The 72,089-nt window shown below is 39.2% G+C and overlaps 1 protein-coding gene and 1 long non-coding RNA gene across 3 annotated transcripts in view; both read right to left on the bottom strand.

Moving 5' to 3' along the window:
* The window catches only part of LOC124273158, a 19,496-nt gene extending 10,389 nt beyond the window's left edge, over window positions 1-9,107 (bottom strand). Inside the window, exons 1-2 of the long non-coding RNA XR_006897564.1 lie at window positions 9,097-9,107; window positions 6,580-6,585 (exon numbers count right to left, since the gene is read on the bottom strand). This is a non-coding gene — a long non-coding RNA (uncharacterized LOC124273158). The remainder of the gene's footprint in view (window positions 1-6,579; window positions 6,586-9,096) is intronic.
* Window positions 9,108-29,279: 20,172 nt separating this feature from the next.
* Window positions 29,280-62,749, bottom strand: LOC124273157. Of its 2 annotated transcripts, none has more exons than XM_046708378.1 (23): window positions 62,592-62,749; window positions 44,396-45,570; window positions 42,520-42,557; window positions 42,224-42,344; window positions 41,095-41,881; window positions 40,874-41,004; window positions 40,628-40,677; window positions 40,298-40,340; window positions 40,031-40,122; window positions 39,844-39,886; window positions 39,325-39,434; window positions 39,139-39,202; window positions 38,651-38,851; window positions 37,960-38,015; window positions 37,650-37,722; window positions 37,441-37,490; window positions 37,151-37,208; window positions 36,694-36,878; window positions 36,377-36,437; window positions 35,976-36,079; window positions 35,674-35,737; window positions 33,103-33,159; window positions 29,280-30,283 (listed from the first exon to the last, which is right to left on the bottom strand). In XM_046708378.1, exons 2-23 carry the CDS (start codon window positions 44,457-44,459, stop codon window positions 29,604-29,606), a joined length of 3,132 nt encoding a protein of 1,043 aa, XP_046564334.1. In that variant the 5' UTR covers window positions 44,460-45,570; window positions 62,592-62,749; the 3' UTR covers window positions 29,280-29,603. The 2 variants fall into 2 exon arrangements, with proteins under 2 accessions (XP_046564334.1, XP_046564335.1); XM_046708379.1 differs by having other exon boundaries at window positions 40,040-40,122.
* Window positions 62,750-72,089: the final 9,340 nt, after the last annotated feature.

The following is a 72,089-nucleotide window of genomic DNA, read 5'->3' as shown; positions in this document are numbered from 1 at the left end:
CAGCAATAATCAAAAAGTGGTAAGATAAAGGAGTTATATAAAGTATTTAGCGTTTTCCAGAGATAAACGATATTTCAAACCTCTCAGACAATTGATCCTTGACTAATTTTCTTTACCATGTCACCTATATGAACTTTCCAAGAACAATCGCTTTGAAGTGTTATACCTAAGTGTTTATGGTTATCAACTTCTTTAATAGTTTCGCCATTCATTCATTCAGTAAGTTCGGCCCGGCATTATTTTTCGTTTTACGAGTGAATGTTATACTCTCAGGCTTACTAGGATTAAAACTTACCTGCCACTTTCTGAAATTTTTGCCAAATCATTGTTTATAATTGCGGCTGCTGTAATATGATCATCTATTATAGCATATATTGATGTATCATCAGCAAAAAGGCGAATGTTACTGTCTATACCATCTACAATGTCATTAATATAAATGACTGACTGACTGACTGAGTTTGGTTTTACGCCGCTTTTAGCAATATTCCAGCAACATCACGGCGGGGGACACCAGAAATGGGCTTCACACATTTTACCCATGTGGGGATTCGAACCCGGGTCTTCTGCGTGACGAGCCAACGCTTTAACCACTAGGCTACCCCACCGCTCCCATTAATATAAATGAGGAACAGAAGTGGTCCTAATACGGAACCATGGGGTACACCAGCTTCCACAGATTTGATACCTGAACTATATCCATTTATTACCACTTTCTGCATTCTACTATCTAAATAACTTTCAAACCACTCCAAAAGTTCTCCCTGTATACCATAAGCATAAAGTTTATGAATAATACCTTTGTGCCAAACTTTGTCAAAGGCTTTACTTACATCACAGAATACCGCTCTGATTTCCTTTCCTTGGTCTACGGCACTTGCGATAAAATTATAAAGATAAGTTAGTTGATTTACTGTAGAATCACCAGGCATAAATCCAGATTGTAAGTTTGATAAAATATTGTTATCCCTGAGGAAGTTGAAGACGTATTTAAAAATGCATTTTCCAAAAACTTTAGCGACACAGCTTGTTAACGCTACAGGTCTAAAGGTTGAGCAATCGTGTTCATCACCTTTCTTATGAAGCGGAATCACCGAAGCTAGTTTCCAAGAAGTAGGATACGTTTTATTACGAAGAGAGATGTTGAACAACTTAGCTAACAACGGGGTTAAAGAGGTTGCAGTTAGTTTCAGTATGATGTTTCCAATGCCATCAGGCCCCGTGGCTTTCGATGTATCTAGACTCAGAAGAATATCGCGAACATCTCCATTACTTATTGTGATAGATGACATAGGATGATCGATTTTAAGCGGTTCGAAATCAGGCAGATCGGCGTTAGGATTAGCAACTTGGGATTGTTCTCAGAAAAATGAGTTGAGTACATCAGCAATATCTTGTTCATTGTCATAAACTATGTTATTGCTGACAATTGATGGAAAGGACGATTTTATCGAATTTGTTTTCACATAATTCTTAACTAATCGCCACCACATTTTAGTACCATGAGTGTTATTTATAGATTCATCAACTCTTGCATCAAAATCACGTTTTGCATTTCTAACTGTTGCTATTACTTTGTTCCGAAGTGTTCTGAACTTAGTCCAATCATCAGGAAGGTTTCTGTTTTTTGCAATCTTATGAACACGATTTCGTTTTCTTATTAAGGATCGGATTTCGTTATTCATCCACGCGGGATCTTTGGTTCTAATTGTTACAGTTTTATTTGGAATATGTTCATTCATGATATTCAATAACAAGGATGTAAGGTTTTCAGTGTTATTATCTACGTTCCCCGAAGAGCAAAATATATCTGAGTTTATCTCTTTGATAGTTTTATTCATACCATTAACATCCATTGAAGAATAATCATAGATTTTCCTTTTGAATGAATTCTTGTGCTGCATCATTTCTGCTATGTTAACAAATACGGGGCAGTGATCGCTGCATATGGGATCTAATATGACATTATCACCCTGCACACACACTGCTACTTGTTCATAAGCTTCTGGTGAATGCCCGCCCTGTGGCACATAACACACGTCCTCATCCTTGTAGTACACTGTTACACGTTCTGAGGTTGATAGTATTTCATCCCCACAGTAATCACATAGTAACATGACATATGGACAGTGCAGTATACACGTTAAACGTGTGTATGACGTTGCATTGGCGAATTCACCAAGTATATACATCATGTGATATTCAGCCAATCACAGGACCGAGTGAATGATTGCTTATTGAACACTCACACTATAACTGTCTCCTACGACAGGTAATCGATCGCTAGGGACCTCTGTAATCCAGATTCCTGCCGTGGCCAAATACAATACTGATTTTGTGTTTCACCACACTGTAAATGCTTTAAATATGTGTGAGTGAGTTCGTGAATTTAGTTTTACGCCGCACTGAACAATATTCCAGCTATATGGCGGATAAATATGTGTAGGTATAAATAATAAATGTAACCTGATGCACGTGAGAGCGGCAATAGTGACCTGGTACTAATTTGATCAACGTGTGACACATACTTGTGTCAGATTCTTCGTAATATTTGGTGTTTCTCATCTCTGCCATCAACAAGCAAAAGAGGAATGAATGAACGAACGAATGAATATATGAATGAATAAATTGCTTTAAAAGATTTTAAATTTAGATCAATAGACAATAGTCTATAAATTAATTCATGAAGACAAGCGAGGAAAACATTTCTTGAAAAAATATAAATGAAGACATATTAAGCTTCCCTGTTTGTCTATGAGTGTTGAAGTGTTCACTTATCACACGATGGCGTACATTCCCCAGCGTGGTTGGGGGAAATTGAGGTGATAAAGGTTGTCATTTTTCACGTCGGAATGCAATTTCAGAGAAACACAGAAAAGAATCCAGATGGCCTTATACCTCGTGTAAGTGTGTTGGAGTGTCCTGTAAAACAATTTTGACAACATTGTCGTTTGTTGAGGGCACACGCCATTGCATTGAAATGAGATCCTATATGTGTGATTCACGGAGAAGAATTAGTCCCAAACAACATATGATTTCGAATAATTATTTTAAAAATCTTACTTTCTCCACACATCTATGTATGACGTAATTAAATCTTCATTTAAGTGTTATCAAGTAGTGTAACTCGTAGCAGTGCACTGTTAAAAATATTGGCAACGGTACATGGCAAATATTCAAATCTGTCTATCAAGTTTCAAGATGTTTTGCTGTATGCTGCCAACGGAGTTCTGATTCAATAGAAATGCACAGGAGAGGTAAGAGAGACTTGTGTTTAATGTCCAGATCTACCACATACTGCGTTCATGGTCTTTGTATGATACCCATTTTTCAATTGGAAATGCATTACACGAATGCGTAACTCAAGACATGAATGCTACTTGTCTTTTTATCCAATCTGTTGAAGCGACAGGTGCCTTTGCAGCAGCAGGGTAAACTTTGCCGACACATGTTCTTATCACCGCGTTTCGGTAATCCTATAGCACAAGCTGACAATCGTGATCCTTGTTAACAAAAGGTCCTGTCTGTTTTCTTTATGAATGGTATTCCTGTCCATGCATGTGCCAGTTATCTCGCACAAAATTAGTTTAGAATTGCATGACTTCCCCTTGAACGGCTGCTTTAGGGTAATGGGTAAACCCTAGCATCAGCTTTTACAAGTTTCTAACAAAGTGTATCATAGTTATGCTGTTGTTTATATGGAATTAAGCTCCTGTGCTCAAATAGTCGATAACATTAGAGAATCTGCGTTCTTCTTGCCCAATGATTCAGTTCATGATGACAAATGTTATTTGAATTCAAACTGGATATTTGTAAAGAAACGTGTCGTCATGCGTTGTGGCGAGTTAAATAAATGTGTAAAACCTAACTGGATTACTGTAAGTCAGCTATTGCTGGAGACACCAGTAAATGGGCTCAACATTGTGCATCCATGTGGGTCCTTCAGCGTGAGGGTGCTACCACACCGCCACTCCCCGGTAAGTACTGTTTACAGGATATTAGTTGAATAATTTAAAATTCATATTTCCATAACTCAATTGAACTGTATTTCCTTGTGTTTCTGATTCTGCTCCAGTTAATATTCTACATACACACATACATGCATACATACATACATACAGACATACAGACATACAGACATACATACATACACACACACACACACACACACACACACACACATACATACATACATACATACATACATACATACATACATACATACATACATACATACATACATACATACATACATACATACATACATACATACATACATACATACATACATACATACACTCACACATACATATATACATACATACATCATACAATCTAGCCATAAATCAGAATAACATATAGTCTACGGTTAAATAAAATGATATGTTTAAATGTACTTTGAATGTTTTGGGACGTACCCTCTCAGGAGGACAATAACTTTACAGTACTTTAACCTAATTTGAGCATACAGATACTAACAATCTCAATTTATGATATAAACTACCATTTATAAAACATTTATCTATTTACAAAACATATACCAACATGTATCTTACAATTCTATCCTTTTTAAAAATGCAATGATAAAATGTGAATTGACATCGTAATACTTACCCCTTGTGATGGAAAAATCAAAACAGTCAAGCAGGACATGCTTGACCGTGATTATTTCATCACAAGAGATATAAAAAGGAGGATCCTCTGCCACCTTTTCTAATAGGTATATCTAGTCTGGCCAGTGCGACATCGTCACATAATGACCTCTTCAAATCTGGACTGACAACTCACAAAGGCATTTGAAATAGAAAGCGACAGAACCCACATTCATAAGAAATCTCTGCTATACGAGTCCATTGTACAATTGTAACTATATCATGAACAGATATTATTACAGCTGTACGATGTTGTTTGTAAACAAATCGAGTCTGGACAAGACAATCCAATGATTGTCAACATGCGATACGATGACAGAGCATATGTTTATGAATCACTATGAAATAGTGATAATACGATCGCGAAAGGTGAGTTTATCCTACCCCACCGGCGGCACCCGTCATAAAAATATGCAAAGCCTACTCAATTGTTCAGCTGAAATAAGTCGGGAACGTATGGTACATTACAAAATAGGGAATTGCATGGGACATCATCTTTATCACTGATGCATCCATAAAACCTTTAGAAAGCTTTACTGAGACCTTGAATGTTGTAAGTTTGATCAAACAACATCTTAGCAAGTGTGGTATGACGCGCTTTGAAATGTTGGTAAAAAGAGCATTCTCAAAAGTTGTGAAATGAAAACACCAAAGGCTGGAGCTGTTGGAATATTGTTCGACATGAAAGGAAAGTCGACTTTTAGGAAGTTGAAAACACCCAATTTATCATACAGCCTTGTGGAGAGATCTAAATATGAAACAGCTGAGACGGTCTAACTTGTCTCCTTAAGTTCAGGTTGATAAATCAGACTGACTGACTGAGTTTTGGTTTTAGCAATATTCCAGCAACATCACGGCGGGGGACACCAGAAATGGGCTTCACACATTGTACCTATGTGGGGATTCGAACCCGGGTCTTCGGCTTGACGAGCCAACGCTTTAACCACTAGGCTACCCCACCGCCCCTAGGGATAAATCAGAAGGGAATTGGTTATTTGATAGCAATTGAACGATATCAGATCATCGATATGAGTGAAGCTTAAGTTAAACTTCTTGGCCAAATTACCTCGTTTTGATGTTTCCAACCCAAGCAGAAATTCTGATTCATATGCATAAACAGACCCACAAGGACGGGGGCACAGTTGGTGCCCATGGGCATGCCATGGGAATGCCATGGGTATGCCTAAAGGAATGTTTTCAAGAAACATTGACAAAGGTTTGTTCGATTAAACTCTTTATTATTTTTGGTATCATTGTAGGTGTTTGAATTAACACGATATACATAATGGGGTTAGTGTAGTTTTGTAAATCAGGCACTGACATACTAATCGGGACAGTCAACATCTTAGCGTAATGATTGTGGTTCATATTCAATATATCAGTCACAGTAAAGACACGTTACAGTGCTACCTATTAGCACGGCTACACACATATGAAATGGCTGGAAATATCTTTCATGTGCCATGAAAGTTGTCATGAAACAAATTCTTCAATAACAGCTGGTTAAAGGGCTGATTGGAAACAGACTGAAGACGTGGTAACATAGAAGTAACTTGGTAACATTTGAAGCATCCATTCAACTTATCAAAATCCTAAAACCTTAAACTCTGATTTATTTGCAATATTTTTCCCCAAATTACAGCAACACATTCTGAGCAGCCATACTGTGAGTTATCGATACGTAGTTGTTAGCATATACTGCAGTTATTTTACAGTTCTACGGGAGAGACGGGAATATACTTTTTCTTTCAAAGTTTCATTATGGAAAGTAAAGAACCTGCAAGATCTCAACTACACGTTCAGAGCATAAACATTGTGTGCTACATAAATGTGTCGCTCCTGTTATATAGCAGTTGTTTTTTGTTCATCATAACCCATCGCTGACTTTGTTTATGAGAAACGTTGCTGTCAAAAATACACGATGGACATGTACCTCGTAAGATTCAGTGCCTCAAAACTGAATCATAGTTATCGGATGTATTCAATGTATTTTCTTGCGAAATATCTTTTTACGAAAACATGTGCAGATTTACTTTGAATCGCCATATTAACTCGTCCATACACCATAGTTGTACTAATCTTATACAGGCATGGCTACTGAGGACCCAACAAGCAGATAAGACACGCTACCTTGCAGTAGTGTAGAGAGATTTGTCTCCCTCTCTAGCCTAGAACAATTGTATTCTCTCTGTCCAGAGGTAACAGCCAATAACAGTGTGAGTCAACTTAGCGCACCTCTCTCTCCCGGCTGCTCAATTCCCATGTCGGGCGGGAATCGAATTACTTGTTTGACCTAAGGTTTCGTTATCTCTGCAATAATCACAGTCTGCATAAAGTCACAACAGATTTCGGTTTACTGTTCAAGATGCGTGCAGTTATATAAAGAGAACCACTGAAGGGTGCGTGCGTGCTTATGGCGAACCGTCAATAGGCAAATATCAAGTTTCAGTAAACTGTTCTTACAGCTCGACAAGAATTGATTTCCTTGTTGATAAGCAAATATGGGCCTCCTCAACTGACAAAAATGGCACGCTATTGGTATGCTGAAAGCTGGCATGTCATTGAGGGCTAGTTGGATGAGATCCTTTGGCCATCAGACGATTTGCCAGAAATCATAATGATGTTAAGGTCTGTCAGCGTTCATGTCGGCCTCCAGGGGAGGGTAAACCTGTCTCAGATTCAAAAGAATTCTTACATTCTTGCCAAGTGGCCGCCACAGCAGAACGGCCCCAAATCGCGTACAATTGACTGGGTGTAGAGCAAGACAATCTATCAGATCTGTTATCTGTTATTATCTGATATTCTCAGAGCACAAAGTAGCATGCCTGGATTATAGTCCAGTTCGACGTGGAATGGAACGCAATACCATTTACGTTTATTATTGCCTATGTGATTTCGTGAGGATTGTATGCCCGAATCTTGTAAAATGATCACACTTACTAACGACATACGACCATAGTTATCAGCACTACAAAATGAGTCAAGTTTACCCATGTTAGCCTCTACAAATAAACTACAGTCTTTCGGTCTCTTTGGTTTTAGATTTGCTATGTAATTATTCATTGAGGTCAATTTATCCTAACAGTAAGTTAAATGAAGGATACATAAGTTAATGGTAACATATAGATACTATGAAAATGTGTGGTATTGTTTTCCATGTGTGTGTGTGTGTGTGTGTGTGTGTGTGTGTGTGTGTGTGTGTGTGTGTGTGTGTGTGTGTTCTTCGCTCATATATTCAAGTAGGGTTATTTGTCTGTATAGTCACTGAGGTGTTCCTTTGTGGATGGATATGTACAAATGTATCCCCTAAGTATGAATCCCCATGGATCATCTAAAGTAGAAATTCCTTTCTTTTTGGGGTTATCTTACTGAAAACTAAATACTTAATATGGATTGACATGATATCATGGTTGATTTAATATAATTCAATATAAGGTTCTTATCGTTACAGCAGGGTTTGGGATACTATAACAGTTACAAAATGTGCATATTTGTATCTAACATTATTCAGATATTTCTCAACTAAGTCGAGTTTATATCTCTTACATTTTGTTAAAGTATTCATGTAATTCCAGACTTGTTATTGGCATATATCTTGCAAAGCTGACGGCTGTCTGTGCTGACACGCCGCTAAAAGCTTAATTGAGTATACACTCTAGTGTATGTAGTGACCGCTCCGGCCACAGCTTAATGGTCAAATATTCACGCCTGTTAGCACATACATTACTGGTTATTACTCAACTCTTCAGACAACACATAGCAAAAGCAATTATACTCTCTGAAGCTATCTGCCACAATTGAGTAATATTTCGAAGGCACAACTCTTCAAAAGATAGGTAAAGCGTCGTCTCCATATTAGGGAAATTAGTTATATCATACAAGCAGAGGGTTCAGCTATATTAGCACCATGGTCTGAGACATGCATCAGACCCTGGAATCCTTCTGTTTGTGTCAAGGTAAGCCATATTTACTTTGCTATTTTCATATTTTTGCTTAAAATGTGCCTTATTTGTATCTTGCTTGAACAATGAACCTAGTTCTGCACATTGTCAAATTTATATTCTAACTTTATACCTTGGCCGCGCGGTTATAACTAATGTAACTTGGCATCATCTACTACGGTAGTTCTGTATTCCGACGCGTTGTAAGATTACTAGACTTGTATATAACATCTAATTCGGCTGAGTACTACAGGCGTGGTTTCCAAGTTAGGCTTTTATAATTTTCTACGCTAGCGTAATATGTGTCCTGAAGTTTATTAATTATCCGATAACAATGTATGTATACGTGCGTTCTGTAATTTGAATGTGTATATGTTACACTCGGCGAGAATATGTTTAAGTCGCTAATTTGGAACTTACTGTAATATTCATACTGTAATACTGTAATATTCATACTGTAATATACATGTAAATTCGTCGTAGTGCGCCGCCAGTAAACGGACTTTCAAATATAATGCAATATGTTTTATAACATGAATCATTAGCTATATCCATACTTTCCGGTGTCACTGCACTGTTCAGCTTCATGTACAATTCCTGCCTGACGAATAGAGTTATTAGTTTACTTCAAATCAGACGTTTTACCATCACATATTGTCGAAAACCAAAACCAAGTCAGTGCAAGTATATGTTTTATATTGTGACTAGTTGTTTTCGTAGATATTGTATTCTTAGGTAACTAAGTTGTGACTGCATATGTTTAGAAGAAATAGTTGAACGTTAAGTTATGGTGACTAAATGCGTACATCATTAGCAACAAGTGAATATATAATTTCCATTTCATACACGCTACTGTCGTTCACTATCGTGAATTAGCAATTCGGAAAATATCCGGTAGATAGCAATCATTTGAAAACTACGAAACTTAGTGTATGTGTGTTGTAGGCTAGTTCATAAAAGAACCGGGATTTGCAGATTTCAAATATTGAGCCCGTTAACAACTTAGTGAGTTGTTATGATACAGGTAGTGACTTTGTTTTCATTACCAGTTAAAGCACATCAGCGGGTTTAACGAATAAACGCTAACGCTGTAGAATCTGTGCAACAATGCAACGGAAACTGTTTACAAAGTTAAAATATAAAATAAACAGTTTATAAAGGCCGACCGGCTCATTAGCATGCTGCCACACTGATCAGTACAGCTAGTCCACATATCAATGACTTACTTGTGACGTACCGTAGGCAATCTCAGTGCGTTCTACCGATGTCACATAGTCTTTTATTAACAGTCATGGAGTAGCTGTATATCAATCCATATTTTGAACTGGTCCAAAGATATTTATTTGTCAAATATATCATTGCTCATCTGTAACTGTTGCGGAATTTACCATACATTGGGTAACAGCAGTTAATGCCAATCAATATCGTACGGGCGCACCGTATTTAATGTAAAGGACGCTCCATTCAAGAAAGGTGTAATGTTTATGATTTCATTACTTAAGTATAAATATAAACCAAGCACGACTTCATATGGAGGAGGACGAATCCTAGAAGGCCGGTGCCACGCTTTTAAACTACAGACAGAAGCTAAGGGGTCAGGAGCCAAGGTTAAACTTAAACAGTTTGCTCGAGACTCAAGTGATTCATACCGAAAACCCGCCATCACTGACGACTCCTGCAGCAAGCGACATCAAGAACTGCAGCCGTTTCCGGGCCGAGAACAACCTCAGTCACCCCATAGTTGCCTCAACTGCATCCGGTCCCAACTCATCTGCTCAACATCAAGATAGCATGGCAACGCCTCATGTCAAACTCCAGCCATTTACCGGATCAGAGGATGCTAATTCTTGGTGGCAAGATTTTCAAAACTTTGTCACCCTGTTCAATTTTGATGCCCAGAAACAGGGTCGTCTGATCCATTTCTACCTGGAGGGAACAGCAAAGATATGGCTTCAAGATCTACCAGCAGACGACAGGAACGATATCACCAAGATTGGGCCAGCCTTCAAAACCAGGTTTGGCAAATCAAACATCTTTGACATGGGCCTTCTTCGGTTGTCCCAAAGGTCTGACGAGCCAATTGCTGCTTTCATCACCAGAGTCCAGGCAGCAACCAGGAACCAGGAGCTCCCAACAACAGTGATCGTTGCTGTGGCTGTCAAGTGCCTTCGTCCTGACACACGACAATGGGTGTTCAACAAGGAGCCCACCAGCATTGAAGACGTCTGCCCTTGACGTCGGCATGGTCGAGAAGGTGGAGCAGCTGTCAAGTCTTGTGGCCACATTAATCACCAAGTCAGAGACCCCAGCTGTCCAGGTCACAACAGTACCAGGCTCCCGTTCCAGCCCGGCAGCGCCGCATCAGCCCCAAGTCCAGTTTCAGCTTCCCTCCATTCGTCACCTGCCAAGAGAAAACCGACCTTATGGGAGCACACAGACCCAACCCTCATCATACCGCCACCAACAGTCCTCAGGACGGATGGTCCAGCCTCAGCACTACCAGTCACAGCCTTTCTGTGGATGTCGTAACTACTGCTCAACCCATTCATCATGCCCACATTTCCACATTGCCAAAGAATAGGTGACAATGCTAGGGTTTGCATGAGGGCACAGCATTCTCAGAATGCCTGTCCTACACAATAGGGACTCGTGCCTTGCTCTTGGAAATCTGCAGTCAGGCAACAGAAACCCATGGTCTTGCTTGTGGCACCCTTAATAAAGAACAGTGTGCCTGTTAAGGTGAAGCAAGCGAAGACAACAGGTCTTGTTGATACCTGTGCCTGTATCTCATGTGTCAACATGGCCTTTCTGCAGAAATCAGGCTACACACATGAACACCTAAAACCAGCAGATTTATCAAAAATCAGAGGTGTAGGCGGTGAATACCACTCTGTTTAAGGTAGCATTCCTTTAGACCTTACCTTAGGACACCTTACTCTAACCCAATCTTTTTATGTATTTGAAAAACTCAATCATTCCCTTATACTTGGTATGGACTTTCTTGAAACCAACAAAGCAACTGTGTCGTTACTTGACAGAACTTTGGTGATTCAAGAAGGTCTAATCTCAGTCCCCTTAACTGAAACCACCGCAGGCCATGCTAGATGCCAAAACCCACAGTCATTCCTCCCCTATGTCAAGTTGATATCCCTGTACACATTTCTCGCTGTGGACCAGGATCCATTTTCCTTTTAGAACCAGTCCCAGCTTTTTCCCAACTAAACTTCAAAGTGGTAGGTATTTGGTAACAAGTTCCAAAAAGGCGGTCTACATGCGTCTTCTTAACCCTGGCATATCTGAAGTGCATTTGAATTCCAAAAGAGTGCTAGCAATTGCATCAGAGGTAGATTGTTCTGACGTTTTTACTCTCCCAGACACCCCTAATCCAGAACCCAATTCCCCTCCTGTCAGTGCTCCTCAAGGCAACGTTAACAGACCCTTCTTCCATAGCTCACACAGCAGCACAAGCTCAGGTCACAATGCACATTGGTCACATCAAAACAATAGGTTAACCCCAACTCATAGGTCACATCAGAACACCAGTAGGTCAACCTCAAATCATAGGTCACATCAGGACACAAGTAGGTCAACCTCAAATCATAGGTCACATCAGGACACAAGTAGGTCAACCTCAAATCGTAGGTCACATCAGGACACAAGTAGGTCAACCTAAAATCATAGGTCACATCAGGACACCAGTAGGTCAACCTCAAATCATAGGTCACATCAGGACACCATAGGTCAACCTCAAATCATAGGTCACATCAGGACACCAGTAGGTCAACCCAACACACAGGTCACATCAGGACACCAATAGGTGAACCTCAAATCATAGGTCACATCAGGACACCAGTAGGTGAACCTCAAATCATAGGTCACATCAGGACACCAGTAGGTCAACCCCAACACACAGGTCACACCAGGACAACCATAATACACACAAAACAGCCATGCATTCACAACCACCATCATCTAGAAAACATCCACCCCCATCAGAACTTTTCTTACCACTCAACACTCTGTTTTTGCTCAAAACTGGACTGAGTTTACATGCGTCTCCTTAACCCTGGCATATCTAAAGTGCATTTGAATTCCAAAAGAGTGCTAGCAATTGCATCAGAGGTAGATTGTTCTGACGTTTTTACTCTCCCAGACACCCCTAATCCAGAACCCAATTCCCCTCCTGTCAGTGCTCCTCAAGGCAACGTTAACAGACCCTTCTTCCATAGCTCACACAGCAGCACAAGCTCAGGTCACAATGCACATTGGTCACATCAAAACAATAGGTTAACCCCAACTCATAGGTCACATCAGAACACCAGTAGGTCAACCTCAAATCATAGGTCACATCAGGACACAAGTAGGTCAACCTCAAATCATAGGTCACATCAGGACACAAGTAGGTCAACCTCAAATCGTAGGTCACATCAGGACACAAGTAGGTCAACCTAAAATCATAGGTCACATCAGGACACCAGTAGGTCAACCTCAAATCATAGGTCACATCAGGACACCATAGGTCAACCTCAAATCATAGGCCACATCAGGACACCAATAGGTGAACCCAACACACAGGTCACATCAGGACACCAATAGGTGAACCTCAAATCATAGGTCACATCAGGACACCAGTAGGTCAACCCCAACACACAGGTCACACCAGGACAACCATAATACACACAAAACAGCCATGCATTCACAACCACCATCATCTAGAAAACATCCACCCCATCAGAACTTTTCTTACCACTCAACACTCTGTTTTTGCTCAAAACTGGACTGAGTTAGGCAAAACACACCTTCATCAACATAAAATAGAAACAGGTGATGCTACACCTATAAGGCTTCCTTTCCATAGACAAAATGTAGAAGTAAGAAAAGAGTGCTCACGTCAAATTAAGGAAATTTTAGAAGCCAAAATCATTAGGCCCAGTTCATCTGAGTGGCACTCACCTGTTGTTATGGTCAAAAAGAAGGACCACACCTACCGTTTTGCCGTAGATTATTGCTGCCCGAATGCTGCAACCAAGCCAATATTTTTGTCCCTCCCCCGTTTTGAAGATGTCATCGATCCCGTTGGAGAAAGCCATGCTAAAATCTTTAGTTTTTTTAGATTGTGCAAGTGGCTTTTGGGAAATCCCACTGCACCAAGAAACAAGACACAAATCCGCCTTTATTATGCCAGATCGTGTTTTTGAATGGAACCATCTACCTTTTGGTCTAAAAAAATGCAAACAAGCAGGCCTGACCCTCAAACCTAGTAAATGTAAGTTCGCTGCCAAGCAACAACAATACTTAGGTCACATCTTCAGCAAAAAAGGTATTGGGGTAGATCAACCCAAGATTAATGCTGTCACCAAAATTCAACAGCCCAAGAATGTTCACGATGTTTGCATTTTATTGGTTTGACAAGTTATTAAAGAAAGTTTGTTCCAAATTTCTCAGGAATAGCATCACCTCTGTATGACACACTAAAGAAAGATGTCAAGCATTTACCAAATTAATTCATTAAGGCCGAGAGCCGCATATATGGGGCAAATTAATGAGCTCCTCACAGTGAAAGACGTGTTTATGGTGCAGGTAATTGGCAGTTTATCACAGCGTTAACAGAAAGCACCTCTTATTCAGCGAGAGACGCACATGTGTGTCATACTTTTAAAAATTGCTCTGTACCTATTATTACAACCAATTTAGTGGTACTGATCAAATAGTAGTCTTTCTTACGAGAGATGCTACCTTTAGCGTCAATCAGAAGAAGTATTTAAAGTGTTTTGATAGCAATTGCTAATCACTATCATAAGCTTATACATCGTTTGGCAAATGAACACATGTCGGGGAGAAAGGGGATTATGATATTTTTACAGAGGTAAGTGTCTGGCACTCTTCATTGTAAATGGATACTAACAAACTTCTTTTGCACATTGATTGAATTTGATGCAATGGTTTAGAGGTTACTGAAGATTATATTTTCTTCAACTTCCTAATAAATAGGTTACAATATACGAAATTTCAAGGACATACAAAGAATTCAAACTCAATAGAATAGTTTGAATTTACTTTTCATGTATTATTACGTTGTCATGTTTCATATAATGAAACATAATGTATAAACACAAATAATTATACATCCAAGCTCGAATAGATTAGACATAATTTAACTTACTAATTTATAGCTTACTAAAATTGTAACTAGTTATTTTCCATAATCTAAAGTTGATAATGTTACCTAATCGAAAAGAAAGTGATAAGTCGTGCCTTTGCATCGAATATATATACATGTCAGTGTTATTACAACAATGAAATATTTTACTACGTTTGTTACAAAACACACTAAGTTGGTAATTCAAAAGATTCTTAGACATAGCCAGAAATGATAGAGTGAGTTATTACATGTAAACCATACAAAGGTATTTCAAGCGTTTATGTTCAAGCTGTTGACAGTTTCATGTGGATTTGAATTGTCAGTTTTCTATGCAGTTTACATGAGCATTGTGTAAAACATTTGTATTTGATCTCTGTAATTATCAAATCCGGTCTAATTATCACGTGTATCAATGAACACAGTCTCTATTGATCCATCGTCAATAAAAGCTGGATAGTATATCAGTTACGGTATCTATATACATGCGTATAATCATTCAATCAGATCGAAGTAATGAGATAATCGAACTCCTCTTTCGGCCTTGAAATAACAGCCTCCGGTAGAATGCATGTGTAGTTACGCCCTTGTTGAAAGGTTTGTCCGGTGACAAGTGTAAAATAAACAGGCGGATGTGGACAACATCAGTGGACAACCTGCTTTATGGAGTCACACCTCTCTCTGTAATGTTTATGCATACAAGCACATCTGTAACTTATGAACCTCGTTTACACTGAGTATAAATATAAGCACACCCATCTTCATAAATATTTGGTGGGATTAAACTGCAAGTTTATACATTATAATAATTCAGTATCGTGTCACTTTTTGAATTCTATAATACGTGTACTTCAATAGGGAAATTCATTCGTATCAAGGTGAAGATTGTTTTCATGTACAGCAAACCATTATGTTTTATGTACTAGTTGTGTGCGTAAAATGTATATGAAAATAAATACTATCTCTACTCAATGGTTGGATTTCAATCACTTTGTTTACTTATCAAAAACACTAAAATGTGTTTTCGATCTCTGAGATCTATCTACTCCTTTTTGTCTTATATGTATAATTCATAGATCGTTACGATTATGTATGTTTACAATACACAAACTGTTACATGACAGCTTGAGTTGATAAAGCCGAAACCCAGCATATCGACTGGTCAATGCATAGCCAATAATCAATCTCTATCCAGCTGTTGAATGACCAAACGTGGTCTTCAGAAATTTCGCCCACGCCCCATCACCTGTCCCTTCCTCTGTGACAGGTATTTCATGATACGATTGGTCATAGACAACAAACGATCAGCCGCTATATTGAATAATTGAGATACCGCACGCTCTATTAGGGAAATTTCATGATGCCCTATCACGTGTCTCTTTGTTTTCTGTTTATACAAGGAATCTGTATTGTACAATTTGTATATGTATGTTCGTATGATAACGTATGTTTTTGCATTAAATCTAGATGAAACAAAATTATGAATGTGCTCTATGTTAGTCACAGACTAGCGTAATAGTCCTTTCCTTTAAATATTCAGTTTACACTAGAAATGTATCGGCAAAAAGGCTAATATCGTAGAAGATTATAAAGCATGTAAGTAAATTACAGTGTGTCATTGTCATAGATGTTTTGTAAAATCAAACCTCACACAATGATATAAGAGAAAGAATTTGTTTATCTAGGTCTCATCTCTTACATACAAAGAATGCATACATATGTTGATAAAATATAATTGTACAAGCCGCCAAAGGTCTACAAGAGAAACTTGCAATAAAATTACATAAAACGTTGCAATGCATGATATGTATTCGCACGTGCTTTCTTTCAACTTGTATCTTTACGACACAATTAAACAATCAGAGCTTGTTTGTACGACTAGACAGTTTCCTGTCATCCCCGAAACCTGCCAGGGTAATCAGGTGTGAATAGCACTAATTAGCTTCGCAACAGCGAGCAGGGAAATCAGCGAGGGCTTCCAGGTGTCGTGTAGTAAAGTGGCTCTCGGGCTTAATGAGTTAAAACAAGCATTAACAGCATCATCAGTACTTGCTTACCCAGATCCAACCAAACCATTCATTTTGACAACTGATACATCACAAACATCACCTGGCTACATTTTGGGCCAAAAGGGTGCAGATGGTAAAGAGCATGTTATATGTTATGGCGGCAGATCATTGCATTCATCAGAGAAGAACCGGGGTGGAACACACTTATAATGCTTGACTGTACTTGAAGGCATCAGAACCTATAGCTATACTTGGCAGGCACTAGATTCACAAGTTACACTGACCACAAAGCTCTCACATGGCTCAAAGACATCAAACAAAAAAGATGGTACATTGGGTAGATGGTCACTTATGCTCTAAGAGTACAACTATGAAATGGTACACAGACCAGGCAAATCAAACACCAATGCCGATGCTTTGTCACGTACCAGATATCCTGAACCACCTGTAGCTCCTGTCACAGATGACATTCCATCACCTCCTATTGCACCAAGTACAACATATGCACAAACAATCTCAGCTCAACCAAAACAACCCATAGCACATGCTGCTACCACTAGACACAAACAGCCCCACAACATCTGTAAGAACATTCACTCCCAGTCTCTGTTCCATTTCTCATTGTCTGATTTTGATCTTGATCAAGGTACTCCGTCACCCATTCAAGTGGATTTTGTTTATGCAAAAGAACCCAATTCTCCCAAAACAGGTGTTATGGCTCTTACAGCATTAGATTTTGATGACAAGCACTTTGATGACCAGTTATATAGGTCTCCTGATCTCAAACCCGTCATTGATTACCTTTCCAAAGATGAAATCCCGGCAGGTTACAGTGAAACACAAGTTTAAGGTATTGTAGGTCGTGCCAAACAATATGCTCTCCTTTACGGAATACTCTACTTTGTCTGTCAAGCTAAATAGAAAGGTACCCCAAAAAATCGTCCACAGAGAATCACGCAGGTTACCATTCCCTTAGCACTTAGGAAGCAGCTTCTTGAAGCTTACAATGATTCCAAAGTAGGTGGATGTCATTTTGGTAGTGACGCCACTCATCAGGCTCTTCTTAGCAAATATCACTGGCCAGGCATGTACCAAGATATTGACAATTACATCTGGTCATGTGAAGTTTGCCAAACTGCACACCCATGCCAAACCAGTTCCTGTGGTTCCCATGCCTATAGAAGAAACTTTAAGTCGGCTTCACATTCACATTCTCAGGCCCTTGCCTGAGACCAAAGATGGCTGTAAATAAACTGACGATCAAAAAAAAACTATACCGAGGATTTTTGCGAAAATAGTTATATTATAATTGCATTGCTATAATGCAAGATACATATACAACTATAAACTAAACAAATTGCTTGACAAAAATAGCATAAAATGCAACTCTTAGCTTAATTATGACCTGAAAATGACTTAAATGGAAAAACACTGATTTTGTGGAGAAAATTGGGATGCACGTGCAATTCATGGTATAAAGCATAGCATATGCGAACTTCAGCATGCAGTCAACTGGAAAACACTTTGGGAGATGGCAAGATTGACAACTGTGCAAAGAGAGAGAGAGCCATTGGAATGGTCCAGCTTGGCGCAAGTTAGGCTCATGTTGCAAGAATCATGTGTTGTACGAAGACCACAACCATCAGACTAATGCAACGTTACCAATGCAAACAGGCAGTACAGCAGACTTACCAAGGAGTGGAAGACCACGTGTGACCACGCCCAACGAAGACCGTTATTTGAGGGTACTCCACCTGAGAAACCGAGTCCTCACGGTGACGGAATCGGCAGCAACAGCACTGGACATCCCATCAGACGTCACACAGTACGTCGTCGATTACGTCAGCATGGCATCAGAGCATATCGTCCAATGAGAGGAATGTTCTTGAACTGGCAACGTCGACGTCAACGCCTACAGTGGGCACGTCAAGCTCGACGCTGGCAGATTCGGAATTGGCAGCGCGTGATTTTCACAGATGAAGGTCGGTTCCAACTGTTCCGAGCCGACGGCAGAAGACGTGTGTTTCGTCATTTAGGTGAAAGAGCAGCACAGTGTTCTATCCCGGAGACTGTACCAGTTGGTGGCGGGAGTGTGATGATATGGGGTGGCATTTGTGGAAATGAGAAGACAGACCTGGTTATCATTGACGGAAATTTGAATGCTCAACGTTACATCAACCTGGTGTTACGTCCAGTTGTTACCCTTCTTACAACGTCATCAGGGTACCTTGTTTCAGCATGACAATGCAAGACCTCATGTGGATCGGGTTCTTCGTCAGTTTTTTGGCGCAAACAATGTCAACGGTTTGCCATGGCCACCCTGTTCACCAGATTTGTCACCTATTGAGCATTTGTGGGACCACATTGATCAACAAATCCGTCGTCGACCCAATCCTCCAAGAAATCGCAACCAGCTAGTACAGGCATTGAGAGAGGAATGGAGAGCAATTCCCAATGACGTCATCAGACGTCCGACGTCGTCAGTACATGGTCGAGTGCATGACTGCATAAACGCACATGGTGGACATACTCGATATTGAATTTTCTTACCCAGTGTGTGACATTTACCACAGTTATTGTGTGTTGAATGATGTGAATAGTTAGATGACAGTCAAGTTTTTACACCAACTCACTTGTGATGAGCGTAGTGGACAAATCCTACCAGTAATTTTATTTTTCGTAACTGATATTAATTTGACTAAATGTTTCTGCTCCAAGAATAAACTGATTCTATTAAGCTCGTGTTTGTACTTTTTCGAAAATTTGAAAAGAATTATCGGTATAGTTTCTTTTGATCGTCGGAATACAACCTAACTCGGGACTGATAAAACCCCGTATTTACCTCGACACGATGTGATAACTTACAATCTCCTGTACCCATATATATGATATATGCTGCCAAAAGCCATATCTTCTCTACTCGTTTATGATATATGATGCCAAAAGCCATGTCTTCTATACTCATATATGATAGTTCTATGCTGCCAAAAGCCATATCAACTCTATCTAAAGTGATATGTTCTGACAAGTTGATTCATCTTACAAAATTGGCCATTTACGACCCAACTAGCAGCATGCAGTAGTGTAGAAAGATTTATCTCCCTTTCTGGTGTAGAAGCATTTGATTCTCTCCCTGACATAACAGCCACTAACAGTGTGTGTTGACTGTCGACTCAACACCCCTCGCATTCACGCCTGCTCACCGCAGCGTTCTCTATCACAATGGAAATGTGTTGTTGACTTTTGACCTCAGTTATCGCTATCAGTGCTGTAAACACAGAGGGATGTGAAATAGGGTTTCACGTCGCGTGCAAGATTTTTGCAGTATCTAGAGAGAGACAATCGCGTACGTTTGCGTGTGTATGTGTGTCCAGTGCCTGAGAGGCTGCTTTGTACTTGTCCGTCCTAGGCTGGTATCCAACAGAAATATCATGGCGGAGTTTATCGCCTCCTTCAGACACACAATACTGACTCCTAGCCGACCTGTCTTTGTTTTACCCCTCGATGCCGAAAGCCAGGCAGAGTGAAAAGAAGTGCCAGTTTTTTTACTATGGCTCTACTGCTCTCTGGTCAGACACTATACTAGGGAGGTGGAGGTCGCCTAGTGGTTAAAATAGTTTTCTCGTCACGCCAAAGACCCGTTCTCTTCATGGGTTCAATTCTCTTCATGGGTACAATGTGCGAAACCCACTTCTGGTGTCCCCCGCCGTGATATTGCAGGAATATTGCTAAAAGCGGCGTAAAACGAAAACCCACTCATTTACAATCCACTTTACTGGGAAGGCTGTCTGAAGCAAAAAAAGGGTAAGCGTGATATAAAAGTGACTTTCGGAAATTGATGAAATGTGTGTTTTATGTACTGGCACATATTGTAGTCAGTCCCCGATTTGCTCAAAAGCGGGTGTACCTACTCCAGTGGTGTAGCTTGCTGATGAACTCTTTTATATTCCCATGACACCAGTAGGTGGTCCTCTACAAATGCACGCCATGGTCCTGTCTCTCGGTAAACTACACATTACATAATACCCAAGCCTACTTATCACACATTGTCTTCATGCCCCTGCTGCTGGTAGTCACCTCAAACCTTACTTGAAGATAATGGTCTCAAATATCTACATAAAGAAATTCGTAATTGTCGTAATCAGTAGATTACTAATGTTAAAGTCAGAGAAAAAATGATGATGCTTATGCAAAATATAAGACGTAAACGCCTCTTTCATATGAAACATTGCCACACAAAGCAGCAGATAGATAAGAGTTGGTTTAACCAAATCTACGTGACAGCAGAAGCAGAAGTAAAAGCATTCTACAAAACGAAAATCGCTACAAATACTCCAAGGGTAACACTGAAAAGCTTGTACAATTCTGAAACTTGCTACGATGGAAAGGATACTTGCAATCAGTTTGGACTTCATATACTAGTGAGTGAGTTATTATTTAACGTCACATCAGCAATATTGCAGCCATATCGAGACGAGAACATATTTGACATTGAAATGGAATAAATGTATATTATGAAAACCTGTCGACGAAGGACAGTAAAACAACTAGAATATCACAATTAGAAATAAAACTAGCCTGGAAAATTAAACCTAATAGCACTATTTGGACAATACAATATAAAAACAGGCTATAGATCGCCAACAACAGAAGGTACATCACCAATACTAGGGACTATGGGGACTTGCAGTACATTTGCTACCTGCATGGACCCTAGCTGGATTAACACCATCCCTTCAGTTGCTGGCGATTGTAAGAAACGTTAGCCAAAATTGAAATAACAAGAATACTACGTTTAAAAATCCTGGTAGGTTTAATTTGACTTTGAAAATTTTGGGACTTACGTACCTTGATATACTAAAAATAAACTACCTTTGCCCTGGTGTTAAATGTGACTGTCAACACTCAGATTGTTAAAAAGCGAGCTGCTAATATTGAAGGAATGGACGATACAGGTAACCACGTAATGTTGCCATTGAATTGTCCATTCACTGAAGATGGAATCCAGTAAAACAATTTTAAGTGCACAAGTCGCCCAGTCATGTTGGAACTGTAAATGAACACATAGAAATGGTTGATAGATCTTTATTGCATTTCCTCACAATTCAATGTCGTTATTAACTAAATCCATTTTCAAATCGTTTTCTATGGGCCAAATTCTCTCAGCACACATAGATCATGGCAAACGTAAATATGACCCTGCCGGCTATAGAGGAATTTCATTGTTGACTGAATACATTTCTAAATAATTTTATATAAATAATATTCTTCTAATACAGAAACTATGACCCTACAAACTATAGAGGAATGAAAAAACAACAACGTCTGTATCAAGTGAGCTCTTTGAACTTTGAACGAGGCTTGGGTTGATAATAACATAGCATTTTCCCATTCACTGCAATTTGGATTTGGATTTAGACGTCACTAGGGTGTTGAAACCGTTGTTTCTCCAAGCAACAAATACTGCATATGACGTTGAAAATATGTCGCCTGTATAATGAAAAATCATTTGATCGGGTATGGCTTGATGGCTTGTTAATCAAACTATATGACGTAGGAATAACGGATAAACTATGGAAAATGCTAATCTCTGATAGCTCCACAAAAAAGCCTTGTGAATGATTTTTTTTTGTCAGATGCATTCCCGGTGAATCATGGTGTAGATCCAGCAAGGGTAATGTTATGTTACATAGTAAAGGCCTCTTATATGTACATGGGAACTCATTGTCTTGTTTGATTTGCCATGGGGTAAATGAACTGGAATACTTATCGCTGATGACACAACGTTGCCAAGTACCTCTACTAAAGGCTTGCACAATCTGTTTGATGTCGTCCATATGTGGCATCTAAAATGTAATGTAGGAATCATAGCCGTTCTGTACTTTTGATGCTCAAGTACTATGGTTTAAACTACTATTGTATCCATCTGTGATATGCATGCCGCACAGAAATAACATACAGGTATATATCCAGTATATACAAATAGCCACTTGAAAGTACAGTACGTGTGGAAAGTTACGTAAGCATGTACTCATCAACACGTATCTGCAAAGGACATCCGTATCGTGTTAATCCCTGAGAATGCAACTTATGGTATAAACTTCCTAAAGGATACTTACTCCAAATAACATGGACATAAGGGATTGAAGAAAAAAGAGATGAACATGTCCTCTCCTTTTTTCTTTCGAAAGAAGGGATTCATTTGACATACATTTTGTGTGTGTACAATCTGTGTTTGTAAATTAGTATTTTAGTCAATTTGATACAAACTGTGACTACAGTCTGTTTGCTGTGAAAACGTATCGATGAATTTCACTTTAAGCAAAAAAGTAAATCAAATTAAGTGAAATTAAGATTCCGAATCCTCATAATTTTACCTTGCCAAATGAACATTTAAATCTCAGAATTTTATGGACTGACTGACTGACTGAGTTTAGTTTTACGCCGCTTTTAGCAATATTCCAGCAATATCACGGCGGGGGAGAAATGGGCTTCACACAATTGTGCCCATGTGGGGAATCGAACCCGGGTCTTCGGCGTGACGAGCCAACGCTTTAACCACTAGGCTACCTCACCGCCCACAATTTTATGGAACTTAGGATAAAAGTTGTTTAACAAACGATCATGGTTTCAAATCGCTATTATTGGTTTGTATTACAAGGGGGTAAGCGTAGTAGATGGAACCGTGATGAGCATTAAGTTAGACCAGCCCTACATGTTCTCGATGTTTCATTTAATGTGCATACCCCCTTGTAAAACAAACCAATCATAGCGATTTGAAACTATGATAGTTTGTTAAACAGCCTTTATCCTAATTTGAATACAATTCTGAGATTTGAATGTTCAATTGGTAAGGTAAAATTATGAGGATTCGCAATCTTAATTTCGCTTTAATCGATTTACGTTTTGGTGTGGAGTGAAATTCATCGGTACGTTTGCACTGCAAACGGACTATAGACTATCACAATTAGAATTAAAACTATCGTGGAAAGTTAAAACTAATAGCACTATTTGGACAATACAATATAAAAACAGGCTATAGATCGCCAACAACTGAAGGTAGATCACCATACTAGGAACCATGGGGACCTACATTACTTTTGCTACCTGCATGGACCCTAGCTGGATTTACACCATTCCTTCAGCTGTTGGCTATTGAAGGAAACTTTAGCCACAAATTAAAATGACAAGAATACACGGTACATGAAATTTTTACTTTGAAAGTTTTTGGGACTTACGTACCGTCTCAGGAGGACAATAATTTTACGCTGCTTCAACCCCCTTTGGGGATACAGCCACTAACAATCTAAGTTGATCATCTATACTACCAATTATAAAACCTTACCTATTTACAAAACTATAATTATCAAAATTCATTTAACAAATCTATTTCTTTTTAAAAAATCAATGATTAAATGATAATTGACATTATTGAAAAGGTCCTTCACTGTTTTGACATTGAAATATGTATCCCATATGATGGAGAATTCAACACAGTCAAGCAAGACATGCTTGACCGTGGTTCTCTCATCACAATGGATACAAAACGGAGGTTCCTCACCTTTCAATAGGTATGCATGAGTATATCTTGTGTGGCCACAACGACATCGTCGTATAATGACCTCTTCAAGTCTGGACTGACAACCCAAGTAAGTGTAACCGATATAGGGTTTTATTTCATGTAATTTATTTACACCCATTTGGGTGTCCCACTTCTTCTGCACCAGATCACGGATGTACGATCTAATCAGAGCTTTGTAATCAGAGTATGGGATAAGAAGTGGTGTCACAGATTTATTGAGTGCTGTCTTGGCAACAAGATCAGCCATTGTGTACCCAGAAATACCAACATGGCTGGGTAACCAACAAAAGACGATGTCGCATTGGCCAGTAGCAAGTTCATTATACAATTCAATAATTTCTATCAAAAATTGATGCTTACAAAAACGGTTTTTAATGGCCTGAAGGCACGAACAAGAATCGGAAAAGATTATGTATTGTTTATATTTACAGTGTTTATTGATATATCTAAGAACTGTTACTATGGGGTGAGCTTCTGCTGTGAAAACAGAACTGTTATTTGGTAATTGAGAAGATATTCTTCTGGATCCAATGACAATGGCACAAGCAACCGCACCACCGTCCTTGAACCCATCTGTAAATAAGGATTTGTATGTATTATATTTATTTCTTAATTGACTAAATTCTTGTTTATACTGTAATTCATTTGTGTCTGATTATTTAAATGTAGTTAAAGTTAGGTCAACTTGTGGCCTCACCAATTGCCAAGGCGGAGAAGAAAGAAGACGGGACGAAGCTACAGTTTCAAGATCAATGCCGGCAGCAGAAAGAAAAGTTTAATTCTGTGCCCAACAGGCAGAACAAGAGAAGATGTCTTGTTGTATAAATCCTCATAAAGAGGGTGAAAGACAGTTATATGCAGGGTTTGATTCGTTGGAATATAGTTTTGTAATATACTGTAAAGATAGTTTGATACGGCGTTGTGCAAGAGATGGCTCACCTGCCTCAACGTAGAGACTGTCAGCAGGAGAAGTTCGAAAAGACCGAAGACAGAGTCTTAGGCCTTGGTGGTGGACAGAATCAAGTAGTTTTAGGTTGCTTTTGGAGGCTCCACCATATACGATGGAGCCATAATCAAGTTTCGAGCGGACCAATGATCGATATAGGTGGGGGAGGGTAGCTTGATCCCCTCCCCACTTTGAATTAGACACGACTTTCAACAAGTCAAGTGCCTTCAGGCATTTATTCTTTAGGTATTTAATATGTGGTAAGAAAGTCAGATGAGAGTCAAAAATAAGTCCTAAAAACTTGGCCTCTTTGACAACCTTGATGGGTATGTCATTTAAAAATAGTTCTGGGTCTTTGTGCGTTTTATACTTTCTACAGAAATGTATACTTTTTGTTTTGGATTTTGAAAATTTAAAACCGTTTTCAAGACACCATTTATGAATTTTATTGAGACATAATTGTAGTTGTCTCTCTATTGTTTGCATATTTTTACCACGACAAGAAACATTAAAAGTGATCCATAGACTGAATCATTTAAAACCCTTGAAAGGCTATTTATTTTAATACTACATAATGTCACAGACAAACTACTGCCTTGTGGGACACCCTGATCCTGATTATAATGATCAGACAGGGTTGAGCCCACACGGACTTGAAATTGCCCGTCAGTTAAAAACTCTGAGATGTAAAATGAGGTAACCAAAGTCATGTAAATCGTTTAAAATACCATGTTTCCATGTTGTACCGTAAGCCTTTTCCAGGTCGAAAAAGATTGATACAGCATGTTGGTTATTTACAATGGAATTTTTAACGAATGATTCAAAGCGAACCAAATGGTCAATAGCACTTCGAAAACCACACTGAATGCTCATGATAAGATTATTGGTTTCTAAAAAACATACCAGTCGATTATTGACCATGCGTTCCATGGTTTTACTAACGCAGCTCGTCAATCAAATAGGTCTATAGTTAGATGGATCAGTATGATCCTGGCCAGGCTTAGGTATAGGGACAACAATGGCATTACGCCGTGAAGGAGGAAATGTCCAGTTGTCCAAATATTATCAAAAATACTTAAAAGTGTTTCAAGACATGAGTTCGGTAAATGTTTTATAAGCTGATAGTGGATATTATCAGCTCCTGTTGCTGTATCATGTGCTTGTACTAAGGCAGTATTAAGCAGAATGCAACAGAACGATCAACAAGGATTACAAGTCCAAGTATGTTGTATGAACAGCGGAATAGAATAGAGGTGATGAGAAGAATAGAATAAAGGTGATGAGTAAAGAAGTTAGACATCATTATTGAATATTTCTCTTTGTATTAAATACTTCAACAAAATGTTCAGTTGGAACTTAAAAGAATTTACATTATAATATAGCAATATATTGTGTGATTCCAGTAAAGTGACATTAGGAATTACCTTTAGTTCTCTTCTAGCATTCTAAGTTTAGACAGCTTTTAAAATTGCTCTTGTTTGTGTACATCGCATGATACAGTTTTCAGAAGTCATCCATGAGTTACATGCAGCCGTATCTCGCCATTAATTTAACAAAGGTGGGCACATATATCAAATATACATTGAAACTGTTGTAGGATGTTTGTGTCTCTGCAACTGTTATTACTGTTTGGGTGGAATACGGGTGGGGGAGAATCAACTAAATCGATATGTAGTGTGACTTCAGTGAAATCTGAACATGTTGCTTGACTTAAAATGTTGAATATGTGTTTCTACAGGGTTTCCAGAACATTCCGTTTGTATAGTTTCGGTAGTGTTTGGACATGTATGGTAGATACAGATATGGGAGACAACTCATGCAGCCTTGGATGACGGTAGCGTCCTTTGGGGACCACTTCCTGAGTAAACGCTCAACGGAGAAGTCATGGTTTATTGCCACGGCCTTGGAGGTGTATAGGATTCATACAACAGTTTCTGCAATTGCTAAGTGCAAGGATTCAGAAAAAACGTCATTTGCCCATACGCTGTGTATATTGAGTAAACACTAGTCCATACCCTCATCACTGACAGAACCAGAACCTGACTTTTAGCAGTAAAGGTGTTTGGACAATTGTGAAATTTGTTGTCGAAGGAGAGCAGTGAGAAAAACTGTTTTTCTTTCTCTTACCGCGACACTTTAGACATCGAGTCAGCTGAATCTGTGGAAATCACAGTGGTGGTTGGTTGGTTGGTTAATGCAATATTCCAAGCTATATGGCGGCAGTCTGTAAATAATCGAGTCTGGACCAGACAGTCCAGTGATCGACATCATGAGCATCGTTCGACGCAATTTGGAAACGATGACATGTGTCAACCAAGACAGCGAGCCTGACCACCCGATTCCGACAAACATAAGTTACTGAAGATTAGTTCCAACCAGGATCTTCACGGGTATCACTGTAATGATTTTATAATGCCTGTTCAAGGACTATCAGTAACATATATTTTGCTTTTGCCGCAAGTAATTTTTAAAACATCTATGCAGTAACGGCAACACAAGAAGGGCTTATTTCTACACGTATACCGTAACAATAATAAACCCACAGGTATTGAAAACAATGATCAGTGTGGTTTTACTTGAATGTGTGTTGCGAAAGCGTGTTTATATTGAACTTCCGTTTTCACAAATATATAGTCTCGAATTGTTAAAGGAGGCAACGTTGGTTTCATAATATGAGAGCATAATCAATATTAGATATAATCTACATTTCTGTTGATAACCATTGCTTTTGACCAGTAGTATGACAGATAACCGGTTTTACCCTCTTGTCTTCAAATTGTATTTCCAGGCTTAGGTTCATGTTAATTGATTTATTTGTTTGTTTGGGCTTTTTTTTGTTTAATGCCGCACTCACCAATATTCCAGCTATATGGTGGCAGTCTGCAAATAATCAAGTCTAGACCAGACAGTCCAGTAAATAACGTTATGAGCAACGTTCTACGCAAATGGAACACGATGGCATTTGTCAGCCAAGTCAGCGAACCTGACCACCTAGTCCCGTAAGTCGCCTCTTATGACAAGCGTGGGTTGTTGAAGACAAATTCTGACCCGGATCTTGGCGGATATCTTAAATGATAAGTTACTTATATACATCAGTACTTTAAGTACTTTAATTTCTCCATGTTTCTCATATTATCAACCACTCGGAGTCAGTAGAATGAGTTTGAGTGGGGTATTCATGCTTAACAGCGGCATGGTATCTCAGTGAGCCAGCACTATAAAACCAGCTTAAGTCTGGGCTAGTACAAGCAGCCACACATACACACGCATGCACGTGGTCATATGAGCGAAATATTCTCAAGTACGACGATAAACCCCATTTCAGCTCAGATCCTGCCCTCCTATTAATGGATGAAGAGAACACAACAGGCGGTCGCAATGAAGAACTACCCACCACCAGTTGGTGGCCCATATAGCCAGTTAATTCTCTATTCCAGCGCCTGGTAGATGAGAGCCTTCTTTGTGTCAGTCATGTCGATGTCCTCTCCGCTGATCAGACTTCGACACAGTTAGGCCAGAATACGGAAACCTAACACCGAACATGGGGACGAGTGGCTCATTGAACCACTGACATTGAATCGCTCATTATACTTGACTAGAACAACCTGTCTGTCTAGATCAGTGAATGTCAATCGTCCCCTCCCCACATCCAGTACAACACCATGGTGGAGGGTGGCCTGTGTGCCGTGAGTAGGGGACATGGTGTTCTGGTGACGCTCCCCATGTCTGTCACATCTCTGTACACAGACACTACAGGAGCGGCGATGTAGAGACACATGCATCCCACTGCCCACCTGTCCTGCCTCAGACAGTCCCATCTTACATCTCCAGGGCCGGCAGTAACAGTCCACCACCCTCACCCTGGTTTCTGTCTCCCAGTATCTGGGGGTGGTGTGTGCTGGAATTAGGCGGGATATGGTATTAGCTGTAATACCCGGCACCGCTCTGTATAAGAAGAGGAAGTCCTGTTTGAATGATTATTTACATTTTGTCGAAACACTCGTTCTGAGTCATCTCCTCAGATGCTTTTACTGTGACATATTCACATCAACTACTGTGATAATTTCAATATATCAACAATTGTGTGTGGATTCAAAAAACTTATTTAGGTATAAAATATCAATATAAGGTAAAGAAATCTGGTTTTGAAACAATTTTTACATTTTGTGTGTTCACTTCTTCTGTGTCCCTTGACTTACATCACACGTCATTAGAATCATTTACTGAAACAGTTGATAGAAATATCTCCGTTACACAGATAACTTCACACAGCCTCAGGGCTGACTTCATACGGTTTCATGGCCGATTTCACAGTTTCATGGCCAGGTAATTTTCTATTTCAGCGCTTGGTAGATGAGAGCCTTCTTTGTGTCAGTCATGTTGATGTCCTCCCCGCTGATCAGACTCATGGACACAGTGTGGCCAGACATACACGACCCAACACCAAACATGGGGACGAGTGGCTCATTGAACTGAACGTTATACTTGTCTAGAACAACCTGTCTGTCAAGGTCAATGAATGCCACTCGTCCCCTCCCCACATCCAGTACAACGCCATAGTGGAGGGTGGCCTGTGTGCCGGGAGCGTGGGACATGGTGTTCTGGTGACACTTGCCCCGCTCCTCCTTCCTCCACACCCTGGTACAGATACTCCCCCCGTGTCTGTTACATCTCTGTACTCGGACACACCAGGTGCGGTGCTGGTAAGAAACCAATATCTCACTGTCCACCCGTCCTGCCTCACACAGTCCCATCTCCAGGATTGTCAGTGACAGCCCACCACCCACCCTCACCCTGGTTTCTGTCTCCCAGTACCTGGGGGTGGTGGGTAGGGGTGTGAGGGTGGAGGAGGATGGAATAAGGGGGATGGGGGAGTTAGAGGTCCCCCAGTACTTCTGTAGTGTGTTCTGCCCCACATCCCGTGTGTCGGACCGCGAGTTGACCAACTGACCGTCTGTTGTTACGTGGCACTCGTCTGTGTTCGCCCGTGCCGCGTCCAGGTGGAGTTTAGGACCTGGAAATAAACATTGTATTTGTTGTGTAGCAAGTTTATTTCACTGTTTGTCACAAACTGAGACACAGAAAGATATTTACTAAAATATCGGCTGATTGTGGATTGTTTCCAAACAGTGCGCTGAATGTCCGTCTGTGTTTTTCATCTGTGTAGAATATCTCCCACTACTGAGCTATATTAGTTTTACGAGTTATTACGTAAAACTATTACTACGAGAATTCAAAATGCATTTCATTAAGAAACAAGTGGATTAGTTTACAGAAAAACGTAATATAAAAGAATTTTTAGTACACTTTTGATTTACCCCCATTGTTGTGATATCTGCAAGACGTGGACGATGTTCGGGAGTAAAATACGATCTCAGTAAATGGATTTCTCAACAAAAGTGTTTGTCTGTAGATTCTATATGAATTTGTCACATTATATAAACAAATAAACTTAACAGTGTCGTGTATTAGGGTAGTTTTGACATTTCTGTGTTCATCGTACACCACATGAACAGGTAACTTCTATGTCCGCTTCAGTCATTTTCACAGTTACACCGTCAGTCAGTGTGTCGCGATATGTTTACTAACGCTGGTCAGAGATGGATGTCCAAACTTTGTCAACTTTCTGAGTCGTTTCTATATGGAATGACATCTGGTTTTATACCACTAGCATAAGAAACGATTTGTTACTGCACTAAAGGAAGATGCTTTTAAACATTCGTTTACATTGGTGTTGTTCTAATGTTTGAATAAATGGAACATTGAACTGGTTGTGTGAAAATGACTACAAACTATTTTCAGATATTAGTTTGACCTTTCAGTCTGAAAGATTGATTTTATCATTTATATTGTGTGTCTATAACAATATTTATAGTTTAGTTATTTGATAACCTGTTAGTGCGAACATATATATCTTTGTTCGGGGCTATATGACTCTTACAGCATCAATGTTCTCTATAAACAACTCGTTTAGTGTTCCACAAAACTGAGTTGGATGGGGTGGTGGTGTGGGTTGGGGGGTGGGTGAAGCTGATTTCAAGAGCATCACGATGACCATACCTCCGTCTGTTAGAGAGTTGCTTCTCTCAGAGATCGGTACTCGTATCGCAAATACGGTACTCTCATCTCGAGTACATGACATTTCATATCAAAGGTTTTTGTCATGTCTGGAAAAGAAGTAATAGTGACGGACGGAGGAAACATGGTCCTTTGTAGTGATTTTATGAAAAACTGGTAAAATTATAAAAGTATAAAAGTTGAATTTAGGGGGCGGTGGGGTAGCCTAGGCCTAGATTTTATAGTGGTTATTTAAAGCGCCCACTCGTCACGCCGAAGACCCCACATGGGTACAATGTGTGAAGCCCACTTCTGGTGTTCTCCACCGTGACATTGCTGGAATATTGCTAACTGCGGCGTAAAACCATACTCACTCACTATTGACTTTATATTTTACAACTTACATGCAACGCAAAACACAACTTTGCAGATTCTGATACCTTTCGGTATGGACATACAGTAACAAATTATCAAAATTGCAAATTCAACTTATAAAGTTGTAAAATAACGCAAAACTCGATTTCCGCAAGAACTGTGAAGTAAACCGGGACAATTATATCGGATTACCCACATGGTCACGTGGCTCCTAATTTGCTACAGCTATGTTCATCGGTCAGTTGAAATTGCCAAAATACAAAGAGACTAAGTATCATTGGCTGAAAGTTAATTTTGAATAATCCAAGTGTATATTCTAGATAGAAATTTCACCTGAGAGACAAATTCAGCCTGATTGAAAGGTTGGAGTGGAAACTTTTTTTATCAAAGAACAGAGTTCTTCTAGTATTTTATGTCCGTTTCAGTTATGTTTAGAAGCTTCGCAGTACAGCCAGAGATGAGATGGAGAAGACTGACTGACTGACTGAGTTTGGTTTTATGCCGTTTTTAGCAATATTCCAGCAACATCACGGCGGAGAACACCAGAAATGGACTTCACACATTGTACCCATGTGGGGATTCGAACCTGGGTCTTCGGCGTGACAAGCCAAAGCTTTACCCACTAGGCTACCCCACCGCCCCACATGGAGAAGACACCTCAGCTGGTTTGAGAATAAATATTCTGATTCTGTTTGAGTAAAACTATTCTGATTCTATAGGAGATTATACGTTATGATTCTGTTTTAGAATATATATTATGATTCTGTTTTAGAATAAACATAATGATATTGTCGCATGCACTCATTGCAATAAAGAAGCTGACTTTACATAGAACTTGGTTTTCCTTCATCTTTACAACTTCTAAAATGCCTCTCAAGGAACATAATGATTCAGTTTAAGAATAAATAGTATGATTCTGTTTTAGAATATATATTATGGTTCTGTTTGAGAATATATATATAATAATTCTGTTTCAGAATAAATATTATGATTTCGTGTGACAAATATATTGCGTTTCTGTGTGATATAGTATGATTCGTAAATTCTCCTCAACATTACAGAAACTAGAAACTATTTCTTACAGAAAAGATTTTTGCTAATATTTTATGTTAGCTTCAGTTATTACAAATTATTTTAATATAATATCTTAATATTATGATTCCACGTGAGAACGCGTAACTGTCACGAACTTATATGCCAGCTACGTCGCAAAAATGTATTTGTGCTAAGGTTATCTCCCAGTTGTACTTAACTCACTAACAACAATGTCACTCTTGGCCGAGGACATGGCTGTTCTGAATGTGACATTTCTAGACACATGCCTATGATCTTTTTAAACTTTCAATTTTACTTTAATTCAAACTTCCACTCACTTTCTCACACACTCCTAGAAATACATACATGAAATGGGTGAAGGCCGCCTTTCCATTCCCAAAACATGTAGAGGGCGTCCAAAACCTGAAACGTGAATGTAAAACATTGTTTAACTTTATATTATCTCTTTATTCATCGGGTCGAAATTTGCATTTGCATTTGCACTATAAGAGGTAACCGATAAGTAGGGCTGGATATTGCCCTGATTCTCATATTTCGATATATTGCAATAATGTAAGAGATATTGCAAAACATATTGTGATATATTGACTGGAAGGTTTCTGCCCAAGTGTGTACAACATAAATTCATAATAGCTTTCTGTGTGCGACATCATCTTCTTAGTTGCTGTTACACCATACTTTAAGGCTCCGCGTCCCCATTGTGTATGGCTGTATGTCAATGGTTGACAGATAAATAAAATGATATAGAACTTTAATGTAGATTTAACTACAACATAAATATGCGTTAACATGTACTGTTGCAAAATGAAACAAAAACATGACTTAGGTGAACTACTTGAGGTATAAATCTCATGTGACCTCCAATAACTAAGATCCTTGACTCAAATGGCATTATACAGTCCTACAAAGTTTATAAGACTTAGGAAGAAGAAGAAGAAATATTAACGCGTCACATGCTCGAATTCATAAAAAAAAAAAGACATTACATTATTACAGGAATTTAAAAGCAGCATCCGGCCATAAGGCCTATTAAACACAGATGTCACAGTTGTATAAAAACATTGGTAATAAAATCATACCCAAACGTATATACACGCAAGTCCACACATATACACAAATACAAACGCATGCATGCACACACACAAGTGCGCACACACAAGCGCACGAGCCTACACACACATTCACTTCCCTGCGCTAAAAAGCATAAATTACATAAATAGCAAACATGTTGACATTATTATCAAATTACATTATAGATTAAACTTTTCTACGGAAATATTTCGGCGCCAAACATAGTATGGAGGAGTGCGGCAAGGAGCTTTACGAACTGGTTATTTGTAAGTAAAAGTATCATTTTGTCTACTGCTGAAATAGATGGGAATGTAGGATGGACACTGGATATTTCTTTCCAAAGGTTATATCTGAGATCTGAATAATAATCACAGTTAACCAGAAAATGTAATTCGTCCTCAAAAGCTTTGCTACTACAGCGAGTACAAACCCTTTCAAGAAGAGGAGACTTCGGACGAGAATATCTACCCAGTTCTACCTCTAATGGCAAAGTGCCACAACGGAATTTACTCAAGATAATACTATGTGATCTAGGTAGAATTATTTCAGCATAATGTTCAACCTGTAATAAATCTTTAAAAAGACGATAAGTACGTAATTTATTTCCATTGTCCTGCCGTTTATCATTCCAAAACCCTGAAAACCAATCAAAACGGTCTAACGCCTTAAGATGTTCTTTAGCAACAACAAACTCCTCATGTGAAATACGAAACAGGTCATTTATAGGTAAATGAAAACTAACTAATAATTTATGAGCTCCAATATACCAAGATCTCCTTCAAATAAATGACCATCTACCAATAACACTAGATAATCTACTGAATTCAAGTAAATGAAGTTTACGCCAAAAACGAAAAACCTCAATTTTTTGTTTCGTATACCGAGAAACCCAGCCCATTTCGCCATGAACTCCTAACTTTGGAGTTTTGCTAGCGAGGGCTAAGAAGAATCTGTCTGCCCGATGTTGAACAGCATTAATACAACTATACTGCCGTGTTCCCCAAACAGCGGCTCCATATGAAAGAATGGGCCTTTATGATAAATTGATAACAAATGTCCCATTATGGAAACAAACGAAAATATTGTGAATTGTGATATGGTCATTCAGTGCCAGAGGCTCGACTGATAAGTCCAAATAGAAATTGGTCCATTCGAGTCCAATTAGTCCAAAATGTCACATATGAAACCATTCAAACCCAAAAAAATTAAAGCATTTGGTAGAATATTCGGCACCTTTTTAGCCACTTATAAAGATACCCCCACTTGTAAAATGTTACATGAAACCAACAGAAATAGATGTATTTTGGCACTTTCAGAGCTATGGAAATCAAGGGTAGACAATTCAAAGGCAGCTAACTCTGGATGACCTAATATATTAGTCTATATGGCTGAATCTGAACCATATCGCGATAATCGTATAACGAGATACTGTACGGTATATACCGGTTTACCGGTAATATTGCACAGGCTTACAGATAAGTAGATCTTCAGATATTACGGGTGTCTTAAGTTACTCCAGCAGTTTAATTTTTACATTGGTCGAGGAGCTTAAATTCAGTGGGTGGCCAGGCTATGAGACTTGAGACTATGTTGATTGTGTTGACTCTCATAATGTCATTGGATTGTCTGGTCCAGATTCGATTATATGCAGACCAGCGCCACATTTCCGGAATATTGCAGAAATAGCGTTATACAACAAACAAACAAACAATAACAATTTAACGCAGGAAAAATGTGTTCTGAGGAAACACGAAAACATCACATTTCACATATATATTAATATATGTTACCAGGTGCTACATTAAAGAATTATTCAGGTAAGTTATGTTTGTAAAATGTACACACCCTTTTCCAAGGTGTGATTCTTTGTCGTCAGATCTGCGAGTTGCTGCCCGTCCTCTGCCATTACCTGGAATATATAGTAGACGAACGTTCAGAAACACCGAAAAGCTTCACAATGTGACAAACTATAGCATAATACTTTGAAAATTATATGGTCTTTACACTTTTTGTATGTTAATAAACAGTTAAAATGCGACTTAACCCTTTCAGTATGCGTACGAACTCTCTGCCAAAAGCAGAATGATAGTACAAATCAAACCATATCATGAGCATGCGACCCTGTTTCACCTTGTCCATGTTTTTACCTTAAGTGTGAGTGCAGTTAAATCGCCTTTCTTCAGGGAACCGTGCTGGTACTTCCTCAACTGATGAATCAGACCCGTATATCTGAAGGTGCTGTGACATCCATCTGAAGGTCACACAGGATGGAATGTGTTGATAGAACGTGTTGATACATATATTAATGATGACGTATAGACGTTTTGTACATTTACTATATTTTTCCATGTTAAGTAACAGTAAATACAATCTATTGACATTCAATCAAATTCACATTTATTTGGCAAGAGGATTATATAGTTTTTTCCGCCATATAGGGGGACTATTGCTGAGTGTGGAATTAAACAACAAACGAACGAACAGAAGCATAGTTTTAGGTTCAATGTGGGGAATCTTATTCAATGTTTTTACAAAGCCTGATTGATACCTTCTCCAGTATATCCATCTTCCGTTTCCACCTCAACCAGTTTCGATGTTACGTCAGACAACTATTGACATGAAGGGTATTTATCATTGTGTTTTGGTATGCTATCACAAAACAGTGTTTCGTGGACATAATACACAATTGCATATCTGTATATTCTCTATAGACCTGACCTAACCAAAACTTACCCTTGGATCTATTGCCTTGCATTTTCAAATATGACCTTTTGACATATATAGCAATGAGGGGATTTGTTGGGTGTCCAGTGTATAAAAACAAACAAACCCAAAGATACATAGTAAAGAGAAGACAACTGTTACCTTTAGTTTTGAGTCTTTTGTGAAGAATGTGCTCTGTCTGTGTTTGATTCCTCTTGGCAAGTTGCTTTCATCTTGGTCTTCTCGATGGGAACTGTTTACACTGTCCATTCCTGGTAGCTCCACATTTAACAGGGATAGAACTTCCGGGTACCGCATCAAGTAGTCCACGGAGTTCTGCCACTCGTCTTAAGGACGGAAAATAGTTAATATAATGTGCATAACTTAATTATCGCATGCAATTTTATTAAACTAACGGATCATACAATTTTACACGGTCAAGTGAATCAAGCTTTTTCTCCACAAGAACTTGACTGTTGTTATCGATGCATACCATTATGTTAAATACATTCTAATAATGTATCTCGACAGTAATTTGCCTTATATTATAGTCGTTGATTCTCTTGTACATGATACGATTTCTAAACATCACTGTTAATACAAGTTAGACTACACTTGCCGAGTGTCCAACAGTCAGTTTGTAGTTTGTGAAGTTGTCTCCTTCTGTGATCTCTGTTCTGAAACAGTTGCAGAGGAAGAAGCATAAGATCACCGCCATCATCGCTTGGATCATATGGTGGTAAAAAAGTTATCAGGTTGCTTTGTTGAAGATGTAAAGCTTGTATATCAGTTACATCGGTCTGAAACATTAGCAACTTCAATTATCAACGTGTTATATTTTGTTTAGTTTATTTAGTTGCATGGGTTCATGTGTACATATCTAGTATGCATGAATATGTAAATGGCTACCGATTGTAGACTATCCAGTTCTTCATTTAGATCTTCAATGTCTTGCATGCCTGAAGAAGAAAGAAATGCAGTATTGTGTTACAACCGTTGATGTTTCATTATTTCACTGGCTCAATATATCGTGTTTAATATGTTTAAATTACCACTACATAAGAGAAACAGAACAACAATGTAACCAGCTTTAATTGTTGATTGATACAGTTACTCACGACCCTCAGACCCTTCGCCATCTGTGTCCTGGATGTTCAACTGGTCTTCAGTGTTGTTATCTGTCAGCGCTTCCTGAAATTAGTATTAATCTCGAAAATGGTCCGTGTGGACATTCGCCTTTATGGAAAGTGTGTGTAATACATGTTATCCTGATTCACGGCATGTGTGCAACAAAACACGCTAGCAAATGGGGAAAATTATTTGACTATCACCCTATTTAACTGAACTAATGCTACTAAATAGATTTAACACCATTCAGTGAAATCTCATTATGAGACCATTTGAAGTAGCAGACGGCAAAATACCTACTTTTGAAGAAGACCCCTTTCTGCTTTTCTCCCCTGGTACACAGAACTTCTGCGAATCTAAAACAATCAGGAATATGTATGTCTTTATCAATGTATATATTCAACCTTTGTTATGAAAAGACATCTTTCAGAAATCCTTCATTCATATGTAAGAAGGTGAATAGGTATGAATTCAGAAATCCTTCATTTATGTGTAAGAAGGTGAATAGTTATGTATTCAGAAATCCTTCATTTATGTGTAAGAAGGTGAATAGGTATGTATTCAGAAATCCTTCATTTATATGTAAGAAGGTGAATAGGTATGTATGCAGAAATCCTTCATTTATATGTAAGAAGGTGAATAGGTATGTATTCAGAAATCCTTCATTTATATGTAAGAAGGTGAATAGGTATGTGTTCAGAAATCCTTCATTTATGTGTAAGAAGGTGAATAGGTATGTATTTAAAATACAAAGATGTACAGTAAATGAAAGACGATTTCCCTGAAACAATTGATTATCATATCATAGGAATCATCTATTAACGATTAAATTAGAACATCGCAGTACATTCATAGTTAAGCCTTGAATACTATAAAGAGTAGCTTTGTTGAATAGAAATATATTCCGAACAGTAATCTTTGGATAGTAGTTAATGCCTGTGTCAATCGGTATGTTACAAGTTGGGAAGACATGGACATGACAGGTACGTACGACCATCTGAGCCATCTGTGTTCTGTTCATCTTCGCCATCTGTTGTATTCAGTTCATCGAAGCCATGTGTGTTGTGTTGCTTCTGTCCATCTTTAGCGTCGCTGGATATGTCCGTAAATGCACTTGCGGTATTCTGTTGGTTCCAACAATTGGTCTCAGAAATCTGTGACGATTCCTGTCCTTTCTTTTCTCTTCTTGAGACTGTAAAATACAATTTGTGTTTTCGAAATGAAACCGCACACAGAAGGAACAGTTAAGATTTCCAAAATTAAGGATACATTATATAATGAAATAGGTGTCAGTCAAACAGTTAAAATTTATACTGGAAATATATTGATGGTGAAAACAATTGAACTGCAAACGTTTTTATCATATAATATTCATTGAAGATAGAGAAGATTAATGCTAACATTTTAAAATGACCGACTGATGTTGATTTACATCTTCAATGTTATGGACAATGACGAAACATGATGATGTCTACTTACCTTTCTCTAGGAAAGCCATTTTCACGTCTTGGTAGATAAGACTGGTTCTATCCTTTACCATAACCTGAAATAAAACGAAAAACCCAGTTGAAACAACTGAGGTTTGAAAAACCCCACAATGCCTGCTTCATGAGTGTCTAATAACAATATGGTTTAGTTTGTTCCAATATAGACTTGGATTCTTACCGAGCGTAAAATCGGGAAAACACTCTCCTCGTGTGCTACTCTTTCTTGCCATGCTATCAGCTCTGCTTCTTTTGTCACCGCGTGTTTACCCAAGGTAAATGCAGGAAATACTTGGAAAAAAATTAATTAAAATATCTTTCAAGGAGAATTAAAACACATATCAAAATGCATCAAAACAAATCCGAATTGTATAAAGTCCACATGTATCTGTAAACTCTAAAGTAAAAGTGAAATAACTGCATCTTATATTGGCTTTCAACTGCATAGTATTTAATATAAATATATTCTTGTGTTTCCAGAACTAAATACTAAATGGTACAGCAACGACCCTAACTGTTTAAACCTTAACCAAACAAACAAGCGACTGGTCTCTTTGAGATCTCAGTGAGAAGAGCATGCTCTATTCTATCTAAAAGTGTGAGACAGACACTAAAGATTGGAAGAGATGGAACAATAGTCAACATAAAGGGAAGATGACAACTGGAAAATCGTTCCTCTGAACATCCTCGGAATACTCACATCCTCCATAAGTTAACATATTATCACTTGAAGGATGGTGCCGCTGAAAAGTAAAGATGAAAAAGATGATAATATAATCTTTGAATTTTCATTGTGCCTATGTATGTCATCATTTACAAAGCAAAAGCGAAATAGAAAAAGAATTATTGCGATTCAAACAAATAATGTAGACTAATAAGATTATTACTGCACTTACAACATCTGGCTTTATCTTCTCGAACAGCAGTATCAGCACATCAAAGTCTCCAAGAAGATATCCCATCTTTCGTCTCCATATATCTGAAGCAGTGTAATGAAATTGTTATTCTGAGACAAAATAGGGAAAGTAAACATGATATCGTACCTCTCACAAAGCGCCATCATAACCATCAGTATGTATGTCATCAGTACCCATCAATCCACAATTCTAAATTATGTGCTAAGATATGATATCATTCATTGGTAAAATAATTACCATTTGCAAATACATCCATGAGTTTCTCCTTACTGTCAATCTCCTGAAGAATACAATGAACAGATTGTTTATAACAAAAAATGACAACGAATAAATATGAATGATATCAATGGATATATAAATATTGCCTAGGATTACATTTAGCTCGTAATAACTTTAAATTACTTTTGAAAGTTAACATTATTTGTACAATCATTAATGTTCTAAAGAAATAATGCATAAGGTAGTATTATCTTTCTCATGAACATCATCAAGAGTATTTGATTGATGGAGGTACATAGAGTACATTCCACTAGTTTATGTACACAACAAAACTATACTGTACATTACCCTCTCGAGCACCCACTTCCTGTCCTCGAACTGCTTGATATCAGTTACATCTGAAGTACAAAAAGCGCTCTTGTAACTTATGCATAATTAGTAGAGTAGTTTATTTATAACAGACCATTTAAAAGCATTGTGCATATCTATGATGAATCAGTGATTAAGTCCAGCATATCTACACAATGTTCAGGAGGTTATTGCATGTGAGCTTATTAACAAAAATGAAGTACATTTTTATATATGGGTACTTACATCTTGTAAATTGCCAACGGTGACGCCTTGTTTCAGGGGGGACACTGTTTGTTTCATCAACAATGTTCATGTTTGGGGACAGATCAAGATGGCTGAGGTCATTCACGGACACCGCCGATGGACAGACGGACCTGTAAATGGTTACCATTAAGTCATTGACACAAACAGAAAATAATTAAGTCCTTGTACATCGTTTGTTGACTGTATTTTAAGATACAAACCTGAGCCTGTCCCTCTCCTGTCGTGACCTACATACAAGCAGAGTGTCCCCAAGTCTGTTCAGTCTCCTGGCCACCTCCAGCATCAGAGTCGTGGCTCCACTACCGGGCATACACTTGACCTCGACGTCCTTACTGTTTATGTTCTCCACCAGAATGATACATTGTTCTTTGGTGAGAAATCTCAGATAGTCGCCATCGGTGTCTCCACTTTCTTCTTTCAGAACCGACTTTGTTTCAGCAACACCTGCCCAAAAAGCTGTGAGGATCCTATCATGTCTTCTAGTATTCATTAGCAATGAATATTTTGGAACAAAACGAAAGGAGTCGTTTGTCAGAGTCTTCAGGCGAGTGTTGAATACGACACTGTCCTTGAGAGTCGACGTGTTTATCACGCCGTGTATTGAGTTCACATCTTCGTCCATAAATCTGAGAAGTTTATCTCTGACACCTCTTGCCACAGACGTGTTGTATACCAGCGCTTCCTCCGAATCTTCGTCCCCATCAACGACTGACAGGACCATGGTTGGCATGGAAGGGAAGGCTATGAACACATCACACACGACAATATTTGGACGGCACGATGTCGCAAAATCCAGAGCAAATGATAAAGTTTCTGATAAGAACATGAAACATGGTTCACTCTTTGGATAGTTCTTGTTTTCTACTTCTTTATCAGTTCTGGGATCAAGACCTAAGACAAATGCATGGTTTTGTGTCAGTCCTAAGAGGCAGTCTTTCACTTCTGCCAAAGAGTCTTCAAGGTTTGATGGTGCTACCGTTTGAACTCCTGAAAAAAGAAAAGAGTAGTCTCATTTTTCTGAATTTAAGCCTTAATGGTTAGAATAATCCCATGTTTTGTGTATCTGAAAGAATGAGAGAACTGTTTTGAAACATCTGTATTTTGGGACAACGGTACCACTCACAAGTTCCCCAAAACATAACGCCAACTTCTCTTTTGACATGATTAAAACTTTAAAGAACAAGCGTTCAGTGATGTGTATTTAGCCTCCGATTCCTAGTCTCAACAAATAATTCTTTTGTCACAAGTTGATAAAGGAGAAGATTTTCGACAACGACTTTAGCAACACGGCCAAAAATGTCAACTAATTCATTCTCACAGTTAGATTACCTTCGTCAATGAAGTATTTCTTGATCTCAAAGATGCTGTTTCCAATTTGCTTCAGGTCAGGTCTGAAGAAGTCGTTCGTTGCCAAGGCTACGTCATTCTCTTTCTCTATTGCGATTTCATTCTGGAAAGTTCAACGGAAACATAAAAATCATAAATTTTCATAACAAAGATGTCTTTTCAAGAAAATCATTTTAAAGAAGTTTCGTATATGTTAAATGTACAAAGAGATTTTACACATAGAATTCGTATACAAATGAGAATCAGTTAATTCTTATAAGGACAGAAACTATTCATACCAGCAGCTTCCACATTTTCATAGGGATAAGGATTTGACCTGGAAAAACAATGCATAGATTGGAAATTTATCAAGAGAAAAGCAATTTCTTCTGTCTGTCTAATCTATACTGTATTAAGCATTGAGACCTATTTTATCAGACTTTGATCCTCGGCAAATATGGTTGATTATTACCCATACGGGTGAGGAGATCCCGTGTAATATCTTTTTGATATTTGCACAATGTGCAATTTAGTGATTCTCGACGTTGATTGGTTGATCGTATATTTGTACATTTTCATTGGATGCCGGAACTACTTTCACACACTACGTTCATTCATAAAGTTTCATGGATTCATTGATAAATTGACATTATGTAATGTAATCACACATTCCGAGATCTAAAAAAGAAAACGTGAAGGTTAAAGAATATGAACATTCTTTTTATTAGACGTTATTATTTTGGAATAAAACTGCGTTGTAAATAGCACCAGTCTTTTTAAATTATATAATCTTTGAAAAAAACACCAAACAATCGTTTGCATTGTTTGTAAACAAACATGGCCGCCGTTAGGCTAACCCCGATCAAGGTCCCTTACCTAGTTAAAGTTGACGGTGACCAAATAGGAAGAGTGATAAGAATTTTACAGCCCTTGAATTCCCAAAACCTGTTTGTTGTTGAAACTGAATTCGGGGACATAGAAACAGCAAGATACCGACTAAAAATGTTAACTGAAAGTGTAACAAGTAAGTCGGACACGGCGTCCATGCCATCGAACCAGAAAACAGCTCCTTTCTTACCGGAATCAGTGCTAAATGTTCTTCTTCAAGATGACATTTTATATCCATGCATTCCTAATCAATCTGAGAGGTTGGTCCCAGTGGCCGATGCAGAGATTGACACATTTCATAGACTCGGATTCCGACTAGAGTTATCCTTCTTGGAACTGCTGTACTCTACTAAGACGAGAGTGTAACACGCCTTCCACAGAACAAAATGTTGTTTTATCTGCAAAGTTGTTGAGTTTCTTGATAGAAAACTTTTTCTAGATGTATTCGTGGGATGGTTGTCTTTTAGATTTCCCAACTTTTAACCGTTGACTTTCCCAAAAATTGAAAGGTTTTTGCCAGAGTGTGTTTCAATGATATATTTAAAAGATCATTTTTATCATATTAACAAATGTTAATCAATTATTCCAGGCATAATAATTTTGTTGTATTTTAAAGCGATTTTATGATGTACTATTTCCATAGCGAAGTTATGTTATTACCGCTGGAGAAAGTTAGGTTTAATACGCGCATGAATACGAATCAGCTGTTTAAGGTCACAAGTCCTGTCTCCGGGTGGTTTTTATTTCGTGGCTCTTCCTTTTAAATTACATTATGGGTAATAAATAGAGTAACCAACGAGGTACGAGTGATTACGGGAAATATGCCCTCGTTAAAATAATGTTCAGTGCCTCGCCAAGGCTCGGCACTGTGAACATTATGTCAACTCGGCCATATTTCCCGTAATCACTCGTACCTCGTTGGTTATTCTCTAATTATCACTTTGCAGTTAATTCAATTGAGGACAGCGGTTTGCTGGGTGTAAAAACTGGTTTAAAAAAGCCTCTTGAGCCTCTGGGATAACGATTGTAATCTCACTCAGAAACAATTTATAAATGGGGCACACTTTTTCATGGAACATCCTACATTACATCTCACATTTCATACTTGTATGCACATATTTCAAGTGAACTTATTTTTCCAGCAGATTTTGGGTATATATTTTTTATCTCAGTTCATGAATGAGGTTTTATAACAACGAAATTATGAAATTAATTTTGAATGAATTGTCATTCACAAACCGCAGAACATGCATAGTAAACAATGAATAATCAGATGAGATCTGTTACCTGCTTTATCAGCTGCCTCAGCTATGCCTTGTTTCCCAGAGGTTTTGTGAAAGCACGGAACCATTCATGGAATTCCATCCGGGTGATTGACTTGTTTGTGGGATCATTTTTTGTAAGCCAATGGCCCCCGTGGATCATAAAACACCACGCCATTCACGGGTTTAACTAAGATATGAATAATGAACTGCCCAGCTGTTTCTGAGTTGTGATTCCTAATGCTATCATTGCAACACGACTCTTTTCGTTTCGTGGGGCAGGGGATAAAACGAATGTCAACTGTACGTTCAGTAAGTTGCTTTCCATCAAAGTCACACACAAGAACAGTCTCGCAAATCTTCTCCTTCAGTATATCCTGTAAATTACCTGCATGGTCCACGCGAACAGGTTGAATTTGGATTTCTTTGGTCTCGTATCCATATTCCGTTTTAAAAACACATTCTTCTTTCACTCCATATAGAAATGAACCTCCATTTTCGAGTTTACTCAGTGCACTTACGTACTCAGTAAGTTTAAGATTTTTAATGATGTGAGAAACTATTTCCTGATCTCCCTTCTTTTTGAGAAAGTGACTTTTCAGTTGAACTGACCTGTTTTCGTGTGCACTCACAACATCATGAACAGTATTTATTTCAGTAAGAACAGTGTGAAATGTTCCTTCGAATTCTCCCCTTCTTCTGATAAATGTACGTAGCGTCTCCACAGGAATGTCTACAATACAGTCGTCAAGTGCAAGCTTTGTGTTAAAGTCAGCTGTAGTCACGATGGAAGAAGCACTAACGTAAAGAGCTAGAAAGTCATGGAAATCACGAAGCTTGCTGTGGTGACTCAGCTTGTCCTTCCGGTACACGTTAGTAAATAACTGACCATCATGAATCAAGTCGTGGAGCTTTGTATCCACAAACTCATCGAAAGCGCCAGTGAAAGAATCCCCAGGTGCCAGACCAACAAGATGAATCAGTATATATCCAGAGTTGGAGTTTCTCAAAGCGGACACCTTCTCCAACAACTGGCGGATTTTACAATCTCTTTTCTCCCTTTTCTTCTTTTTGTTGTCTTCTCCTTGTCCTACTCCATACAGGTATTTCACGTGGATCCCTATGGACAGGATGTTTGCTGTCGATGACGCATACTGTAGGAATTTAGAAACTGCCTTCTCACAACGTGGAATATATTCACTGAAAAGGAAAAAGAAACCGGCTTTGTAAACTGATATATACCAAGCGTGTAAGGACCAAACTACCAAACACACCATGTAGCATGCGTTTGTTCCGTTCAAGTATTCGTTGAGAATATATTAGTGTGTTATCCACGCTGATTGACCTGATTGTGTCTTCAACAGTTTTTAGTCACTTTGTTATGTACTAATATATTCAAAGGCCAATATTAGTGTGATCAACACATTTGTTTATATCAATGAAAACATGTTTTATAACGCATTTTTAATATTCTTTATGATACACTTAATCCATAACACAAACAGGACCCTGTCGGTAGTTCATGTTTTGCATGCGTTTCGTGCTTTCAAGAAGTCAAAGGATAAAAGGCCCTTTAAAAAGTGTGGCTCTAAACCTCGAGCAGGCATTGACACTGTAAAATCTGGACCTCAACCAATGTTTTCTCAAGAACAAGGAGCCCTTTTAGCTAGCTGGGTGAAATTGGTTATGGGTACACGAGAATTGAGACTTTAAACCTTCTTTCAGATTACATTGTGAATCTGGGACTAAGAGAAAAGGCATCCCCTTTAAGTTTGTTTTGCCTATATAGCTTTATCGACAAAAATCCTGACCTAAAGTTGCAAAAAGCATGCAAGTTGGAGTCAGTTCGTAGCACGGTACGCTCCAAGAGAAGCCATCAACAACTATTTCAGAGAGCTATGATCATTGAGAGACACAATCTTAGGGATAAACTATAGTCACTGTGGAACATTGATGAAAAAGATCTGTCTGCAGATGTCGTTCCGTCCAGAATATAATATAATAGTTGCTAGAAAACACTGCAAGCCGCATGCAATAACAACTGATAAATCTCAGACTGTAACTATGCTTGGAGCTGTGAGCGCATCTGAAACCACGATCCCGCCTTTTTCGGTTTTCCCAAGAAAGCGCATGTTGGATGAGTTGTTGGATGGATCATTACCTGGAGTTGAAGGTGCTGTCTCAGAAAGTGAACGGTCAAATACATACATATTCTCTACCTATATGAAGAACCACTTTCTCAACTTCATTCCTGAACGCACGTCTGATAACCCTGTACTTGCGTGTTGTATGAAGGTCACAAAAGTCACGTCTCGCTGAGTCTCATTGAATGGGCTAGAGTGAACCACATCATCCTGTTTGTACTCCCTCCACATAACAGTCATCTTCTACAGCCTCTAGATGTTGGGTTTTACGGACCCTTTGAATCCGAATGTATTTCTGAGCATGTCATTCACACTTGCGTCAAACTGGCGGGAAGGTTATCACCCAGTACGATGTTTGCAAGTTGGCTTGCAAGGTTCACACTTCCACTATGACTATATCAAACAGCATATCTTCATTCAGGAAGTCAGGGATGTGTCCCCTAGACAGTGAGGTCGTTCCAAGCACGTCCGTCTCTCCAGCTTTGTCTTTTCCAAAGACTCCACGCACGATAGATGACATGTCAGCAGCTGTTACTTTTCTTGAAATTCGTGGAGGGGAGCTGCTAAAAAACGTACATCTAGCCAAGATCAGAAACACTTTGAGCAAAGTTGTAGAGGCAAGGCGATCACCGATGATGATGTCATATCACGTATACGTGAGCACCAGGAAAAGCAAAGTAGAAAGAAGAAGTTGTCCATGGAGAGTAATCCTTGTAAAGGGAGGAGCGGTGTTAACTTGGCTAGAGGGAAACGGAAAAGGCAGCGTGTACAAAAAGATTAAGTCATGAAAATGATGATGAAAAGTGATGCGTCTGCTCAAATGAAATACTATCGCGGAGTAGTGTTTGTCAAACGGGTGAAGATTTCATCCTGTGATCACCGGGTACATTTACAGTTCTGTACTGAAGTCCGCGTTCGGGAGATATGCATCTTTTTATTGCCCCCACTGCACTCATATAGAAGAATAAAATCGTGAGTGAAAATGTGAACAATTTGATCTTTAATTGAAAATGCTATTAACTTCCCCAAGTTGTGACTTTCTTTACATGTTATTTTTGGAAGGTTAACTGCATTCTATTAACTGTGAAGTTATTTCTATGAGAAGCTGATAATGTGTATCGTTGTGTGGAATGGGTTTTTGAACTGTGCGCCATACCAGTGATTATAAGCTCCGAACTACACCGTCGAAAAGCCATACAAAATGCCCAAATGTTGAGAGCGGCAACAGCTTCCCCGTTGCGATGTCATCCACGTTATTTTGTGAGGAACACTGGATATTTTTGTATGAAATACATGAATGTATCCTTTATCACTCAAGGTTAGTAAAATTAAAACTTCTAATGATGTCAAAGATAAAAATTACGTTTTTGTCTCAGATCGTCAAAACCCACTCAAGTTAATTACAATATTTTTTGCCTTTGAGTATATGTCAAGCAGTTCCTGGATAATATCAAACGTCCGATACGATTACATTTGATTGATATATTTCACATATTTGCAAATAGGGTGAAAGAACACAATGCTAACTTTTTCATCAAACTAGAAAAAAACTTTCAACACTAAATATCGTTGTTTGATATACTCACTTTAAACACGCGATGTGAACGAGCTGCTGGGGTTTGGATGGCTTGTTGTAGGGATATATATCATTGCATTGTTTTTTGGCATATACAGATACAGGGATAAAACCTGTTACTATTGTGGATCCTCTAGAATATATTACTCCTTGTTCCTTGACATAGACAGAAACAGGTTCAAAGCCTCTTCGTGCGTTCCATCCCTGGCTGGTATATGTCACACTATCACCGTGCACAGAAACAGTTACTTGTTCACACCCTTCAGGTACATGTCCACCTTGGGGTACATAACACACGTCCTCATCCCTCTGATACACAGTTACACGTTCAGAGTTTGATAGTATTTCATCCCCACAGTAATCACATAGTAGCATGGCATCTGGAAGCTTGTTGTGCGTACATCAGGTGGAAGTGACTCACATGTGATTGCATGCATGCATACCTAATGTGCCCAACTACGTTCAAGCGAAGGTCTGGACGATATTTATGCTACGTCAACCACGTATACGTACCATGTGATATTCATCCAATGACAGCAGTGAGTGAATGTTTGCCAATTGTACAACAACACTATAGCGTCTTCATATGACAGGTAATCGATCGGTTTGGACGGCCAAATCTAACAATGCAATCTGTTCCCTTCTCTGCTGTTGTCATCCATAAGAATCACTGCTAAAAGCAGGTCGATTGTACAATTCTGAATAAATGTACATCATTATTAGGGGTTTGTTTCCGCAGTATTACAATTCTTACGATCGAGTCTAGACCAGACAATCCAGTGATTCTCACCGTGCGATACGATGGCAGATAATGTATTAATGAATCACTATCAGATGGTGATAATACCAGGTGTTAGTGTAGAGTCCATCATAAAGATATGCAATGTCTAGTCTTTTGTTCAGCTGAAGTATTCGGGAACGTATGGCACAAGTCAAAGCTGGGAATTGCATCGGACATAATAGGTAATTTATGTGTACCATAAAACGTTCAGAACGTTTTACTGAATGTTTTCAATCTTGTGTATCTGTACATGTATGTGTATGTTTAAATGTTTGTGTATGTTTATCTTTAAGTGTATCTTTATGCGCATGTGTATCTTTATGTGCATATGTATGTGTATGTGTATATGAATGTGTATATGTATATGTATGTCTATCTTTATATGTATATATATATATATATATATGTGTGTGGGTATGTGTATGTATATCTTTATGTATATCTTTATGTGTATGTGTATCATTATGTGCGTGTATTTATATGTGTGTGTGTGTGTGTGTGTGTGTGTGTGTATGTATATCTTTATGTGTATGTGTATGTGTATGTTTATGTGGATATGTATATATAGAAACACAACACGGAAACATGTGGTTTTAGTGAGTTTTTTCAACCTTAGTCAAATTCGGGGAATTTACAATCTATTTGGCTACTGATGCATGAAGTTTGGAAACGTCTTCAATAAGACTCTTTACTGGGGACCTGACTGTTGCAACTTTGATCAAGCAGTTTTAGAACAATGCTCGGTTTTAACCCAAGGGCTGAGGAAAATCTTTTAGCAGAGATTTCTTATCAATGTGGAAAGGAATTTGTCGATTCCACTCTGATGGAGTCGATGAGAACGTTTTTTTAATGAATAAAAATGACGACATATCATGTATTGAAGACAAATTGGGGTGATAAACGATGTCATCATTTCATGGCGGAAAATCTGTCTGTCAAGTTTTAAAATGTTTTGCTGAAATGTTAACAACGGAGTTATGATTCAATAGAAACGTACAGGAGCGATAAACGAGACATTTCTTAATGTCAAGATCTATCACACACATCTTCATGGTATTTGTATAAAACCCTTTTTGAACTTGGAAATTGCGTTGCACTAATGCGTAACTCAGGACGTGAATATTACTTGGTGGAACGTTAAGCAGCAAACAAACACTTGTCTATTTATCTGGTCTGTTTAAGTGACAGATGCCTGTGTGTAGTAGGAAAACTTAATCGATTTGAGGACGCATATTCTTATCACCGCGTTTCAGTAATCCTTTCATATAAAAAGCTGACAGCTGTGACTGAATATAGTCTGGTGCTGACGCTTGCTATCTGACAAAAAAAAGTCCTGCCTGGTTTTTGTTATCAATAGTTTTCATGTTCATGCATGTACCAGTTAAAGTTATCTTTCATAAAATTTGGCTACAATTTCATGCGTTCCTCTTGAACAGCTGCTTCAGATATTAGGATAATGGGTAAACCCAAGCATCAGCATGCATGCATAATAATGCACACGCGCTCACGCACACACACACACATAACACACATAACACACACACACATACATAACACACATACATAACACACACACACATACATAACACACACATACATACATAACACACACATACATACATCCCTGTAGACCATTAATTCTGACAATCATCTTGTATCTGTTGATTACACACTTGTTAGTGTTTGCTTCTAGTCGGGGTTTTTTAATTTGCAATGGCGCGTATGCAGCGTGATGAACGTTTACGTGCAGCTAGCGTATAGCAAACCGGCACTACCCAGCGTGAAGTGGCCAATACCTTCAATGTTTCAAAGTCAGTCATTAGCGGACTTTGGAACAGATATCAGCAAACCCAAAATGTTTACGATCGGCCCTGTTTAGGTCAACCATGGTCAACAACAAGAGTACGGGATCGTTTCATTCGGAACCAGGCTTTAAGAAATAGAACTGTAACGGCCAATCACATCGCAACAAATCTGTATCATCCTACTCGTGTTCGTATTAACAGTCAGACGATCAGAAATCGACTCCATGCAGCTCACTTGCATGCTCGACGATTCCATGTTGTGCCACCCTTGACTGATCGTCACATGGCTGCAAGAGTAAGTGAGTGAGTTTAGTTTTACGCCGCACTCAGCAATATTCCAGCTATATGGCGGCGGTCTGTAAATAATCGAGTCTGGACCAGACAATCCAGTGATCAACAGCATGAGCATCGATCTGCGCAATTGGGAACCGATGACATGTGTCAACCAAGTCAGCGAGCCTGACCACCCGATCCCGTTAGTCGCCTCTTACGACAAGCATAGTCGCCTTTTGTGGCAAGCGTGGGTTGCTGAAGACCAATTCTACCCCGGATCTTCACGGGCCACATGGCTGCAAGAAGAGGATGGGGTAGGGCACGCAGTCACTGGAGGTATCGTCGTTGGTCACGTGTCGTGTTTTCGGTTGAGTCAAGATTCACTTTGGACTTCCTTGACAGGCCTGGTCGTGTCTTGCGACGAAGAAATGAACGGGAAGACCCCGTTGACACATCGTGGACAAACCGGAAGGAAATAAGTCAGATATATTTACCATCGGTAACGGATCTGTGGCACATTTTCCAGCAACCCACCAGTGACCCTGCAGGCACCTGCCAGACCGCCAGGGAATCGGACTGTTTGTTTCAGTGCGCTGGAGTGGTAGGATAACAAAAAAGCTGTCTGTCGGTAATCGCTCAATACTCGGATTGTTCCCGTTCGTAGACCGGTACAATTAAGCTAAGTCAGGAGGTGACCAAGGTCTAGGCAAGCATCGAGCAGGTGCTCAACGGGTATCATTCAGACACCGGATATCTTGACGTACCTGGGCCGGAATATAAATAATGGTCTGAATGGGTTAAGCAGCATAGGTCCCAAGGATGCCTGACCTACCACACTTGCTGACACTGACCCGGCTCCGTATGGTGTGTGCCAAAGCCCGACATCGTCGGAATGTCGTTCTAGCAGAGTTGTTGCAGGAAGAAGAAGGGGTGGCAAGACTAGAGCGGCGTCAACAGATGTGGTGGGTAAGGCCTTAGCTGTTGCGTCGTCCGGCCAGTTCGAGGCTCTGATGGCAGAGCTGGAGAGAATGCATCATGGCGATTTCTACCTCTGCACTTCTACCTCTCTTCCTGTCTACTGAAATGTGGATGAGGAAAATTTGATTGACCGGGCACTGAGCGGGCTCCTTTTCTAGCGAACGGGAACCGGACGATTTTAATGCAGGGATCGACCGGCGCCTGTTCGGGAACGAACGATTTGGTTTACATCGGAAGGACACTGTCCGGGTATCAGTATGACCGGCCGATTCCCGCCAGATGACCCGGTAGTCACTTCACGATTTTAGCCTTCCATATTTTCCAAAATAATTCAGATACCCTGCCGGCCACCTGTCAGTGACTGGAAGGGTATTTTCCGATCATCCTTAGTTTTTGTGACAACGGCACCGATGTGACACAGATGTGGACTAAACTCACGCACGCCGTAACATTGGTGAAACCCAACAATGGCCCCGCATCGGCCGGTGACATTTGAACAATAAGGTATATTGTTGCCTTGGAATGAGACCACACGATCGATTGGAGGTGGGTCACTTATGGTATGGTATGGTATCGTTATGACTGACCGAACCCCTCTTCATGTTGTGCAAGGAAGTGTCACAGGCCAGTACTAGCGGGACAACATACTGACTACTAGCGGGACAACATACTGACACCCTTTGTTGTCCCATTTGCTAGGCATTTCGGTCGTCATTTCGTCTTCCAGGATGAAAACGCCCGTGTTCACCGTGCACGTATCGTCAGTAATCACCTCCAACACAACATCTATCCTTTGCCATAGCAGCAACGAGTCCTGATCTTCCCCCCGTCGAACACGTCTGGGACATGATAGGGAGACGTGTGCGTCCACGTCAAAGGCCGCCGACTACGCTGGATTAACATGGCCGTAAGGAAGTGCACGTGGTGATGCACTCCAAAACATTCATTATTATCATATCAGTATTGATTGACTCCGATATATCTTCCTTTTGTTTTCAATCGTAAATTAGAAATTAAGTACTCCTACTATTTTTGAAGAGTATATAAAACACGTCAACGCCTGAGAGCAACGCCTCCATTATCCGACGAAACAGATTCCACTGAGCTTAAAAGGCCACAGCAGTCTTGTAGCATGTGGTAATAAATAATAATAATAATAATAATAAAGGCCTGATGATGTACGCCTCTCCGTGGTGGGCCTAGATAGGGGAATTATATTCCCTGAACCAAACGTACATCACCCAGTTAGGGCTGACCCCCCGAAGCTGTTTTTTCACTGGGTTACTAACAGCCAAGAAGAGTATAGTCTTTCACTTCCGCAGCCCAGTCAGCCTTCCTCCGGTAGTCAAACCAACCTTACTGGAGATGGGACTTGCCCCAGGGGAAGGCACAGAACCCGGCCAAGAATATCTTGGTCAAACCATCTAAAATCCACACTACTAGAGTGTGCGAAAGCGACAGAATGGCCTGATAATCCACGAATAAATGGCAAGTCGCTTAAGCTGCATTGGGACAATGCCATGCCCATGTATGCTTACCTGACGGAGCAAAATCTTCGAGATCAATTCCGGCGGCTTAAAAATCCCTTGCCCCGTGAGCCCGTTCAACCCACATCTGGTGCCCGTCAGGAACCTTTGCATGAACAGAATGCTCAAGTGGCAGCAGACCCGAAACTTCTAATGAACGTCCGTGTCAACCTCTTTCCTCTTGCTGATGGAAACTCTTCCGACAAAGAGCTAATTGGCCCCGAAATTTCAGACCCTCAATCTTCCTCTTCTTCAGTTGCAGATCTTTCCGAAAACCATGTGTATATTTTGTTTCATTCTATTTATGATGAAATATCTGGCATACCTTTAGAAAATCGGAGGCCAATTAAACAAACAAATGAATCTTTTCCCAAAAATGAAATCAATTTATTAAATGATATTATTTCTATGAAACTTTCATCGGACTGTTCATAACATGAAGTTAATTGTTGTGTCTATGCTGCCGCTCGAACCTTGGAGGAAATGCACACAGTTTCCAAAGAAAAAACATCTAACACTAAGAACAATACACCAAAGAAAAACCGGTTTCATGTAAAACTAACGGGAACTAGAAAATACATTTCCTGGATAGAACTGTGCCTGAAGTTAAGATCATCAGGGAGTCCAATGTCAAAACGGCAAAAGTCAATTTGGAGAAAATTAAAAATACAATACAAGACAACAAAAGAAAAGGTACTTCTCCAAATTGTCGATTCCCTTAAGGCCAAAATAAAGGTTTGGACTGAAAGAAAGAAAAAATGGGAAAAGAAAAATAATTCATCAAACAAAATAAACTTTTTAGAAACAATGAAAAACACTTCTACAGGCAACTGAAAACAAAAGGTGATGGTGAACATGACAAACGGCCTCCCATGGATGCCAATGAAAGGTTCTGGAAATAGTTGTGGTCTGTACCCGGCAACTGTAACCTTGAGGCACCATGGGTCCGTGATTATGACCATGCAATGCATGAGAAGGTAACTAGGTCGTTTGTCTGTTACATCTCACCAGATTGCCTGAAAAGTGTTATTAAAAAGTCCAAATCTAATACAGCTCCAGGGCCTGATGGCATTCGAAACCGGTATTGGAAACTGTTCCCCTGTGTCCAAACACCATTACTACACTGTTTCAATACTCTTGTGGACACAGGTGATGTTCCTCCATGGTTCTGCAAGGTCGCACAATACTTCTCCCAAGAAAGGAGACTTGACTGATCCCAAAACTTCCGCCCTATCAAATGTTTGAATACACAATACAAAATATTCACAGGGTGTTTGACAAACCTCGTGTCATCTTACTGCTCTTCCAATGATATCATTTACAGAGAGCAGAAGGGAGCAAGAAAGGGATGTTGGGGGTGCAAGGATCAACTTCTTGTACAGAAAATGATTTTGGAAGAGGCTAAAACTTATCACCGCAACCTCTCCATGTGCTGGATTGACTACAAAAAAGCATACGACTCTGTCCCTCACGAATGGATTCTGAAGTCTCTTCATTGTATTGGCCTCCCTGAGCGACTACTTGATTTACTCAAGTCTTTGATGAGTTGCTGGTCGACTCAACTTGAGATGTACTCACAAGGGCAGGTGCAGACTTCGGAATCTATTCCAATCAGAAGGGGAATATTTCAGGGGGATTCCTTTAGTCCTTTGCTTTTTTGTCTTTCTCTAAATCCTTTGAGCTTTCTCCTCAATAAAGAGGAGGGTTACCATCCCGGACCTCCTCAGCACCGATCCCCAACACCTCTTACTCATCTCCTTTACATGGATGACATCGAACTCCTTGCCAAAGGAGATTCCAATTTGAAAGAGCAGGTTCTCCTTGTCGAGTCCTTTTCTAATGATATTGGCATGACATTTGGACTCGACAAATGTAATACTCTTCATTTGAAACGTGGCAAGGTAACTAATGATGGATCGGTCAGGTTACAAGGGGGAGGAGTTATTGAGCATCTTGTGGAAGATCAGGCCTACACCTATCTTGGAATGCAAGTTCGAGACAAGCTCCAGAATGCCCAGATTCAAGAAAAACTTCGGGCCGAGTATAAATCTCGTTTAAAGAAAATCTGGAGCTCAGAGCTAAATGCTCGTAACAAGGTCAAAGCCACCAATACTTTTGCTGTGCCAGTCCTCTCCTATTCCTTTGGAGTAGTTGATTGGACAAAACAAGACATCCAGAGTCTTGACCGTCTGACCAGAAGGATCATGTCTGATAACAGAGCCCACCACCCTCGTTCCTCTCTTAACCGTTTATACATGCCAATCAATTCTGGAGGTCGGGGTTTGATTAGTGTGGAGGCTCTTCATGACAGAATTTTTTTGTGTACTTTTGCACATATTTATTTATCGGATGATCCTCTGGTGATGCCTGTGAAGACTCATGATGAAAGCAAGGAATTCCACAGTTATTTTAAGCGTGCCAAGGTTGTTGGACAGAGTCTGAAATTTGAGGTTGACTTTGCTGATGGCAATGTACTGCTGGACGGTACAGCGATGGGAGTAAACCAGGTGAAGTCCTTTACCAAGTCTGCCCAGAGTCGGTCTTTTGTGGAGAAGCTTTCTGAGAAGCCATTGCATCGTGTGTACATGCAGTGTGTTGAACAGAATAGCAATCCCACCGACTCCTTCGCCTGGATGAAGTCGGCTGGTCTTAAATGTGAAACTGAGGGCTTCCTTTTTGCTGCTCAGGACCAGTCACTTCCCACTCGTAATCGCCTAAATGTGATTCTTAAAGAGAATATTAACATGAAATGTCGACTTTGCAATGAATTTACAGAGACTGTCCAACACCTTGTCAGTGGATGCCCTTCCTTGCCACAAACAGCATATCTTAAACGACATGATGGCATGGCTCGTTGCTTTTACTACCGTCTCCGACATGCCTGTGGCTTTGACTCCGAGGTCCATCCATGGTACGACCCTGAACATGTCCAGGGCGTCATGGAAAATGATGCTTTCAAACTTCTCTGGAATAGGCCCATATACAGCCTCAGAAGAATTCCAGCTAACAAACCTGATCTTGTCCTTTTTGATAAAGCCAATGAATTTATTTATATCATTGAATTTTCTGTCCCTTTTGACACCAATGTGATTGGCAAGATTAAGGAAAAGCATGAGAAATATGCGGACCTCGCCTTTGAAATGTCTCGCTTGCATCCCAAGTACGCTGTCGTCCGGCTCCCCATTGTTCTCAGTGCCCTTGGTTTGGTACCTCCTGATCTCTTGGCGCAGATCAAGAGAGTGCCCGGGTTCTCCACCGGGAGTACAGCCCTTCTGACACTCTGGGTAATGCAGAAGGCTGCAGTGTTGGGGAGCCTTCATATTCTCCGGAAAGTTCTTGGTGGGTTCGACTGGGCAGCGTTTCCTGGGAGAAGTCCCATTCGCTGTCTGGGCTGCGTGTAGAGGGGGCAAGGGCCCTGAGCTGATGATGAGCCTTACCAGCCTGACTGTGCCAGGATCACCCGAACCCTCTCTGCTGCATATTATCTTTAATATGTAAAACATAATAATAAGTGCATTTATAATGCGCTAAACTCAATTCACCATGTGGATGCTCATACAAGCTAACAGTCTGATGCAAGTGAGGCACTAGGTTATTAATCACATGGGGCGGTGGGGTAGCCTAGTGGTTAAAGCGTTGGCTCGTCACGCCGAAGAGTGAGTGAGTGAGTTTAGTTTTACGCCGCACTCAGCAATATTCCAGCTATATGGCGGCGGTCTGTAAATAATCGAGTCTGGACCAGACAATGTGGAAACTAACAGCAGAGGTAACATTTATGTTGTTAATGTCCAAATTTACCACACACAGCGCTCATGACAATTTTATAAGACCCTAAGACAAGTCTTTAAAACGTATTCATGTGCTTGTCCCTTTATTCTTGAAGTTAAATACATCAGCAATGCACATGGCAAATATATACTTGAACAAGTCTTAGGCCAGGAGTATTTGCTTGCTGTGGTTAAACATTAAAACATTAAAGCTACCCCCACCTTTATTGCAAAATGAACCTATTTTGTAATCTGTTTGCACTGCATATAAGTAGTTGATTTGCACTCTCTGCATAGCAGACATAATCTAAGTTTATTTGGAGTTTCAACAAGATCAGTAAATGAGCTATCATTTCACTAGATTTTCAGGTACGTCACGTGATTGTCAGTATTTCAGTAACTCTTTTTACGGCGTCAGGCATCCAACTAACATTTACGTTTTCTTGCAAATATGGGGGTTACTTGTCCTACAGGTGGAGTATGGTATATTTCTCCTTCCGTGGACACCTGGTGTCATTCCTAATTTTCAGTGATCTATTCGCACAATTTTGCTGCTACTTTTTCTAAATGGTTAAATGGTCATTTCTAACGGTATATATTGGTATGCAAATTGTGTGAAGGGCTGGTGCTACCGGTGGAACATGTTTTCCCTTCTTATGAACACCTGGTGTTATCACTGGCTTTATATAAGTTCTACCACCCTAAGGCCCATTTGGTTTCAGTTTTGTTATCTCATAATATTCATGATCGTATGTTTTTCAATTATCAAGGATATTTATTCAAAAATGAGGGCTTGTGTCAAATTATCTGGATCTTCTGTTACAGGTTATTTGGATTCTTTTAGCAGAGTGAGACAGGGGTGCATTTAAAGTCCGTTGTTGTTTGCCTTGTTTATAAATCAGCTTCATGGTAAAATGGAGAAATCGGATATGGGTATTTTCATTTGCAGAGAGCTTTTGGAATTATATATTTTGCTCTAAGCAGATGACCTGTGTTTATTTTCAGATAGTGTGTTTGGTTTGCAAACGAAAATCAAGTTATAGGTAAAATTTTGTCATAGATGGGAATCTACTGTTAATTTTGACAAGACAGAAGTTATAGTTTTTCAAATGGTGGTAAACTTGGTAAAAGTGAGGTTTGGGTCTTTTAGAGTCAAAGGTTGAAGATTTCAACGTATTACAACCATTTTGGATATTTATTTTCCAGTAAGCGTTCGTGATCCAAGTCTGTTCAAAATCTTGTCAATAACGCCTTTAATGCTTTATCCTCAGTTAAAATTCTTACTTATTAACTTAGAAATATCTCTCCAATAGTTCTCTTTAAATTCCTGATGTTCAGATAAAGCCAATTATACCATATGCAGCGGAAAAATGGGGTTAACTATTTCCAGATAACGCATTGTCTTTAGTTTTCATTTCCAGATAACGTATTGTCTTTGGTGTTTAGTTTATTTTCCATCTCCAGATAAGGTATCGCCGTTCATTTCTATAACTGTTTGTATAATTGTTGATCAATTCATGTGTAATGCTCTACAGAACTGTACTCGTTCAGAGGTGTAAGAGTTGGAATTGAGTGATCTTTTCTTTGTATGATTGTAAACACTCAAGTCAATCTTTTATCGAATCAACGACAGTTTTATCGATTAACATCCCATTAGAAAAACGAATGTTACCATCAACAGAGATGTTTAAATCATATTTGAAGAAACCTATTGTCATGGCACCAGCATATTTTTCTACAGGTATCCGCAAACAAAATATTATTCATACTCGTTTAAGATATCATGTAAGTGAATTGAATCACGATTTATTTAATGTTGGCATTAGGTCAGATTCAAAATGTGAATGTTGGAAGTTACTAGAAACTGTTTGTCACTTCATGTTTGAGTGTTCTCTATATACCGAACACAGAACGAAAATGTTTAACCTTTTAAAATTACAAGTACATGATGATGCTTTAAATTTAGATTTATTGTTAAATGGTAGCAAGAACTTATCATATACTCAAAATAATGCAATATTTATAGCAGTTCAGCATTACATATCAAATAGCAAGCGTTTTTCTTGAATGCTGTAAATATTTTCATATGTCTTAATAACTATTTATAGTCCCTACCATTTCTGTACTATATTTCTTTCTATATTACATGTATGTTGTTGTATATTTATCATGTTGTAAATACTCGGGAGATGGTTACCTAAGTTGGATAACTTGTTCCTCATCCCTTTCTTCCCTGAATAAAATATGTTTAAATCAAATCAGAGGCTTCAGCGTCCAAACCAGACACAAAATCTGCATAGTAAATAGTATCAAGCAAGGAATAATCTCAAATTGGATCTATTACCTTATTTGTCAACTGTGTCAGCTAAACCTAGTCGCCCCGAGGTTTTGTGAAAGCGCAGAACCATTCATGGAGTTCCATCCGGGTGACTGACTTGTTTGTAGGATCATATTTGTAAGCCGATGGTCCCCGTGGAACTCCTTCTCACGGGTTTAACTGAGACAGAACAGTCGTCCATCACTGCAACACGGCTCTGTTAAATTCGGGGCGCAGGTGACAAATCGAACGTCTACCGTATGATCAACAGTTGCTTTCTTTTATTTTTGTCCCTTGTTTAAGAAGCGTTTGAAGATATATTCGCCAAAACGTCACCAAGAAAACATGCAACGCAAATTCCACGTGCAAGAAAGCGGAAAAGGATGAGGTATCTACCACTATAAAAAGGCAAGTATTGTGTCTAATTTTGTCATTTGTTTTTGCCTGAAAAAGAGGAAATCATCATGTCACGACTTAGTGCCGCCAATCGAAACATCGCCATAGGCCGCCTTGCAGCTGGGGAGTCACAGTCTGCAGTTGCCTATCAGAGCACTATATCTCGCCTTTGGGGTCGTTTCCTGCAGACCAGTTCCGCTCAAGATCGCCCAAGGAGAGGCCGTCGAGGAGTTACCACCCAAGCCCAGGACCGCTACATCATGACTGCTCACTTGCGTCACTCCACTAGAAACTGGAGGCGAGTCTGGTTCAGTAATGAATCACGATTTCTTCTTTATCGGTGCGATGGAAGACAACCTGTTTACCGTCGGGGAAATGAACGTTTTGAACCTAATTGCATTTGACAGGTCGACATATTCGGTGGAAAGGTGTCAAGGTGTGGGATGCGATATCCAGTCCACAAAGAACTGATTTAGTTGTGGTTCAGGGGAATTTGAAAGACAATCGGTACATTAACGAAGTACTTTCACGTCACATGCTTCCGATTACACCGACAGAGGGAGTTGTTCCAGCATGACAACGCTACTTCACATATAGCAAGCATCACGGTCCGCTATCTTGTCTATTCTAACGCCAATGCCTTGTTATGGCCTTCTTGATCACCAGATCTAACCCCGATAGAACGGTTATATCCCAAAACTTCCACATCCCAAAACTACCACACATTGTTAAAACAACAACTCCTCATCACCCCTTATTAGGTAATAGGATAGCCCAGGAAGTGCACTGGACTGAAACAACCGATAATGATACATCACCTGACTTAGCACAGTAGAGATTTTAGTAGAGAAGAGAGCAGTTATTTCATTTCTGCATATTTCATGTAGGCAAAAATTGTAACTTTTGTTTTCTTGTTTTACCTTGAAATGTTGTTGATTACGTTCATAGTAATCTGAATATACAAAACATAAATTATGCAAGCTTAACGTACATTTAATGTACATGTATATCAAAATATGTAGTTTTACAATATAAAATGGCTAATGGGTTTTGAAATTATCTATTTATTGCTTAAAAGGGGCCAACAAGCCAAACAATTCCTTTCAATTCTGATTTGCAAATATAAAATAATATGTAGCACAAAATTCAAAATGAGAATATGAATGGTATTATACAAATTCCATACATAAACACACACTAGTAAATCGATTTTAATTAAATAATGAAATTGATAATGTTGTGGTGTGGACATTGGTACTAATTGTTATGGTAGTGACACAATAACGGTAGTGACACTTTTAATAATAGCCAGTTTTATATCTTTACTTTAAGAGATAATTTTATGAATTTTGTTAGTCAGATATTTCAGAATGTTTGAAAATATGTAATAGGCAAAACATTTACTTATCGATGTGCCTGTCATGTAAAAATCAGGTAAAGACTGCATCTTTCGGCAGTCCACGGAACCGTCCACTTGCTCCAACAACATGACAGAGTGACAGGGTTAAGACTCAAATATGCGGGTGAAATCTGGACACTATATGACATAAGTTCTATGTAAATGTTGTACATAGACTGTCATATCTAACTAGAAAAGGTATGTATTTTTGTTAATATATTACTGAGTAATAGCTTATATTCATTACTGATTCATGGGTTAAACCATTACATACTGAGGTAATCAGTATGCTAAAGTGTGTGCAGTCCACCAGAAATGTTGTTGTTACAAGCTGTGGAAGTTTTGGGAGGATAGATAGAACACGTATGGGATGAACTCGATCGACGTGTACGTCAACGTCAAACACGCCAAAGACACTTCCACAACTGGCCATGGCATTGCAGGAAGACTTGGAAAGAATTCTGCAAGAGCGACTTCGACTTCGTCGACTCAACCAGTCTGTGCCGAGACGGTGCCGAGCAGTAACTGCTGCCAATGTTGGCCATACAAAGTACTGACTTTAACGCCATCTTGTGGACTCGGGGCGGTGGGGTAGCCTAATGGTTAAAGCGTTGGCTCGTCACGCTGAAGACCCCGGTTCGAATCCCCACATGCGCATAATGTGTTAAGCCCATTTCTGGTGTCCCCCGCCGTGATGTTGCTGGAATATTGCTAAAAGCGGCGTAAAAACGAAACTCAGTCAGTCAGTCTTGTGGACTCAAGTAAACAGAAACACAACAATAAAGGCTGCTGTTGTCTTGGCGAACTCTTTGTCTATAGACGTGTTAATTGTCACCTTTCTTTTTACCATTGAAATTACATGAAATAATTGCTCTTAAACTAATGCAATAAATTCTTCTACAATGGTTTATGCGTTTCTTTTTTTTCTTTTTCTTTTTTTGTTGAGAGTACCAAGCATGTTCTGAGCAAACTGCTAAACAATCCAATTAGCAGGCTTTCACGGTTTGTTGATAATTATTCATTATCGAAATGTCCATTGCTTGGCCTGATTTGTTCTCAACACTTTTAAGTAAACAGTGGTAAGTAGTAATATACTAAGCAGTTCCTTAATGATATGAAACTTCCGATACGATACATTTGCAAAATTCATTTTACATGTTTGCAGATTAGTTGAGTTTCTCATATAAGGCGGAAAATAACAACTTTTGCAAACAGTAGAAAAACTTTCAACCCAGCATATCGTTGTTTGAAATACTTACTTTAGACACGCGTTGTGAAGGGTCTCCGTAGGTTTAGATGGCTTGGTGCAGGGTGCTGTATCACTGCACTCTTTCTTAACGTAAACAGATACAGGGCTAAAACCTGTTAGTGTTTTGGATCCTGTGGAATACGTAACTCCTTGTTCTTAGACAGAAGCAGATTCAAAGCCTCTTGGCACGTTCCTTCCCTGGCTGGTATATGTCACACTATCACCGCACACACACACAGTTACTTGTTCACACCCTTCTGGTACATGTCACATAGTAGCATGACATATGGAAACCTGTGGTGTGAACATCAAGTGGAAATGACTTACATGAGGTTGCATGCATGCATACATTATGTGACCAACTACGTTCAAGCGAAGGTCTGGACGATATTTATGCTGTCGGCGTCTATCACCTATACACATCATGTGATATTCTGCCAATCACTCCATACAATGAAGCCTATTCAGCAACAACTCTGTGGTCGTTTTAAGCAATAGGTAGAGTCTGTTTAATGTCATTTGAAACCGATGAATTGCTCACTACCACAAAATCTAATAATTGCAACAACAAAAAACTTTGTTCAGTCATATTAACACGGTAAAACTAGACAAAGGTTTACCAATATTTATGACAGTATATATTATTGAAAACTGGACATGTACAGATTAACTGACCACGGTTCACAATCTTCAAGCTGCCAAGGGTCCCATTGATAACGAACATCCGAAACCAGTATCTGGTCCGGGTCTGGAGATAGCAATAAACTAATCAAATTCACTGTGAACTTCACCCATCAACACCGATGTCTTCAATACGTTTACGAAAATTATCATATAATCCGGTCAAGATAGAGTAGCTTAAGTGCGCAGTTGGCACCGTATCGTCAGTCGAGTTAGGCAATAGGATTTAGATATAGCAACTGAAGTTCACAACAACAACTTTATCGTCAGTGTATCAGTAAATGGGATTATCTAAGATAACTGGAATAGGTATAAAACAGGGACAACACACAGTCACAAATCGTTCAGTGACTGCTGTGTAATAAACTCCTTGTTTATTTACTCAGGTAAGAAACTTTACTTTCTTCTACTTTGACATATATACCATTGTTATTCTAGGTTAACTTTAATCTATTGTAAATACCTTAACTATAAGTTACAACCCTGGCAGTACCTTCAGGTTTATGTGGGACGAGGCATCCATTAGTATGTGTCGCATATCTTCTGTATTGCAGTTTAGGATTGTGTATTTCATACTGATTGACACTACACTGTTTTGTGACTATTATAGAATGTATAGAGTGTGTCGGATATTTTAACTATTGTATTACGTTGTGCATGAATACTATATGCTGTTTGGGACCGTTACAGAATGTAGATTGTATGAACCCCCACTGGGGTGATGTGTAGAGTTCTGAACTATTGTTGTGTACATTGGAATATGTATCGCGATTAATGTAGTATGTGTCGTGTATAACGAATCTACATGTGATGTTTATGTACTTTCATATCTGATTGCATTCTTATCATGTTCTAATAATTAACTGTAAACTATGCTATTTTTGACTGATTATGTAAAATCGTTCAGTGACTGCTGTGTAATAAACTCCTTGTTTATTTACTCAGGTGTTGTGTTGTGTGTGGGTTGGTATGGGCAGACCTCTTGCCAAGCGAGCTGATTCCCCAAAACTCGCGTTTTAATAGTCACATGAAATCGATAGACCAACTCAGATGATTTGTCTAATACTTTTGGACACCAGAAGAAAAAAGTTTGTTTCACAAACGAGCATTAGTTTGTTGCCATTTTTTTACGAGGCGGGCCACTTGCTGGTAGAACAGCCAGGTAATCAACAAGCGTGTGCAGTGTAATTTTTAATTTCACAAGTACAACTCGCACACCTGGCTGTTCTACCAGCAAACGGTCCTCCCTCTCCCACTCACACAGACCTGTTAAATGAATTTGAATGGTCAGTCCACAACGGTTTGTGAGGCAGTTATCATTTTCCGACCATTCTTCAAGCAACAACTCCAGCTGATGTTCCTACATCATCAAGATGGAACTTCAACAAAGCTAACTGGATTTTATTCGAGTTACTCTGTTCAAACAAATTAAATCCTGCTTTATTGATACTCCTGATTCAATGCATTTATTCTCAGATGAATTAAACAAGTTGTCGATGAACGTATTACTAAGTCCTCTACAAATCCACATATTCTCAAACCATGGTTTAATAATGAATGCAAGCAACAAAAGGAAGGCACGGAAAAAGGCCGAAAACTGTTTCCGTCGCCACCCAATGGTGCATATCAATAAATAAAAAATACAAAATGCTGATGCACGGCATACATTTAAGCGAAATAAGCGCCAGTCTCGACAAAAAAATGTTTCGAAAGTATATTCACGGACAGCAATGGCCAAGGTATTGAACATGATCCAGAGAATTGTAGGTAATGGTACCAAATCAAGCATACATTATCTCAAAACCGGGGGTCAATTGTTAACCGATAAATCTCATATCGCAAATACACTGGGCGAAGCACTTGCAAAACATTCTGTATCGTCTTAATGTTCCTAAATTTCAATAATATCAAAAACAGCAGGATAATGGGGAAGATCTTTTCTCTTCATAAGCTTCATACTGCTCTTGAACAAGCTCAATATATCGCTACAGGCGCTGATAACATACATTATAAGCTCCTAAAACACTTACCTGAATTCTGTTTTGAAACACTGTTGAATACTGGCGTGATATCATAGTTGTACCCATACCCAAACCTGGACGTGATCATACTAATCCCTTTAATTATAGGCCCGTTTCCTTGACAAGCTGCATTTGCAAAACCATGGAACGCATGGTCAATAAGATTGACTTGGTACCTAGAATGTAATAATTCATCACAAATATTCAAACATCGCAGTGCAATTGATCATTTAGTTCGATTGGAGTCATTTATTAAAACTGCAATTATAAACAAACAACAGGCAGTGTCAATCTTTTTCGATTTAGAAAAAGCTTATGTCACGACATGGGAGCACGATAACACAAACGATTTACATGAATTGGTTCTCCGGGGCCATTTGCCTCAGTTTATATCCGAGTTTTTAACTGACAGGCAATTTCAAGTCCGCGTGGGTTCTACCCTGTCTGATCATTAAAATGCGGATAAGGGAGGTCCACAAGGCAGTATTTTTCAACAGCTTATGAAAAGTTTTAAATGATTCAATTGATGGAGCGCTTTTTCTGGATGATTTTAATATTTCCTGTCGTGGCCAAAACATGAATACTATTAACAGGCAGCCACGATTGGGTTTGCATAAAAATCGATAAATGATGTCAGGTCTTGTACAAGCAGCCACACATACACACGGATGCACGTCGTCATATGTGCGAAATATTCTTAAGTGCGACGTTAAACCCCATTTCACCTCACCACATCATATAACGAGCAGAAAAAATGCGACTTTTCACAGACGTAGTTTCAAAATTTATTTACTGATAAATTCAGTTATAATTTTCATACATCCACTCTGGATACTGAAGTTTACATTTATGCAAAGTCAATAGTCTGTTGTCCACCGTTTCTCTCGATGCACTGCTGAATACGGCGTCCCATGCTGTCAATCAAATTGTCTATGTTGTCCTGGGGTAGGTCAACCCACATTTGATTGATGAGATTAGACCACTCAACGACATTCTTCGTTTCCAACTTTTCTAATTTGTCCTTCATAATCTGCCTCACATTTTCAATTGGGTTCAGGTCTGGTGATGCCGTTGAAAAGTTCTGTACGGTCACTTGACTCGTTTCAAACCAGTTACAGGTGTGTGTTGACTTGTGTACAGGTGCATTGTCCTGTAAAAGTTTGAAAGGTATTACACTCTGTCCTATATGGGATTCCACTATGCCTTCTTGTATAAGTTGAATTGCGTGAATCCATCCTTACTGTAATACTTAGCAGCAGCGTTACCCCGAGTTTGCCTATACCAACCGTAAATTATGACCCTGGGTGAGAACTTCGGAACCATTTTGCAGCTACGTCCACCTCTTGACCACCTCTTTCTTGTGATCCTATAAAACTGAAACTTTGAGGTAAAAATCACATTTGAAAAGTCTGTACCTTGCATTTCCCTGCACCACTCGAGCCCTTTCTCCATATGTTCTGTTGTCATCAATGGAACTTTCTTCGGCACTCGCTTGACATATCCAGCTTGCTTTAAAGATCTTCTGATTTAATTGTCCATTGTGATACCTTAGGGGTTCCTTGAATTTACGCCTTCACAGCAAACTGTTTTGCAGACCAGTTTGGGTACGCCGCCGCGAGACGCGCGATACGTCGTCTGTCATTTGCCCCAAGAGTTTCACAAGTCTAGTTACGGATGTACTACCTGCTTCATAATATGCCAAGAGTCGATTTCTGTTGTTTTATAACGTCATGGCAAAGCTTCGGTATCGTCTGCTAGCAACGAGGTCACGTGATCAAGTCATCCCTAAACCCAAGGGAGATAATTCCATACCAACGAGGCAAGCTACTGGCATCTAGAAACAATGTATTTCGGCTTTTTTGATAGTAGGATCGAGTCTACAGAATAAAGTTTTTTTTCGCATTTTTTTCTGCCCGTTACTATATTTGAAAATTGAATGCCTGCATGTACTTAATATATTAAAAATTGTTTCTAAGTCAAAATGGTGAGGGGATCAGAAGACCCTCCTCCAACTATATAGAGCTAAACTTGGTTACGGCTACATCATTTTGGGATGGGCTGGTAAAAGCAATATGAAAACATATCACCAAGGACTCAGGCTCTGCCTTGGAGCCTTCAGAACTTCACCAATTTAGAGTTCATATGTGGAGGCTGTTGAGCTGTCCCTTAAACTCCACCGCCTCAAATTATCTTTACAGTATGATTCTAATTGTCATTCTACTGTATCAAATCTATAATGAAAAATCATCACTCACACAACCACTTGGACTAAGAATACAATCCGCTATTTCTGCAACTAACATAAAATGTAGCCAAAACCCAGTTTTTCTCTTCTCCATGGTAATTAGTAAGACCAGTGTTTAAAATTGAAGAAATCTGAAACCACCCAACGTATTTACAAACAACCACAGGGGGGCTTGTAACGCTAAAAACTGCCATCAAGGTATGTTCTGTAACTAACGGGGTCTTATCACTATATAAAAGGAAAGGGATGTAACGAGGTCAACACACCAAGTTCAACAATGATCACTGTATCTGTCCCATTTAGAGTATGCACACATTTCAAGCCAATAGATTTACCTACAAAATAAGACATACAGCACTTAAGTCGAAGCAGTACTTTGGGAGCTAGGGTCTTCGGAAGCTCGAAAAATCGTGATTTCTCGATTCCGAGCCAAAATCCCTGCTCAGAATTTGTAGCGGTAACTCACCCATTTTCTTGTTTATTTCACAGTATACACAAACGACGTGCACCAAAACATGCTGAACTGATGGAGCCTGTCAGCGCGTTAGTTGCCATTCTTTCGGATACACTTACATCTCACTGTCAAAATGTGTTTACGTACATTTATTCATCGCAAACAGAATTGTATCGTGCCCGTTCGCCATTGACGACCTGCCTTAACTACCCCGCACTATGGGAGCTCATTGGCAAAAAATAAAATATGTCCCATCAGAACGCTGACTCTTTTCAGTGCGGGGCAGGTTAAGGTCAAGGTCATTATACTGCTAGCACACTGAGATACCATGTCGCAGTGAAGCATGAATATCCCACTCAGACACATTACACTGACTCAGAGCCTTGTTGTACCCATTAATGCCGAGCGCCAGGCAGGGACCAGCAAGTAACATATTTTAACGTATTTTGGTATGACGCATCCGGGGATCGAACCCGCGACCTTCCGCTCTCCGGGCGGACGTTCTAGCCACTACACCACGGTCTAGTAGGTTTTTGAAGTAACAGGATATACATGATCGGGTCTCAACGGTTAGTGTAATTCTCTAGGTCTGTGTAAAACAGTTACTGATATGCTAATGGGGACAGTCAACATCTTATGCTTAGCGTAATGCTTGTGGTTCATATACAATAAAACATAGCTAAAGACAAGACACATTACAATGCATATGAAATGACTGGAAATATGTTTCATGAACTATGAAAGTTTTCACGAAACAAATTCTTCAATATCTGTAACATATATGTAACTAGGCAACATTTGAATCATCTATTCACCTTGTCAAATCCTAAAACCTTACACCTTGTTTATTTTCCCAAAATATAGCAACACATTCTGAACAGCCATACTGTGTGTTATCAATACGTAGTTGTTAGCATATACTGCAATTAATTTACATTTCTACGAGAGAGCAGGGAATATACAATTTCTTCTAAAAAATTATTATGGAAAGTTAAGAATCTGTGAGATTTCACCTCAAAATACTTTTATTGCCGGGCTATACGTCCATAGTACACTAAACGCCAAAAGAAACGTTATCCTCCTTCTTTAATGAATTTGTACCTATCTTCAGCTGGCGTTATGATGCGTCGACGTCCACTTCTTGGTCTGTCTACGGTGATCCCGGTCTGTATGTAGCCCGAAGTAAGTCTCATAACCGTGATACGGTGGCATCCGAGGGCGTTAGCAACAGGGCCTCGTTCCTCAAAGCGACCGTAGCGCTAAGATGATCGTAACTCCCATACTTTAACAAAGACTTACGATTGTCGTAGCGCTACGATTGCTTTGAGGAACGGACCCTGCATTGTATGTCGACCCCATCTGCACCATCCCAGTGGCTCTTTCTCTCTCTTCAGCTGTTAATCGTAGCATACATCTCGCAATTGTATGTCATATCATGCATTCTAGGCTCCCTTCATACCCTATAGAATCATTCTACACGTCAAATGTATGCAAATACTGCTTGAATATTGCTGCGTTTTGGCGACTAATATTGCTATGTGTAAACAGAAAAATGAAAAAATGTTACTTTGCAAGCATAAATAAACACTTTTTCACAATATCAAAACACGTTTTATTTGTTTTCACTAATGCAAATCAGCAGAAAATGTTTTAAACAGTTTAAAAATGGTGACTTTAAATGGTTTATCTTTGTCTCAAAGCAGAATTTTATTTCAACCTTTCTTTAGGACATGTAAATCACTGTTATTGGTGTATTTCTGCATGGTCGAAAATAGAACAATTTAACTCTTCTGAAAAAGATGCATTTCACCTAAATATTACTGCATTTGAGAATTTTTGTCGTAATTTGCATAAAGCTGTGTTGTTAAGCTTTCTTGTAAACTAATACCTTCTAACATATCTTTGATAATTTTTCAGTAATTCATTAAGGAAGGAGGGTAACGTTTCTTTTGGCGCTTAGTGTATAAACAGGGCAGTGGGGTAGCCTAGTAGTTGAAGCATCCGCTTGTCACGCCGAAGACCCGGGTTCGAATCCCCACATGGGTACAATGTGTGAAGCCCACTTCTGGTGTGCCCTGCCGTGATATTGCAGGAATATTGCTAAAAACGGTGTAAAAACATATTCACTCATAGTATAAACATAGTGTGCTACCTACATTTGTCCGTGACTGTTTCGGAGCAGTTGTTTGTTGAAGAAGAACTTGCTCTTGTTCATCACAACACAATATGCCACTCAAACAAAATACTTAAAATCGTTGCTGACTTTGTTTTTGAGAAACATGTCTGTCAAGAATAGAAGGTGGACACGTACCTCGTATGATTCAATGCCTCAAAATTAAATCATGGTAATCGGATGTATTCAATTTAATTTCTTCCGAAATAATTTTACGAAAATATGTACAGTTTACTTTGAATCGCCATATCAACTCTTTCCATAGACTATAGTTGTACAATGTTGACTAATCCAGGAGTTTACAGGCATAATTACATACGACCCAAGTAGATAAAACACCCTACCTTGCAGTAGTGTAGAACGATTTGTCTCCCTTTCTAGTCTAGTGGACTTGTATTCTCACTCTGTCCAGATATAACTGCCAATAACAATGTGGGTCAACTCAACACCGCTCTCTCTCTCTCTCTCTCCTGCTCAATACCCGAGGCGGGAGGGGCAATGAATTGCTGGTTTGACCTCAGGTTTCGTTATCACTGCGATAAGAGTCAGCATAAAGACACGAAAAATGTGGGTTTACTGTCGTTCAAGATGTGTGCAGTTATATAAAGACAACTGAAGGGTGCGTGCGTGCACATGGAAAGCTGTTTTCACAGTTATTAAGAAATACTGATATGTTTAATCTTGAATAAAAATAGAGATATTTTTGAATGAAAATAGAGCTATCTTGAATTGGATTGAAGATATATTGCACACCAAAACATGAGTCTCATTAACCTATTCAGACAATGACCTACTTTTCAGCCGATCCGAATTTTCTCGTGTGAAAGAGAAAATAGACATCACAAACAACTATGGTTACACTGAATTCCAATTTCATGTTTCATAAGAAAATGGTATTTACATATTTTTTTAAATTTTAAACTTTCATAACATCGTATGTCTATATTTTATGGCGAGGTGTTTGACCTTCACTAAGATGTCACAGACTGCCCCTGTTTGATGAGGTCGTAAAATGATTCACAATTCATCTGGCTCTCTGGTTAAAGCACAATGTGATTGATATAATATCAATTCCGTACCAGACTGCCAAACTTTTCTAGCGGCAGGGCCTCGTTTTGAGATTTCCACGATTTCCAGGTTTCCGTTTGTCAGAGCTCGCTACATACGACAGAGTACGCTGCACGACGTGTTTGCAAGGAATAGAAGGAGCGTAGTGTTGCAATATACAAGTGATTAGATGTATCAAATAATACTGATTAATATTTATGTATCCAGTCATATGAACTGGTCTAAAACTTCTGGACTGGTTCTTGTACTAAGTTGCGCAATAGGACGGAACCCAGTCAACAGGAAACGAGATGTATAATCAATGATTTGACTTGAATGAATTACAAAATAGATATCTGCAGTAGCATTGATGATATCACGAAATGAATTAAGGATATGAAGCATATTAATGATACCTTCAAAAAATTGCTGATGTCTTGAAATGAATTGGAGATATCATGAAATGAATTAGAGATACTCTATTCAGAAATAACTGATATCGTAGTTGTTGAATTGAACTGAAGATATCTTGAATTGAATTAAAACTAGCTCAAACAGCGATAATCTAGCTGATACATTGCTGATATCCTAAATTGTTCTAAGATATGTTGAGTTGCAGTGAATATTTCGAATGATATCTTTAAAGGTCACATGCAACCAAAAAATCAAACATAATTAAAACACAATTATCACTTATTCATGACATATAATATGCATTGCTGATTATGAAAAAACAAATCAACAAAATTATAAGCGTATAATCGCAAATCAAAAGTGCAATATTTTGTACTTGGGCTTACCTCCCTCGAAACGAAGCAGCCGGGATACCGAACCCAGTCAGAGCGGGTGGGTGTGCACTCAAGTGTAACGGCTGGTTCATTAGCAGA

The sequence above is a fragment of the Haliotis rubra genome, unplaced genomic scaffold (genome assembly GCF_003918875.1).
Source record: "Haliotis rubra isolate DU_JTF1 unplaced genomic scaffold, ASM391887v1 Scf1770, whole genome shotgun sequence".
NCBI lineage: Eukaryota > Metazoa > Mollusca > Gastropoda > Lepetellida > Haliotidae > Haliotis > Haliotis rubra.
Note: the sequence above shows the minus strand (reverse complement) of the source record. Positions and strands in the feature narration are given on the sequence as shown.

Excerpts from the sequence above, each read along its gene's own strand:
- LOC124273157 (XM_046708378.1), bottom strand. The coding sequence starts at position 44,459 with ATGGTTCCGTGCTTTCACAAAACCTCTGGGAAACAAGGCATAGCTGAG. Across the intron at positions 41,005-41,094 it reads CAGGAGAGGGACAGGCTCAG|GTCCGTCTGTCCATCGGCGG; the intron begins GTTTGTATCTTA and ends AACCATTTACAG. Across the intron at positions 39,203-39,324 it reads TTTTCCCGATTTTACGCTCG|GTTATGGTAAAGGATAGAAC; the intron begins GTAAGAATCCAA and ends GTTTTATTTCAG.